At 46.1% G+C, this 72089-nt stretch overlaps 2 protein-coding genes across 3 annotated transcripts in view; both read left to right on the plus strand.

Moving 5' to 3' along the window:
* The first annotated feature begins 14760 nt into the window (after positions 1-14760).
* LOC126545576 (uncharacterized) lies at positions 14761-34509 on the plus strand. Its single transcript, XM_055061878.1, has 2 exons — positions 14761-14943; positions 30200-34509. The coding sequence occupies exon 2, from the start codon at positions 30251-30253 to the stop codon at positions 31466-31468; it is 1218 nt and encodes a 405-aa protein (XP_054917853.1). The 5' UTR covers positions 14761-14943; positions 30200-30250; the 3' UTR covers positions 31469-34509.
* A 37305-nt stretch (positions 34510-71814) lies between these two features.
* Positions 71815-72089, plus strand: part of Hnf4 (Hepatocyte nuclear factor 4) — a 202730-nt gene continuing 202455 nt past the window's right edge. The window contains exon 1 of one of the 2 annotated variants that reach the window (XM_055061879.2): positions 71815-72006. In XM_055061879.2, coding sequence (XP_054917854.1) covers positions 71886-72006 — 121 coding nt within the window. In that variant the 5' untranslated portion in view covers positions 71815-71885. The remainder of the gene's footprint in view (positions 72007-72089) is intronic. The other variant, XM_050193497.3, reaches the window with a different exon arrangement.

Genomic DNA, 72089 nt, shown 5'->3' on the forward strand with positions numbered 1-72089 from the left:
GCGTAAGGCTTTGAAGCATGAAGTTTGGCGTTCACGTATCGCGTTGACCGTCGGTACACTGCTCAGTGAATTAAGGCTTGCTCAGCCCTCACGTATATTCATGAACACTTTAGGTGAGAATTTAATTGCCAGTTTTACTTATGCGGTACTAGCTTAAAGAACACTACAATCTGCCATATATCTACTGTAACACATGCCGACGTCCTTGCAATTTGGCCAAAAGGTTGCCCAAGTGTTTAAAAGACAGAGAAAGAAAGTATATGGGCACGTGCGGTTATGAACAGTGTTTTGGAGGCAGAGAAAGCATGTTTAACTACCGTTGCGCTTGTTAAAAAGAAAAGGAAATCAATGCTAAACGCAGCAAAGTCACAGAAGGAGTAACTCGTAACGCAGTGTTTCGTCTCACCAGTCGAAGATCAATTGTGTCCCAAGCACGGACATGTCTCAACCGCGAAGCACAGTTGCGATACGAGCAGAAAAAGAAATAAATAAATAAAATGCTTGAAGGTGTGCGTGTCTAGGGAGCCAATCGGTGAACATTAGCGGATGTGCTCATCGATTCCAGCTGCACTGCGGAGCATCGATCATTGAAGGCCCGCGTGCGTTTCTCAAAGAAGACTTGCATCGATCAATCATGGCCACGGTGTGGTTGGCAGACAGAGTAGCAATTTCACCAGACGCGCTCGTAATTGCTGGTTCTTGAGCGCAGGGTTGAGGCAAGCCCTTGGTAACTCCACGTAAATGTACATCATCGCTCCAATATTTGCATATTGAAGGTGCGATGTCATTTAACGAAATTTATAAAACAAGGAAACACTAGAAATTACATAGAAGGTGAGTGCAACGCGCTTATGATTATAAAGTTTGCAAGTAAATGCGTTTATTTTGCGCGCAAAGTCACCTAGGAGTCAGCTGGACGCGGCATTTAAGCCATTAGTGCGTCCGGTACCAGCAGCAACCAAAACAAGGGTGTGGCACGCAGGCGCGTTGTTCCGCGCCACAAGCACGTCCAGGCAGGTCAACGTGACTACGGTAGCTCTTTACGTCGCACGTTCTCTATACAGCGCTGAAAACGTTGCCGCGTGGCCGCCCGTCGTAACGGAGGGATGGACGATTCTTTCTGCAGTTCGTGACAGCAAAGTCCGGCGGACAACATGCGAGGCACTTGCGTGGAGCATTTTCAGTGTTGTACATAGCCGCCAGTTGTTTCTTTCTTTGTTGACCCATACTGGTGTACAAAGGCAGCAGTGCTGAAGGAAAGTGGGGAGTGGCCTTCTGGCTTGATGGTTTTATGGGGATGTCGGCTTCAGTCTCTGGTGCCCATGGGCGTGGTTATCACAGCGATAAATTTTGCTGTTTCTATGATTTTTCTATTCGAAGTGTTCTAAGCCTCACAGATAATGCTGCGCGCTTGCACAAGCTCCACTAAGTAGCGGCAACTGACGTTTTTCAAAATATTCGCTTCCGAAACGGAGCCACGCTTCTCCACACTTCTGCAGCAGTTGTAAGGATTTCCACAGAACTGTACCACGCGCTAGCGAATACGGATTATTATTTCTGATATTTCTGCCCTCGTGCACGTTTTCCTTCCCTCGTCGTGCAAAGTCACGTAGCGTTGGCTCACGCAACTGACTCTGCGGGCCTGAGTAACTTTGCACAACGAAGCATTTCCTCTTTCGCACATATTCGCCCTTAAGTCTGGAGTTCTTCGACATTTGTTTGCCCCATTTTCCTAGTTTGTCGTTGTAATTCTGTTCTTTTTTTGACCGATGTTATCACATTTCTACAGTGCAGTGTTTGATAGCCCCTTTTCCCTTCTATGATATAAATACGTTCACTGATCAATAAAATTCAGTAGGTAGTCAGAGCTTATGCTTTTAATTCTTTCCTTTAATCTCATCACTTTTTATTTTCTCACATCGTCGCTTTTCACTGATCTTCACTCAGGAACCTCGACCAACTCTCCCAAATTGCTATGCGCTATAATTGAAATAAAATGTCAGCCGCATATTCTGCTCTCTAATCAGCACTGCCGTCTTCTTGCCTCATAACGCTAGGCCGATCACTTCTGGTTCCATCGCCCCTAGAAAATTGTTACACCACTCCAAATCAGTTTCTTAATGCACCTGATTGTCGGACTGGTAACTTTTGCGCTTCTAGGTAGCTGGGCTTTTTCACTCTTTGCACAGAAGGATGGCTCGTAATTTTCTTAACAGATACGCTGATTCGCTTTCTAGTGTCTCTATGCCTTTTTCAACAGACCAGGAATTCCGACGCGCTTTGTTGCGCACGTATGTTATGCGTTATCGCTTTTCCTCCATAACTTAATCTATTTATATTCTAGTGTGGCAGCCAGCCAAGTTCACTTGTTTCTTTTGACGTTCAGTCTCGTTCACAGCGGTGTAGAGCGCACTAACAACTAGGTTCGGTTACACTGTCGACTACTGGCTGCGGCTAATGATCTCCACATAACCCACGCTCACCCTGCCTCAGCGCACGAGCAGCGACGCTACTATGTAAGACTGCAAATGTTGATCTTTGCGAGCGTCGACGCTTAATCAGCGCCTTCGTTATGCCTGAGTGGGTCGCCCACGTGCTACACAACAGTGAGCGGCACTGTACACTCTTAACCACGGTGTTGAACCGGAAATGCTGAACACTGCCACCAACAACAACGACAGCAACAACGTACTTATTTTTGAGTGAACCTGAACTGTACCTAAACGTCACAATATACATTTTTTTCTTGTTTATTACTGTGAGACAACCCTGTGAAAAAAATTAAGCTCTTCGATTCGATTTGCCTACCTTATCGGAGCTTTTCATCGATGTATTGCCTGCACGTGCCGCTCAACCGTGCTATCCACGTTTGTAAATGCGCACGGGCCTGCTGTCACTGTACAAGCGGTACTTCGTTTGCAATTTTCAATGTAACTAGTCGGGATGGAATCAGGCGTGTCAACATTTAAAGTCTGTCACTGTCCAATGCTTCAACGGCTGGTAGGAGAAGATATTATCGCTGATAGAAGGAATCACTTCCGAGCAAGGTGGTCATATTTCATCGCATTGAGTACGTAAACTGACATTGTTGCGACAGGACGGTAAACTTTGAGTCATGTAAACCGATTCAAGCGACTAGAATAAAACCACGCAATAATTTTTTTTCATTCTTTTTCACTTTAATCTATCATGCAGTAGCGATGATTTGCTAGGACCACAGTATTTACCGCAAATCGCAATATTTCTCTCTCATGCTGGTGAGAGGCAAATATTGCGATCATTTAACGAAAGGATTTGTTGCAGGGCAAATTGGTGCGGTTTACCATGCATCTCTCTTAACGGCACGAGAAACAGGCACTACGTAGAGAATATAACATGCACAAGCGCCATGTGTGTCTCGTTTTCTCTGCTTAATGTGGTAAAAAAAGTATTAACCAAGGGTTGATACACGTGCCTTAAGGCTGCGCGGAGATAATACCGCTGTGAGTCTCAAAGGACCTTCAACAAAAACAACATTGTGTTATCGCTCTTGGGCGGTATAACGTAAAGATATTCCAAACGGTTTCTATTCCATTTCTGCAATCAGCTCTCTACGATTTGTCCAACCTTTTCGGGCTACCCCTGCTTCGCCTGTCTGTCACGCGACATCACGAAAACAGCCAAAACTGCCCATCTGATATGACGTGTTCGAGCTTATTATGCGGGATTAGACCGAACAAAATAAACATAATTATTTCTGGTTCCACACCTTTCTAGCCATTAGCCCTCCGCTATTGGCCAAATGTTGTCGCAGCACGAAGGTCAATTTCCTCGGTGCTGCTGCCGCACTTCCTCACTCCAGCGTTTTCACTGCGAGTTTGCGCGCTCACCGAGTGAGATGTTTTTATGTTTGCTTGAGTGCACGTGACACCATGCTTGTTAGTTTAGTTAGTATTCCTATGTTTAGAAGTTTATAAGGCCGATAAAACTACTATCCTTACTTCGTATAGCTGTCCACTAATTTGCTATCGTAATCGATACTTCTCCTTTCGGGTTAAACTGCAACTTCCGTAACTGACATCTCTGAGAAACTTGAATGTTCGGATGCAATACTGGCCCGTAATATGGTGCGTAACGTTCAGGAAGAGTTCGCCACCACCCCCAATGGACCCGGCGCTTATATAGGTAACTCGAAACTTGAATCTATACCGGACAAAAAATCCGTATTTTCGATCTTGAAAGAACTGTCAAAGGTTCTTATCGTCGAACATTCTGCAATTTCGAAAGCTCCGAAATAAGAATATGTGCCGCTAACTTCAGTGAGTGTTGGGTGTCCCTTTTCTGCATACAAACCAATAGTTAGTGAAAAAAGGCGAAACCCTAAGACCTTGAGATGGTGCTTATTTGCCACTGCTTTCACAGCTTTTCTCTTGGTGTGCAGTCACACTAAATTGCAGATAAACCTTGTAATTTAAACAACTTGCCTCATTCCGTTTTACCGAGAAAATAAGATGGACTTCACAATACAGGAGTTTAGTGGGCTGTGTTCCTTAGAAAAAATAATTTCCCCTCAGGTGCACGGAACGGAATAATAAAACGAAATAATAGTACTTGCGTGTACATTTGAGCGATAAAGAACACAACAGACATTGGGGATGTGACCTGTTCAAACAACAGTGAACTGCACGACAAATGATTATCAGTATCGGCTGAAAAGTGTAGCCAATGCGATTGCCCACCAAATGCGTATATAAATGACTGTACATCAATACATTCAACTGTTTTTGTGGGCAACCAATTCTATTTTGTAACAGTGCGCGGAAAAACGAGTTTTTTAACGCACTCGTTTTACTAGCGTATTCCCTATGTTCCTTTAAATGCCGGGGGTATGTGGGGCGCCGTGTGATTGACTCGATGTATTTGTTCTTTGTCAATGCCTAGCTTTCGCAGTAAACCAAAAACATTCACGTATTTGAGTCTCATTACTCCGTCGTGTCCGTAAAAGTCCATATTTACCTGTTTTAAAAGAATGCTCGGTGAAGTGTGCCAGCTGTACGAATTGTATACGAACCCAATTGCCTTTCTTTGGATGCTTTAGAGTTGAGTTGTCTAATGTTAACTTGACTACGGGGATGTCAAGCCACTGAAAAATATTTTAGGACAAGGTGAATAAATGTTTTGTGTGCAAGTAACGTTATTTCTGGTGTGGGCCTTCTCAGCGACCTCTTTTAAAAAGGCCAACTGCCGTAAGGCTTTCTTTTCTACGTAGGAGATGTGTTCGTTGCATTTGAAATCAGAGCCGAATATGATACCTAAATACTTAAAGGACGTTACAAAAGAGAGTTTATGGTTATCGATAGCATAGGCAGATTGTAGGGGAAGTCGTGTAGGCGTTACAACCATAGCCTCTGTCTTTCTTTAATTTAAGAAGTCCTGGTCACGTTGACTTCGAATTTCATGATATACTGTGCATTCTTATGTTTACTGGAATGTCGTGGAATAAGGCGAAAGAAAAGTGGCCCTAGCATGGAACCCTGCGGGATGCCCGGCTTCACTCACTGTGAATCAGAGCTAGTGCCATCGACGCGCGCACACGCACACACAAACACACACACACACACACACACACACACACACACACACACACACACACACACACACACACACGCACACGCACACGCACACACACACACACACACACACACACACACACACACACACACACGCGCGCACACACACACGCGCGCGGGCGCGCGCACGCACGCACGCACGCACACAAAAGCTCTTACGCTATAATCGTTCGTAAAATAAAATTCCAGCCAATGCTGATGCTGGTCATATCAGCGAATGAAATTGGCCAATGACAAATAGCCCTTAAGAACGAAAAGCTTTGCGAATTCGGCCTCTGTTAATTACGAGCCGTGCAAAACGTGGTGTTTGTCGGTCGGCACCGCGCTGCAGAATGTCCAGGCTCCAGAAAGCCTGCGACGGCACGCATCGGCAAGAAGGAAGCCGCCCCAGCTTTGGAGCAAAATCACACGCCGCCTCTGGCGGCAGAGGGTCCGACTCCCGCGCGATGAGGAGGCGCCGGCTGGGCAGTGCTTGTTTTTGGAGAGCTTAACGTTCGGTCGCAGTTTGGTTCTTTCTGTACTCTCCACTTTTTTTCTTTAACGGCTTATATATATGCCGCTACAAAAAGATCATGTCGATTTGGCCTTATTTGTCAATTACGGCTGCCATGTCATGAGCGGTTTCCAGCAGTGCTTAAATGTAATGTACTCCACAATTTTTGCACATGAACATTCCAATTAAATGGGCTTGTGCGAGAAAATATTAAATGCGCTGCTCATTTTTGGCACTGGAATAATTTTTGCGAACTTCCAGTCACGTCGAAGTTTGCCTAGTGAAAGTGACTTGCCGAAGATAATGCTCAGAAACTTGGAGCACCATTCGGTATATCTGCTGAGAAAAGCGTTTGGTAGGTTGTCAGTGCCTGAAGATTTCTTTGAGTCGAGGTTAAGAAGAACTGAAAAGATGCCTTCTAAGATATCTGGATTTGATCCATGGGCAGAATTTGCTCAAGGGCATTAAAATACGGCGAATTACCGTCAGCATCTGGCGTTAAATCTGGCGTTCCTCAGGTATCCGTACTTGGCCCAATATTATTCTTAATTTACATTAATGACATCAGTAACAACCTGACCTCTACAGTTCGGTTGTTTGCAGATGACTGCGTTTTTTACAGACGGATTATCACCTCTGAAGATACTAATATTTTACAAGCCGACCTAAACAAAATTTCACTTTGGTGCGAGCAATGGCAATTAGAAATTAATGTTGCTAAAACAAAAACAATGACATTTACCAGAGCCAGTAACGTTCACTTAAGTTCATATTTCATGAACAACATATGCATAGAGAATGTGTCTACATTAAAATACTTGGGCGTCCATTTAACTTCAAACCTCACATGGAATGATCAGATTGATGAAATAATTTGGAAAGCAAATAAAACACTTGGATTCATCAGGCGAAATTTGTATTTGGCAAATCAGTCAACTAAATTGTTAGCTTACACTGCTTTAGTTCGCTCAAAGATTGAATACGCTTCTATAATATGGAATCCAAACCCGCCGTGGTTGCTCAGTGGCTATGGTGTTAGGCTGCTGAGCACGAGGTCGCGGGATCGAATCCCGGCCACGGCGGCCGCATTTCGATGGGGGCGAAATGCGAAAACACCCGTGTACTTAGATTTAGGTGCACGTTAATGAACCCCAGGTGGTCGAAATTTCCGGAGTCCTCCACTACGGCGTGCCTCATAATCAGAAAGTGGTTTTGGCACGTAAAACCCCATAATTTAATTTTAATATGGAATCCAAATCAGACTTACCTAATAAACAAGCTTGAATCTTTACAAAATAAAGCAGCACGTTTCATCACTAAAACCTACTCTAGAACATCCAACATCACGGCTATCGAAGAGTCCCCCCAATTACCCTCTCTAGAAACACGACGACTGTTAGCACTGCTTTCCCACTTCCACAGATTGTATCATACCCCGTCATTCTTTACAGCATCCCATACCAAACCCCTACAAAAAAATTTCCCCCGCCTCGACCATCCCTTCAAAGTCCGTCCCATGTTTGCGCTTACGAATCTGCTTCGACAGTCACCGCTCTTTCTTGCTATTTATCACTGGAACAAGCTGCCAAAAGAAATTGCTTCTATACATGATCATTACTCATTTGTAAGTAATTTGAAGCGCAGTTTTACGCATGTTGAGTAAAAACAGAATTTTGTGCCTTTGACACGTTGTAAGTGCATCTACATGCTTTGTACCGAGTTTTTTTTTTATCATGCATGCATTTCTTTCTTTCCTTATTTTTTCTTTTTTATATTTTCTTGTTGTTGTATTCGGTGATCTTTTACCACGGTGTTCTATATTGCCTTTCCCCCCTAATTGTGTTTGAAATATCCTGTTGTTCACCCCCCCCCCCTATGTAATGCCCGTAAGGGCCTTTAGGGTATCTGAATAAAAAAAAAATATCAGTGAACACAAAGCAAAAAATTGCAGACGGTTTGGCTGTGCCAACCACGGAATATCGTGAGAAAGTACATTTTCTTGGACCAAATTAGGGATTGCTAGGACGTTGGTTGACCGTTTTGTGGTTTCACGCCGTAATGGCCAGTGTTGTAGAGCAGCCTGCGTCCTTGCATGAAGGGGAAATCATGTGCTCCGTTATGCAGTTGAGCTGAGTGAGGTGGGCAGGCTTGTGCGGATATTTATACCCAATGCTCACAGATTACAAAGGTACTTGAGCTTGGGCGAGCAAATACTTACACGTTCTACACACCTTAAACATGCCAGGTACCTACTGGTAAAATAGGTACAAGCGTGCTCCCAACCTGGTGCTAGGCAACTACGGGAGTTCCAGACTCTTGGAAGGACACCCACCTGATGGGAAGTTGGTGGCATGGGACCGCCGGACTCCTTTTTGAAGAATCTTAGTGTTTTGTTTGTCTTGCTTCTTGTACAGCAAGCATACTGGTCTGAACGAACCTCTAACGAGCAATATACCACCGGAAAGCCGGGCGCCTGGCCAGGGTTCTGCATGCACACGTCTTATAAACCGGTAGGTGTCTGGCGGCATCGAACCACGCTTCTAGATATCAGCTAGATTTAGAGACACGCAGACAGAAAGTACAAAATGTATTACATGTGAAACAAACTACTCAAAAACAGTTTCGAGATTAGCATGTGGTTTAGTAGAGTAAACGAGGATGAATAAAACAGCCGCAATGCGTTTTTTCTTCTCAACGAAGCCATGTGAGGTTGCACAAAAATTCGTGTACTAGCCATGTCTACCACCGTTGTCAACCTCTTATAGCCTGACATCTTTCACCTGCGGAAAAACATTCAAATTGCAGTTGAAAATATCTGTATGCGAGCTATGAACCTCCAAAATTACCCTCACACCATTTGCTACACTAAACGAGATTTGTAGGCTATATAGTTTAAAGACAGCTGAAACGGCCATCAAGCATAAAAAAGTGTATTTGTATCAGCATGCTTTCCCACTGAACAAACTCAGGCTTGGCAGGTGAACCTTCTCGCATCTTATGACAGTTTGTAAAACAGCAGGTATCGCACAGATGGTGACTTCAATTTATGCACCTGAGTAGGTGCCGCCGAACAAGTTTCTTGGCGTGTTCACCCTCGTTCGAAGCCTCATGCACAAAGCGTTTTTTTTTTTCGAGCGAGACATGGCCACACGCTGACGCGTTTTCTTGCTGGATGCCCATACATAACGTCAAAATCAAGATTTCTCTCGAGCTGAGATTTCGTGTGTCGCGAAATCGCGGCAACAGGTTAGAAGAAGTTAAACGAGTGCAGTTCCAGATTTGTCTCGTCGTAGTGTGAAGCTCTACGGCTGTTGGCGCTGGGTCGTTTGACACAAAGTGCGTATGTTGCTTCTGAGGATGCTCTGTAAATTGAGCATGCAACCGCTACCACTCTGCTACTTGACAGTAGCCGTGCAGCCTTAACGAAGGTGGCCTCTATATCCCGCGTGCCCTAAGGCTCACCGCCGCGGCTCCATCCATTGTCGCACGAGAGGCACGTGTATACTAGTGCTAGTGGCTTTCCCATTTGGCAGCGCATGATTTAAAGAAAACTGTCGCCAATCAGTGTCGCCTCCTGTGGAATATTAATGCGCACACGGGAGAGTTCCGCTCTTGCGCTCTGTATTGACAGGCATAACGAATGTTTGTACACAGTAATCAGCAAGTGAACAAAATCGCACAATAATGTTACATTGGATACCTGGCCACTGCAGTATACCTGGGAATGTTGCAGCAAACAAAGCAGCTGGACAAGCGCATGTTAATAACGCCACATATGGTACGCAAGGCAAATTGCAGCACATACTAAGGCAGATCTCAGCCCGTGGTTGCAAAGCGACATGATTTGATCAGAACTCGAAATCTTCAGATTTATTACACATTGACCCATCGCTACAACTTAAAATCCCATCTATATTACATTCAACCAGAGCCTTTGAAACACTCATTCTACGTTTGCGGCTCGATACCGCGTGTACAAAACGCTTTCTACATAAAATTTCAAGAGATGATAGACCAGAATGCACTTGTGGCCACGCGGATGAAGATGTACAGCCTCCTCTGGTAGAATGTCCGCGACACGACACACACAGGCAACGCTTAGCAGCTGGGTGATTTAGTGGCAGTCGATTGCAGGACCTTACGCCTCAGGAAGATCGTAGGTCCTTGGCCAATATATTCATTGCAAATACGAGCGTTCGTGGCTTTTCAAAGATTTCTAGAAGCGAGCAATATTCTTGGAAACTTTTGAGCAGTCCATGTTTTTTTTTTACCCGACCTTGGCCAATTAAATGCCTGGTTTTGTGTACCTTCATATAAATCTAATTCGTGGGTTCTTATGTGCATTGATATTAGTCTAGTTATGTGACCAGACTTTGTGTTTACTTAAGTGCGCCTATGTGATTGGACTTCGTGTTGTTATGATTTAATTATTTTTTTATTATTTATTCTTTGGTTTTATATCCCCATGTGAGAAGGAGTAGCCGGCGCCAATTAAAGGCGACATCTCCTAAATACCATATAATAAAGAAGTCTGCGAAACATAAAAAAAAGAAAGGTACTAAACCAAGTCACGTATTCACAAAATTTTTGCGTAAGTTCTTGTTGTGATTGGCTGTCGCCGCTGCCGCGGTGGTCGGACCGCTATCGCGCCGATGGCTATAATGAGCGTCTGGTGCCCAAATGCTGGCCGACGAGGAAACGTTCTTACGTAATAAAAGTAGTGTGAAAATTGGCCCAGGGCCCATATTCACAAAACGCTCTCAGGATAGTATTGTTCGCAAAATGTAAATGATGTTGGACATATTATTAGCGAAGGCGGCCGACCAATGGCACATAACATTTACGAACGAAAACCTTCGGGAATTCAGCCCCAGTTCTTAAGTTGGAAAGACATGATCTGAGGCGACATAGGCAGTGAAAGAAAACTGATAATGTGCCTTAACGTCTTCGCCCTTCACCAGGCTTTGTCTTACCCTCCACTTTCCCCCTTACTAAATATAGGCCGGCTCGCGCCATGTTTGTCTCTGCAGAGCTGAAGTACTTCCCTTCACCCCTTGTGCGAAATATAACTTCAGAGAACCACGACGAACTCCTAAGCGGGTTACCATTAAACTTGAACTGCGTAGTGCTTCCTTACCCTGCCAATGATAGTATCCGAGAACTTTGGGCACAGAGTTCCAATAAGTTAGTATTAGGTTATATGACACAGACAGGCAGCGTGCACAATGGCAACCAAAGACATAGAGAAAATTTATGGCAGTAAAAACCACGACGTCATATTGATCAAAATCATTGAACCGGGGCTTCCTTCGCTGGTCACAATATTTATCTACTTGTTTCTTTGTAATCGCAGTTTTGCTATACGAGTACATGAAAAAAAAAAAAAGGAAGGCGTGCTTCATCCTACCCCAGAAAGGGTTCACCTATCTTCGATTTTCAGAACACTTCTACTCTATACTGCTATCATGCTCCTAGTTGGAAGCTACAGTGGATTACGGACATAAATACACAAGGATGCCTCAGAAGCTAAAAAAAATATTCCTTTGTTGCTCTGCAGAATTATGCACAACAAGCTGGGTTCGGAAATTTTTCCTCATACAACCATATTATGATTGCGAACAAAGGTCCACGTAGTCTCCTTGTACAGCTCTACTCGGCGATGCCTCAGTCACTGAAACTTCTGAGGTCTGCATACTGGGCCTTGATATTCATCAGTTTATCACTGCGGCACACTGCCTCCATGAAAATATGCTAACTTTTTCAGGAACATTCAACGTAAGCTTATTTGTCACATAGCATCAAAAGCAGCTGGAGCTTCCTCATACATAGCGCGACAGTTGGTACGTTGTCTTGCGACCACAAATTCTGTGTAAAGAGAAATTTCAATGACTGACCTTGACATAGTGGACTCAGTTGGAGACACTTAATCGTTGTAGCGCCGTGCACACAATCACAGCGCTAGCCTGCAATACTACAATACCAGCTTTACAAGAACATGCCCAGTTGACCACAATAACAGAGCGAATTTCGAATCGCAAAGAAAAGAAAAAAACGAGCTAGCTACAACATTTCACCCCGTCTCAGCTTGCTTCGCTGCAAATGACGTCTTAACGCGTAAGCGTGCGCGGTGGTGTTACGTCAGTGCGCCAATGGCGGTCTCATAGCAATGCCACAATAGCGTAGTTTTCGTTCGCAGACAATTCATGGCGAGTTTATGTTTATGAAAGCATGACTAGAGTTTTAATACAAAATATAAATTCATCTCCTGTGTTTTATATACGTGTTGTAAATGTGTGCACTCTTTTATTTATTTATTTATTTATTTATTTATTTATTTATTTCAGGAGTACTGCCGACCTCTCATTGGGGCCTTAGGCAGGAGTGGGTTATAACACAACATATTTGGAAACAAAGAGAAACAAATCTAGAAACGCAACAGAAAAAGTTGCCAAAGCAAGTCCAATGCAGGTACTAGGGAGAACGTGATGCATGCACAGGTACAAGAAACAAACTATAGAAACTCGAATACTAGAAATTATACAATGCAAGGGCAGAATGACGGCAACAGACATCTCTTGACAAACATCTCTGCAATGAATGAACATACCATAATCAGAGCAAGATAAATTTGTAAACGTTACGCCTTGCGAACACCGAAATATACACATGACGCCAAGCAAATATTTTGAGCACGCTGAAAAAGTACTAGAAAACGTAAATTGAAGCGTAGTGCGCGTGCGTTGAGCGAGGCCAGATAGGGGAAGGGGGGCATGTACGATGAGGTAAATCAAGTGGATTGTTGCCGCAGCTTTGCCATGAACGACTCAACAGTAGTACAATTTACTGTATCAGCAGAGAGAGCATTCTGTTCAGTAACGGTGCGCGGAAAAAAAGAATTTTTAAAAGCTCGTGTCTTGCAAGAATACTCCTTCAGTTTCTTTGGGCGCTCGGATCGCGTGGATCGCCGATTAACGGATTCTATGTACGTGTCCTTGTTTATGCGCAGCTTCTTATGATAAAGTAAAAACATGTATTTCAAACGATCATGTAGTCTTCTTGTCTGTATTGTATTCAGGTTAGCGTTATCTAGAAGTGTGGTGGGGGATGTAAAGGAACTGTAGCGTTTGTAAACAAATCTAATTGCTTTCCTTTGAATCATTTCAAGCTTTTTAGTGTTTTCTTGGCTATGCGGATCCCAAACCACGGAAGAGTACTCGAGGATTGGACGGATGTAAGTTTTGTACGCAATTAGTTTTAATTTTGGGGTGGATTTGCGCAGAGACCTTCTTAAAAATCCCAATTTCTGCATAGCTTTCTTTTCGATGTAGGCAACATGCGCGTTCCACCTAAAATCAGCGCTAAGTATGACGCCCAAGTACTTGTAAGTATCAACGAAAGATAGTTTTTGGCCATTAATAATATAATCGCAGTTTAAGGGAGACCGTTTACGCGTCACGCTCATAGCCACCGTCTTCTTTTCGTTGACCTTCATTTGCCAGACTTCACACCAAGAAGATATTTTGATTAAAGCTGTGTTTAAGAGAGCCTGGTCGGACTGCGTATTTCCTGATAAAGGATGCAGTCGTCTGCAAATAACTTAATAGTGACCGGAATATCAAGGGTGATGTCATCTATGAATATTAAAAAGAACAATGGCCCAAGCACTGAACCTTGAGGGATTCCCGACTTCACCGGTCGTGAATCGGAGCACACGTTGTCGATAGTGACAGTTTCATTTCGATACGAGAGGTAGGCCTCGATCCATGGTACAGATCGATAAACATACCCACAAAAATACAACATCCTCGATTGGGCAGACACTTAGCGTCTGCAGTTGTCTGCTGCCCGTACGATCTAGCTGACATATAAAGCTGTGGTGAACTCAAGAATTTGACGGAAACCCGTCTGGTCGGGAATATATATGACAACAGTTAAAAGCGGACACCAACCACGAAATTTTATAAAAAAGGAAAGACGTTTAGGCTCCCGCACGGTAGCCTTGTTCACTGTGAATTGGAAGGCGGAAATAGTCCGGTTGTGTAGGCTTTAAGATGTGACCTATACAACGTGCGTACACGTGGGGAAAGTTGCCGTGATTGCGATTACGTGTGTGGTCTGGATTGTCAGGGATTCAAGGAAAAGTCGAGAAGTCCAGTTTTTTTGTTTTCCCATGATCTTTACGTTGTCCCAGTCTATTTCATGGCGAGCTGTTTCTGCGTGTTCGGAGAGGGCATTCGAAGATACGCTCTTCTTTTTTACGTCGTACATGTGCTGCTTCAGTATTTGCTGGCAGTTACCTGTCCCGCCGATGTAACTTCGATCGCACTCTACGTATGGGATGCGGTAGATAACGCCTGGAAATTTTCCTTTAGGTAGCGTGTCTTCAATGTTTACTAGGGAGTGTCTTAATTTTTTTGTTGGCACATGCGCTACTTGTACACAGTAGAGGCATAGAACACGCGCCAAGTGCTCGCTGATCCCAGGAACACACGGCACAGGAGCACGACTCTTGGGAGGCGCGCTGCCGGTGCGTGCAGGAAGTGCTAGCAGACGTTCCACGGAACGCGCAAACGAGCCAGAGTGGCCGCTTTCACAGAGATCTCAATGCACGTGCTGTATGTCAGCAGTGACATATTCCGGTTTTTTTTGCAGATCCTGTTCGCGCGGTTCACAAGCGAGGCAACTACAGACTTCTTGTGGGAGGCAGGGTTCACAGAATTGAAATGCAAATAGCGACCTGTGTGGGTACTCTTTCTGTACACGCTGAACGACAAGCTGCTTCCTTCGCGCTTGACGAGGACGTCGAGGAAAGGAAGCTGGCCTTGCTGCTCCTCCCCTACGGTAAACATGATTGCCTCATTCATGACATTCAAGTGTTCTGTGAACACTGTCAGTGCCTCCTTCTTGACTACGCTGAAGCAATCGCCTACGTATCGTAGAAAGCTTTTGGGCGCAGGGCTGAACAAACTAAGTGCGCGTTGTTCTAACCATTCCATCGTAAGGTTTGCTGCCGTAACCTATACGGCAGCCCTCATTGCTGTCCGGTGTGCCTGCCTGTAAAAGGAGCCCTCGAATGTGAAATATGTCGCCGCATGCGTCTCAGCCCTCGAAACGGACGCAAGTTTGCCTGAGCCTACTCCTATTGACGTCCAGGATTTGAGGCGGCTGCTGAGGTTTTGCCTCGAGAACACATATTTGGGTTCTCGAGACAAAACTGGAGCAGGAGCATTGAGTGATGAATACGTCATGGGGCCCACCTTCTTTTCTCTCTTTCTCGCGTTTTTGCCGAGTGGCGTACTTCCGGTGATGGTCTCTCGCGCGAGCTGTTGCGTTTGTCTCGTTGCGCTTGTCTCGTTTCGCGCAGCAGACAATTTTACGCGCTCTGCACGAGATCACCTGATTAGCGGCACAAGTCAGTGCCATAATCACAAGCACTGAAGCAGACGCGGGAGGATGAAAGAGCATGATCGCGGCGCTGGAACACGGCAGAAAAATTTGGAGGACGCTTAAGCTTTGTCTGACTACTTCTCATGCTTCCCGGAAACTGGAGCGCATGTAACCGTAATGTTTACTAGGAAACACTGGCCGCGAACGCAATGCACGAAGGCGGGCTTTGTGGTAGAAACGCGGCCTCTTACGTGGGCCGCGATGCGACGGAGGCGAGCGCCAGCTGGAGGTATTGCAAGGAACCGGGCGCGCCGTTCCGTGGCCCTCAAGACACCCATCGAGCCGGCGCGCGCAAATGGCGGACGCCGCCGCCGGTCTGTGAACGCCGCGGCCGGTCCGTGTGTGTGAAGGAGTTTCTTTGAGTATTCGCGTAACAGAATTATGTTTTCTCGCATAGCCAAATTACAATCCGAGAGCTATCATGTCTGTAGGTTGTGTGTAAATCGTAGTTTACTATTTTTTTCACGTATTTTAGCTTGAGAAATTCAATTAGTGAAGTAAATTTCTTGCGTCACCTGGAGGGCCTGATTATGGGTGGTTCGAAAATAATTTTTTGCCAAAACCACGTTTTCTGCGACATCATCATCATCATCATCATCATCATCATCATCATCAGCCTGGTTACGCCCACTGCAGGGCAAAGGCCTCTCCCATACTTCTCCAACTGCCCCGGTCATGTACTAATTGTGGCCATGTTGACCCTCCAAACTTCCTAATCTCATCTGCCCACCTAACTTTCTGTCGCCCCCTGCTACGCTTCCCTTCCCTCGGAATCCAGTCCGTAACCCTTAATGACCATCGGTTATCTTCCCTCCTCATTACGTGTCCTGCCCATGCCCATTTCTTTTTCTTGATTTCAACTAAGATATCATTAACTCGCGTTTGTTCCCTCACCCTATCTGCTCTTTTCTTATCCCTTAACGTTACACCTATCATTCTTCTTTCCATAGCTCGTTGCGTCGTCCTCAATTTAAGTAGAACTCTTTTCGTGATCCTCCAGGTTTCTGCCCTGTACGTGAGTACTGGTAAGACACAGCTGTTATAAACTTTTCTCTTGAGGGATAATGGCAACCTGCTGTTCATGATCTGAAAATACCTGCCAAACGCACCCCAGCCCATTCTTATTCTTCTGATTATTTCAGTCTCATGATCCGGATCGGCAGTCACTACCTGTCCTAAGTAGATGTATTCCCTTACCACTTCCAGTGCCTCGCTACCTATCGTAAACTGTTGTTCCCTTCCGATACTGTTAAACATTACTTTAGTTTTTTTGCAGATTAATTTTTAGTCCCACCCTTCTGCTTTGCCTCTCCAGGTCAGTGAGCATGCATTGCAGTTGGTCCCCTGAGTTACTAAGCAGGGCAATATCATCAGCGAAGCGCAAGTTACTAAGGTATTCTCCATTTACTCTTATCCCCAATTTTTCCCAATCCAGGTCTTTGAATACCTCCTGTAAACATGCTGTGAATAGCATTGGAGAGATCGTATCTCCCTGCCTGACGCCTTTTTTTATAGGGATTTTGTTGCTTTCTTTATGGAGGACTACAGTGGCTGTGGAGCCGCTATAGATATCTTTCAGTATTTTTACGTACGGCTCGTCTACACCCTGATTCCGCAGTGCCTCCAAGACTGCTGAGGTTTCGACTGAATCAAACGCTTTCTCATAATCAATGAAAGCTATATATAATGGTTGGTTATATTCTGCACATTTCTCTATCACCTGATTGATAGTGTGAATATGATCTATTGTTGAGTAGCCTTTACGGAATCCTGCCTGGTCCTTTGGTTGGCGGAAGTCTAAGGTGTTCCTGATTCTATTTGCAATTACCTTAGTAAATACTTTGTAGGCAACGGACAGTAAGCTGATCGGTCTTTAATTTTTCAAGTCTTTGGCGTCCCCTTTCTTATGGATTAGGATTATGTTAGCGTTCTTCCAAGATTCCGGTACGCTCGATGTCATGAGGCATTGTGTATACAGGGTGGCCAGTTTGTCTAGAACAATCTGCCCACCGTCCTTCAACAAATCTGCTGTTACCTGATCCTCCCCAGCTGCCTTCCCCCTTTGCATAGCTCCCAAGGCTTTCCTTACTTCTTCCGGCGTTACTTGTGGGATTTCGAATTCCTCTAGACTATTCTCTCTTCCATTATCATCGTGGGTTCCACTCGTACTGTATAAATCTCTATAGAAATCCTCAGCCACTTGAACTATCTCATCCATATTAGTAATGATATTGCCGGCTTTGTCTCTTAACGCATACATCTGATTCTTGCCAATTCCTAGTTTCTTCTTCTCTGTTTTTAAGCTTCCTCCGTTCCTGAGAGCTTGTTCAATTCTATCCATATTATACTTCCTTATGTCAGCTGTCTTACGCTTGTTGATTAACTTCGAAAGTTCTGCCAGTTCTATTCTAGCTGTAGGGTTAGAGGCTTTCATACATTGGCGTTTCTTGATCAGATCTTTCGTCTCCTGCGATAGCTTACTGGTATCCTGTCTAACAGAGTTACCGCCGACTTCTATTGCACACTCCTTAATGATGCCCACAAGATTGTCGTTCATTGCTCCAACACTAAGGTCCTCTTCCTGAGTTAAAGCCGAATACCTCTTCTGTAGCTTGATCTGGAATTCCTCTATTTTCCCTCTTACCGCTAACTCATTGATCGGCTTCTTATGTACCAGTTTCTTCCGTTCCCTCCTCAAGTCTAGGCTAGTGCGAGTTCTTACCATCCTGTGGTCACTGCAGCGCACCTTACCGAGCACGTCCACATCTTGTATGATGCCAGGGCTAGCGCAGAGTATGAAGTCTATTTCATTTCTCGTCTCGCCGTTCGGGCTCCTCCACGTCCACTTTCGGCTATCCCGCTTGCGGAAGAAGGTATTCATTATCCGCATATTATTCTGTTCCGCAAACTCTACTAATAACTTTCCCCTGCTATTCCTAGTGCCTATGCCGTATTCCCCCACTGCCTTGTCTCCAGTCTGCTTCTTGCCTACCTTGGCATTGAAATCGCCCATCAGTATAGTGTATTTTGTTTTCACTCTACCCATCGCCGATTCCACGTCTTCATAGAAGCTTTCGACTTCCTGGTCATCATGACTGGATGTAGGAGCGTAGACCTGTACAACCTTCATTTTGTACCTCTTATTAAGTTTCAGAACAAGACATGCCACCCTCTCGTTAATGCTATAGAATTCCTGTATGTTACCAGCTATATTCTTATTAATCAGGAATCCGACTCCTAGTTCTCATCTCTCCGCTAAGCCCCGGTAGCACAGGACGTGCCCACTTCTGAGCACTGTATATGCTTCTTTTGGCCTCCTAACTTCACTGAGCCCTATTATATCCCATTTACTACCCTCTAATTCTTCCAATAGCACTGCTAGACTCGCCTCACTAGATAACGTTCTAGCGTTAAACGTTGCCAGGTTTATATTCCAATGGCGGCCTGTCCGGGCTTCTTAATGCACGGGCTTCTTAATGCTATCGCGTTAAAATGACATAGTTTCGTTCTCTGCGTGCGCGACTGCACGACGTGGGAACAAGCAGACGAAACGAAAATATCTCTCTCTTGTTACGGTGCGAAGTAAAGCAAAAACACGCAGATATTCGGTTTGTATGCTTTATTATTACAGTTATTCGGCTATTGAAACAACAGATTAAACAAGTAACTGACGTTGCCTTGAATAATTATCGAGGTCACGTGTCACCATGACTGACATCACAGCACTACCATGTACGTGGGCGCACTTGCGCGGTGGGCGTCCACTCTCCGGCGGGGAGAGCGGCGCCCGAAAGCAGGAGGGTAAAGGGCGTTTGGTGCGAAATTTAAGCTCTTTCCGTGGCGCGTAGAGTTTCAATACTTCGCAGACACAATGTTTAGCAAGGTGTGAGACCGGACTAGCGGGTATTCATCATCATCATCATCAGCCTGTTTTCTGTCCACTGCAGGACGAAGGCCTCTCCCTGCGATCTCCAATTACCCCTGTCCTGCACCAACCAATTCCAACTAGCGCTCGCGAATTCCCTAACTTTATCGCTCCACCTTGTCTTCTACCGTCCTCAACTGCGTTTCCCTTCTCTTGGTACCCATTCTGTCCCCCTAATGGTCCAGCGGTTATCTAACCGGCGCGTTACATGACCTGCCCAGCTCCATTTTTTTTCTCTTAATGTCAATTAGAATACCGGCTATACCCGTTTGCTCTCTGATCCAAACCGCTCTATTTTTGTCTCTTAACGTTATGCCTAGCAATTTTTGTTCCATCGCTCTTTGCGCGGTCCTTAAATTGTTCTCAAGCTTCTTTGTCAGTCTCCAAGTCTCTGCCCCATATGTGAGCACCGGTAAAATGCACTGATTGTGCACCTTCTTTTTAAATCATAATGGTAAGCTTCCAGTCAGGAGCTGACAATGTATGCCGTATGGGATCCAACCCATTTTTATTCTTCTATGAATTTCCTTCTCGTGATCAGGGTTTCCTGTGATTAATTGACCTAGTTAAACGTACTCCTTCACGGACTCTAGAGGCTGACTGGCGATCTTGAACTCTTGTTCCCGTGCCCGGCTATTGATCATTATCTTTGTCTTCTGCATATTAATCTTCAACCCCACTTTCACACTCTCTCTGTTAAGGTCCTCAATCATTAGTTGTAATTCGTCTGCATTGTTGCTGAATAGAACAATGTCATCGCCAAACCGAAGGTTGCTGAGATATTCGCCGTCGATCCAAGCTTAATAAGCCTTCCCAGTTTAATAGCTTGAATACTTCTTCCAAGCACGCAGTGAATAGCATTGGAGAGATTGTGTCTCCCTGTCTGACCCCTTTCTTTATACGTATCTTCCTGCTTTTCTTGTGTAGAATTAAGGTAGCTGTGGAACATCTGTAGATATTTTCCTAGGTATTTACGTAAGCGCTCTGTACTCGTTGATTACGTAATGCCTCTATGACTGCTGGTATCTCTACTGAATGAAATGCCTCTTCGTAATCTATGAAAGCCATATAGCGAGAGTGATTGCACTATGCAGATTTCTCGATTACCTGATTGGTGACATTTATGTGATCCATTGTAGAGTACCCCTTCCTGAAACCAGCCTGTTCCCTTGGTTGACTGAAGTTGCGTGTTGCCCTTATTTTATTGGAGATTATCTTGGCAAATATTTTATATAATACTGGGAGTAAGCTGCTGGGCCCATAATCTTTCAATTATTTAACGTCTCCCTTTTTGTGGATTAGTATAATGTTTGCATTCTTCCAGTTTTCTGGGACCCTTGCAGTCGATAGACACTTCTTATAATGAGCCGCCAGTTTTCCAAGCATTATGTCTCCTCCGTCTTTGATTAAATCGACTGTTATTCCATCTTCTCCTGCCGCTCTTCCTCGTTTAATGTCTTGCAAGGCCCTTGTGACTTCATCGCTAGATATAGGAGGAGTTCCTGTACCCTGTTCATTACTGTTTCTAATTGAGGTATCCTGACTTCTTTTGGTATTAGACGATGATATAACCAGCGCGAGAGTTGACACGGACTACAAAAAGGAGCGACAAGTGCTTGTCCTTGTCGTTTCTTTTGGTGCTCCGTGTCAACTCTAGGGCCGGTTATATAATTACAATCTTTAGCGCGCATTGTATGCTCTACGCTTGTCAGCTCAAAATGATCACACCTGGTGGGGGGTCCTTTAAGACAATAGTGCGCGCTCTTCGAATCAGCGAGCGGTACCTGCGCGCCCCGGCAGCAGGCCTCATGCGTTGCCGCACGCTTTGCAGCCGCGATGCACAATAAATGGAAAGGCGGAGGTGGCCTCACCGTTTGCATGCCATTGCATGCCAATGCGGTGACCTAGCCGCAGCAGGATCATTTATTCGGTTGAAGCCTCGTGGCTGGGAGCGCTTCGAAAAGGGAGAGAGTGGAAAACATATTTTGCGCAAAATTCGATTCAACGCTTGCATATGATCATCAAGGCTTCGAGAGCGTGGAAACACGCGCAGTGGTGCACCACCTTGCAATGCAACGTTCTTGAAGGCGCTGTCCGTGCCGTGTGTTTGCTTAGGCCATGGCGCTTGTCCGCGGCGATCATCCTCGCATGTGGCCCGTGGACGGCGCCGGATCGATGCGACAGCAGCACCAGTTGTGAAAATAGACGAAGAGCGCGCGTAGCAGTTGGACAGCGGCGTTTTTATTGGCTTATGGATTTTTCTGTCGTCCTTTCCTCGTCTTATTTTAGGAACTGAGCAGGCGTACGCCCCGTCACTTGTTCAACCCTCTGGCTAACTGGAAGCTTTTAACGGATCGCTGTGGCTCTTTCTGAAAGCGAGTCAAAATGGAGCCGTCGCCTTAAGTTTTCAGTTGCAGAGAATGGCGCAGCCGAATGGCTTTCCAACATTTTTTGCCGGGGTTGCGGAATAGGCCGCGCAACACTCTTGTTCGCTTGTCTCATGCTGGCAGGAAATATTGCTTTTATTTCTTTCCAGTGCGATGTTTGTCCTTTTTATTTTTAATTGCCGACAAATTTACCACAATGTATGGTACAATCAGGGCAACAAACCTTGTAGGTGCTGTAATATATTGTTTGCTGTTGGAGAAGTTCGCTATGGTAAAAAGGAGATGTTGCGGAAGAGAAGTGGGGGGGGGGGGGGGGTGAGTGAAAATGCCATACCGCTACTGTTACCGTTTGGCCACCTGCCGTCTTAGATCGTGTTAGTTAATCTATGACAATTACATGTGCTGCGCGGATTAGCTACTGGGCAACATCAAGGGTAACGGTAAGCGCTATATTTATTGTTAATGAGCTCAAATTGCCCCTTGTTCGTGAATAGAATAACAGGCTAAACTTTGAACAGAAACTCTTGGTTCACACGAAAAGCGGTAACAAACGGCGAGACATTGCCTTTGCGAGGTCTGGCAATTGTCCATGTAGCACGTTGGGTGCATATACCTATATTCGAGCTTGTACGTGTTGCTTCATTTGTAATCCTCGACATATGCTGCACAGCATAGCAGATACACAGCTACCCACCAAAGAGAGTTCGTCACTATTGCGAAAGTCAATATATCGCGAAACTAAGCGTACAGCAAATTCAGAAGGGTGTAGGATTGGGCTTTTTAGTAAAACGTGACTTATATACGGTTTTGATAGAGAGTGCAACAAAAACAGAAAGGACAGAAGTCCCCTCTGCTTTTGTTGCACTGTCTATCAATACGGTAAGCGGTACTAGATAACCGTTATAAATTCCTGTCGAAAGGCCCAATACAGGCGCATGCTTTACGGTTCGTTTCTAGGTGACATTGATGATTAATACTGACGTTGTCTTCAGTGATAGATTACACTTCTGTAATAGCCAGAATGGACATCTTGTGTTATGAGCGCACGCTTCGTGTGCTTCAAGAACGCGAATATGCGAAACGAGAGGCGACGCCGCCTGCAAATTCCCGAACCTGGTCCCTGCGATGGCGTGTATTTTGATAACGCCTAATCTAGGCTATAGTTAATTCGATATTAATGAAAGAGGTATACATTGTACTTACGAATGTGAACAATTATGGAACCTTCATCTTTTGCGTTCTTCTTCCGCGAAAAAAGAACCATAGGCAATTGACATTGATTGGTCCGCAGTTCTGGCACCAAATTCAAGAAGTTGGACTTTCATTTTCTTTGTCACTGGGTCATCTTTCTCGGCTTAAGAAATGCAGAGAGTTTTGATAGAACATTCTGCTTTAGCGCCCCTAAAAGAAATCTCTGTTTTGCCTTTGTGTGAGGCTTAAGGCCGTCAAAAGTGCTTCCATTGACTAGACTTAACGACATTGCTGTAGGCGCTGCGTTGAGCCTGTAGGCGTATGATTTAGCCTTTAAAAGGGTTGTGAAACAACGGCGCCACTCGATGTATACGCTTTTCACGTAGCTCGAGTATACGTACCATTTAGCCCCGCTACTTTGCGCATTGCACGGCCAACTGCCGCGCATGCGACTGAGCGTAATTGCCCCGCTTATCGCTAAATGGCGGTGAGCCCTTGGCCGGTACGTGTGCGGCTGCGATCAAAGGGACCACGGAAGGAAGGGTCTCACTCACCGCTCGCTCGATACCGTCTCCCCTGCCTCATGCCTGTCTGCGCCGCACGGTGGCCTTGCGTTTCTGGTTTCTGGTGTTCCAATCGGAAGTGCGTGGCCTTCTCTTGGCGGCCCCGTGCTTATAATAACAGATTATCATTGGCTGCGACAAACATTCGTAAATAATGCAGCCACGACTTCGTTCAGTGTTGGCTGAAAGCTAGCCGGCCCGGGACGTTTGCAACGAGGAAGTGTTATTGCTTTCATATTTATGCACAGATGTCGTTCACTTATCACCGAGTGGTTAGCGGGACGTCTGTTGTGATGATAGCCACAGAGGCCGCACTGACCGAATTGGCTATTACGAAATGTCGATTATAATGTCGATATAAATATTGCGGAGGTTTACCTACCTCAATCTGTTCTTGCGCTGAGAAATTCTTGGTTTTTCTCCTGTATTAGTCGACAGTATGCTCTGGCTGTTTGACAGAAAGTAAAGAATTACTATAGGAACGTAACGATTGTAAGGTAAACATTGCGACACTTAGCCTGCGGAACACTTTCAGCCATGAGGAAGAGGCAATGTTCGAGACTCATACATCGCTCACGTACCTACATAGTATGCAGCATATGTTTCATATATCCTGCTTTATGAGTGTCGCGACATTATTTAGATTTCCAGGCGGCCACACGAGAAGGCCATGGGCGAAAGTGCTCATGCATTGCAATTTAGGTGGCCTCGAAGAAACCGAAGTAGTCAGACTAAATCGGGAGTCAACTACGATGTCCCTTAACAGTTACTTCTGGTCGTTTAGGTCGATCGATCGATCAGCAATTCATTCAATCTTCTGATCATCGACATCAACGGCGCCTATAGCGTCACGCTATTTCATTCTTATTTTAGTCCAACCTCTTTGCGGCAAACTTACGTAACCGCCGACGAAAGCGTGGGCGAGGCCCCGCAACGTGTTTTGAGCAGTGCGATCAAACGTTCTCCTCGTTTACAGGAGGTCCATTTTGTTTAGTTTTAAAGCGAATAGCATTGCCTATCGTGGCAGGTTCTCTTTATCTGACCGGATAACGAGCAAGGAGCATGAAGAGGTTAAGATGGCCTCGGTGGGGCCGAGCCGGCGAAGCGAAAGTAGGTCACCAGGAGAGGAGGGTTGCGGTGGCGTCTCCGAGTGGTCCGAGTGGCGCTGACGTCAAATCTGCGTCACACAGAAGATGCATGTGCGAGGAGAGTGGTGCCGGGCTCTCCTATTGGTAATCTGGCTCCAATGTGTTTGATACACTTAAGTACTTCTAATACGCTTAAAAGAGAAGAATCAGAATGTCATCAATTAACGTTCATCGAGGAGTGATTCAAAGACGCGAACTGCTTTCTGTCTCCTTTGTAATTGTGTTATTGCTCGTTTTAGTTTCATTTGTTGCGTAGATAGACTGCAGAGGCGTAAACATCGCCTTGTGTGTACAAAAGGAGCTCCAGAAGCGAAAACGAGAAACAACACTATACTTAGGGTATAGGTAGGGTAATATTAATCACGGCGCGAAACGCGTCATTTTGAGCTTCCCGCGCAATATCTTCAATCTGGAAAATTTCAGTGGTTTGTTATTTTGATGAAAGATGTCGCCACCCGTCCACCTTGATTGGTTCGAAAACTGCTGCAATAGTTGAAAGGACGCCAGAGAAGAGAATGCGAAGTGAGTGCCTGTGAGTTAACAGCCGCTTGAATTGAAGAAACGAAAATCCGCTTAGTCGTTTTTCGGAGTGTGCATATCGCAGTCTTGGTACACTGAAGCGGCATCGCAAATATTTGTTTTATTTCTGCGTTTTACTAACTAGTCTTAGGCAGAATATAAGCACGGTGCGTTTAAATTTAAGAGTAATAAAGTTATCTGAGTAGGATTCTCAGAGAGGGGTAAAACGCACGAAGTACCCCAAGAGGCCTAAAATTAATTTTACGGAGCTCATTCTAACTTGCATAAATGTATTATCCTCTTGCTTAGTATGGTCCGCACGTACAAGCGGAATACATCCAGGGCTTCGTGGGTCGAAAATTACATGAAAAAGAAAAGCACTTGAAGTCGTTTGAGAGCGAACCCACTACATTCGTGCGACGGCGAAAGCTTTTGATGTAGCGAAAGATGCTCTGCTAATGAGCGCAGGTTCCAAATGCTTTATAAAAAAACGCTCGCATGTAAACGACGCGTGCTTCCAGACACACAAGAGGGAGTGCTCGTCGACCATATTTTGAGCATGGAGAGTTCCTTGTTTGGCCTGACTTCAAGGCCAGCTGGGGGTGATGGTCAAAAACCTTATGATGCCTAACCAGCCTGGCTGTTCTGCCCAGAAACTCCAGAGTATTGCACACCCCCATTCCGCCTTAAGAAAGCAGAAATTGAGAAGGAAAGCTCAAGAAAGGGAATGAGAAAGCGTACACTCAGTGCCTGAATTCATGCCAAACAATCTTCTACTAGGGACGACGCTCGAGTCAATGGATACTGGCGATGCTTAGTTTGCAAGAAGTTATGGAGCAAGACAGTAGGGAGCTCTTAGTGGATTCAATGCCCCAATCCTGCGTGGGCGTCCACGGAGTTCACTACAAGTATGTGGCTAGCAGGTAGAGGCGTTTTCTATCTTCCAGGAGGTTGACTCATTTTGCCCCTGTGATTGGGGCAAAACGAGTCATTTTTTTTCCTTTTACAAAATAATTATTGTTTAATAGTTCTGCTAACTTGAATATCTTACTTTTTTTCTGGCCAACAAGGAGCGGGCCCAAAGAATGTTCTTATTGACTTTTTTCACCTTTTCGATAAAACCAAGAAATCAGCACCAACCTGATTTTTTTACGCAATTTTTACACTAACACACAAAATTGGGTGAGAGGTGTTCCGCATTCATCCTCGAAAGAATCATCGCGTTGCAAGGCTGAGGATAAAGAAACGAAGCAACGGGACAAATGCACAATTCACATAAAAATATTGCGCTGCATACGACGGCATTTATGTGCTTGAGGACCGACTATATGAGCTCAACTGTATACAAAAAATAAAATACTAAAACTAGCTGTGACTGTGCATTAAAGTGCACAGCGATAATTAAAGTCAAAACGCTGTGCAAAAAAAAACATTACTATAAGTGAACGCTGTGCTTGCAATATAGCCTGTTTGGACGAGCGTGTTTCTTCAAGGAATGGCCATCTTTTTTTTTTTTTAATGAAGAGGGGGGGGGACCTTATGATGGCTTATGTATGCCCGCGTGTTTTTCTACATGTGACAGGCCTCGCTACCTCATTTGTTAATACAGCTAAAAGGCAACAGACACTGTCGCCAACAGTTTGCTCAGAAGGAGAGGGGTGGGCTGAGGGTACGACAATATCGAGAAAAAAGAAACGCAGGAAGTACGGAAAAAGCGTGCACTAAGGTGGCGCGGATCACAATCAACGATCATTGCATAAGTGTCCTAGGGAAGAACTGAGCAAATAGCGCGTTCGCAGCCTTCACAGCAGACGTCCGTTGGGACTATCGCGTTGGAACCGTTGCTCAGATAACAGGCTATTGCTTGGTCCATCAATTATTGCACAAAAGGGTATACCCTCTTTGCACAATAACGCACAGACACAAAGAAAGCGCGCAACGGTATCGTTGGCTTTCGCAGGTAGGGCAGTTGGCCACCACAATCAGGTATGAATTCTGAATTTGTAAACGTGATGCCTAACCAGACAGATCGACGTCGTGCTTCGCTCACATTGTAATAGCTGACGATTGACCGGAAGGTCAGGTGCCAGGAAAGTTGTAAGCCATGCGATTTGACCACGACAGTGGCCATACACAGTACATAGGTTCCGTTTAGGAGAATGGACACGGCACCGAGGCTTTTTTCATGACACGTTAACATACAATGGCCTTAAGAATAGGAATATACATTATTTTTAAGCAGGATAACTGTTTTGATCACAGAATGCTTAGCTGTAGCAGCCGTCGGCTACCTCTTTCTGTTTGAACTTGTTTTTCTTACCTGCGTAACTAGCAGTGCTGCTCGTGTTCTTGGTGAGATACAGGGCGTCAGATATAATTAGTGCGTTATGCTTTCGATCATATGAAGATGTGCCTAATTTCTGTGGAATATCTGTGGCGAGTAACACCCACGCTGTGTTTAAGGATTTATCTGCCCTCAGCTCATTTTTAATGGTTGTGGAAGTGAAGGTATTCATCATTCAGTTCTAAGCATTGGTTCATAGAACGTAATTTCGTAATTTTAATTCACATGACATACCTTGAAGTTGCTTATTCAATGTGCTATTGTTAAGGATTTATCTGCCTTCAGCTCATCTTTAATGGTTGTGGAAGTGAAGGTATTCGTCATTCAGTTCTAAGAATTGGTACATGGAACGTAATTTCGTAATTTTAATTCACATGACATACCTTGAAGTTGCGTATTCAATGTGCTATTGTTAAGGATTTATCTGCCCTCAGCTCATTTTTAATGATTGTGGAAGTGAAGGTATTCATCATTCAGTTCTAAGCAGTGGTTCATGGAACGTAATTTCATCATTTTAATTCACATGACATACCTTGAAGTTGCATATTCAATGTGCTATTGTTAAGGATTTATCTGCCCTCAGCTCATTTTTAATGGTTGTGGAAGTGAAGGTATTCATCATTCAGTTCTAAGCATTGGTTCATGGAACGTAATTTCGTAATTTTAATTCACATGACATACCTTGAAGTTGCATATTCAATGTGCTATATTTAAGGATTTATCTGCCCTCAGCTCATTTTTAATCGTTGTGGAAGTGAAGGTATTCATCATTCAGTTCTAAGCATTGGTTCATGGAACGTAATTTCATAATTTTAATTCACATGACATACCTTGAAGTTGCATATTCAATGTGCTATTGTTAAGGATTTATCTGCCCTCAGCTCATTTTTAATGGTTGTGGAAGTGAAGGTATTCATCATTCAGTTCTAAGCATTGGTTCATGGAACGTAATTTCGTAATTTTAATTCACATGACATACCTTGAAGTTGCATATTCAATGTGCTATATTTAAGGATTTATCTGCCCTCAGCTCATTTTTAATCGTTGTGGAAGTGAAGGTATTCATCATTCAGTTCTAAGCATTGGTTCATAGAACGTAATTTCATCATTTTAATTCACATGACATACCTTGAAGTTGCATATTCAATGTGCTATTGTTAAGGATTTATCTGCCCTCAGCTCATTTTTAATCGTTGTGGAAGTGAAGGTATTCATCATTCAGTTCTAAGCATTGGTTCATGGAACGTAATTTCATAATTTTAATTCACATGACATACCTTGAAGTTGCATATTCAATGTGCTATATTTAAGGATTTATCTGCCCTCAGCTCATTTTTAATCGTTGTGGAAGTGAAGGTATTCATCATTCAGTTCTAAGCATTGGTTCATGGAACGTAATTTCATCATTTTAATTCACATGACATACCTTGAAGTTGCATATTCAATGTGCTATTGTTAAGGATTTATCTGCCCTCAGCTCATTTTTAATGGTTGTGGAAGTGAAGGTATTCATCATTCAGTTCTAAGCATTGGTTCATGGAACGTAATTTCGTAATTTTAATTCACATGACATACCTTGAAGTTGCATATTCAATGTGCTATATTTAAGGATTTATCTGCCCTCAGCTCATTTTTAATCGTTGTGGAAGTGAAGGTATTCATCATTCAGTTCTAAGCATTGGTTCATAGAACGTAATTTCATCATTTTAATTCACATGACATACCTTGAAGTTGCATATTCAATGTGCTATTGTTAAGGATTTATCTGCCCTCAGCTCATTTTTAATGGTTGTGGAAGTGAAGGTATTCATCATTCAGTTCTAAGCATTGGTTCATAGAACGTAATTTCGTAATTTTAATTCACATGACATACCTTGAAGTTGCGTATTCAATGTGCTATTGTTAAGGATTTATCTGCCCTCAGCTCATTTTTAATGATTGTGGAAGTGAAGGTATTCATCATTCAGTTCTAAGCAGTGGTTCATGGAACGTAATTTCATCATTTTAATTCACATGACATACCTTGAAGTTGCGTATTCAATGTGCTATTGTTAAGGATTTATCTGCCCTCAGCTCATTTTTAATGATTGTGGAAGTGAAGGTATTCATCATTCAGTTCTAAGGAGTGGTTCATGGAACGTAATTTCATCATTTTAATTCACATGACATACCTTGAAGTTGCATATTCAATGTGCTATTGTTAAGGATTTATCTGCCCTCAGCTCATTTTTAATGGTTGTGGAAGTGAAGGTATTCATCATTCAGTTCTAAGCATTGGTTCATGGAACGTAATTTCGTAATTTTAATTCACATGACATACCTTGAAGTTGCATATTCAATGTGCTATATTTAAGGATTTATCTGCCCTCAGCTCATTTTTAATCGTTGTGGAAGTGAAGGTATTCATCATTCAGTTCTAAGCATTGGTTCATGGAACGTAATTTCATAATTTTAATTCACATGACATACCCTGAAGCTACATATTCAATGTGAATGAGAGAAATAGACGTAATTTTTGCATATTTCCTGTGAAACGGAGTATGAGTGCTTTTTATTTTGCCTCGCTCTCGCAGTTCCCAGCTACGCCAACCACTTGGCGACGTTCCTGTGCGGACGTGGGTTTGATGGGCGCATCTTCTGCCTCACTGTTCCTGGAGCTGCTGAAACGGGTTCCACAGCAGCCATCGCATCAGCAGCAGAACAGCCTTCCGTCGGTCACGTACACGGCACCAGTCTTCCCGAATCCGGCCGCAGAGAATTTCAGTTCACGAGCCGGCGAAGAACCTGTGTTGGTATGGATGCCATACCAGCACAACGCCCTGACGAGCCTCGTCCTCTACGGTGTTCTGGCTGTTCTCGGCACCACGCTCAACATATTCCAGATTTCATCGCTCTTCATCCAGGAGAACTTGAGGCGAAAGGGCAATGTGCTGCTCGCGAATCTTGCCCTCGCCAACCTGCTCGTGTCATCTGTCGGCTTCCCGGTGACCATCGTGGCCATTCTGGCCGGCAGCCAGGGCAGCTTAATCACCTGTCGCTGGCAGTGGTACCCCGCGCTGTTGGGCTTCTACACCACTGTGTTCACTTTCCTGTTCATCGCGGCCGAAAACTACGTGCGCAGTTGTCGCCAGGACCGGGACGTCTACTCGTCCGTGTGTGGCGCAAAGCTGGTTGTCTTCCTGATGATGGCAGCCTGGACGATCGCAATCTCGCTGGTTCTCGTCGTCACCTTGGTCACAGGTGGCCTAGATGTCTGCGAACGAGACATGCGCGAAAGTAAAATGTTCGTGGCGCTGTGCGTGCCTTTCGCGCTCACCGCCGCGGTGTTCGCCAAGGCTATGCATGAGCAACGGGACTATACGTACAATCTGGAGCTGCGAAACTGCCTGGCCACTCGCGAGGAGATACTTCAGCGAACCCTTCTGCGTACCAATGCAATTGCGTACGCCCTGTTCCTTCTTTTGTGGCTTCCTTTCCTGCTGACGGTCATCATCAGCCCGTCTATGCGGAGCTCCAGTCCAGGCACCTCTGCTGTCGAGACGCTTTTCTTCACCGCCCAATGCTTTAGCTGTATTTGCGGCTGCGTGTACGCATTCACGCATGACGCATTCCGCCAGGGCTTTCTCTATTTGGTCCACTACTTCTGCTGCAAGAGCCACCCCGAGTTCAGCAAACCACCAATCGGTGACGACAAGGCAACCAGCTCGATCAGGGTGCACGTGGGCATGGATTCTCGCGTAGGAGAGCGCAGGCATCGCTACGGCAAGGCTGCAACCATGGGCCTACTCAGTTTTGCTGGAGCAGACACCTGCAGGACTCGCGTAGAGGAGGACTTTCTCTGACGCGCACGTCCGCTGCTGCCCGACGACGCGCATTAGGGTGGCATTTCCTGGCTCAAACAGCGGCTCGTGGCGTGTCACTTGGGTGCTCGGTGTGTCGCTCCGTTTCAGGGAGCGCTCCGTTTCAGACTTCCGGTCTGGTGCAGGTTCGTGCTTTTCTCCTACGGACCACACCGACACCAACCCTCGTCTGCGGACCCAGTCGTCTCACGTGCCCATTAAATCCCGGAACATTCCATCGATGGGCCGCACGACTGGGCCATTCGGCACGAGGTATAGGGGTTGCATGGCACACCAGTAGGCTCATACATGCAAGAGCACTGCTCGTCCATTGATTCCCGGGCCGTCACTATACGCTGCGACGGGGGCAACCGACTCGTGAGTCGGGCCGAGGTTCAGTCGACGCTCGCTGCTAGCGCCGGCGTGAGGAGGCTGGCTGCAGACTGGAAGACAGAAAGCGAGCGATTTTTGAAGAAGGATCGACTCGGAACACGAGGCTCGCCTTCTGGCGCCACACGCCTGTTGATAGAGGCTGAATTAGTGCGTCAAACTACGGTGCGCCTTCGCGATGTGCCGCGAGAAATGCACAACATTCTAGCTATAGAGGGAGCAATTTACGCTTGCAATAGTAAGAGTTGTTGAGAGGCAGCGAGCCAAATAAAAAGCCGTACTCAGGTATCGAGTGTACAGTTCACATTTTTTTTGTCAGTGGTACAAGTCAACAACCATACTTCCATAACACTTTAATAACTGGTAATTTATGCTCCTTACAGGCAGCATTAGCAATATTGCACACTCGAAGTATACACGTGATTTGTCACAGATAAATATTTATGTGGAAGGGCTAATAGATCGCAAAAAAAAATAAACTAAACGAATCTTTTAAATTCTTAAGGAGCTGTAGGCGTAATGGAGTCCAGATGGTCAAGTACTGTTTATTCTAACATAATCCGTTTTGCGGAATTGATTGCTCTTCTATCAATAAAACAACAAGAAAATGCTAGGCCAATGCAATGGCAACGTAGGACGGGCGATAGCTTCTGACGCAGTTAGGCAGTGTAATTTTTTTCTGTGGCTCATGTTTCACCACCACTTTGTTAAATTCACGTGTTAAACAGGGCCTTACAGAGCATGTCGCATGCCAGAGGGCATGATAGCCTGCGAAGAAGCAAAAGCTGAACTGGAGGTGTGGACTAGGCGTTGAGGAAAGCTAGTTTGTGTTGTGCCAGCAAGACCGAGAGAGGGAAAGAGTAACACGCTGTGAGTTACACGCTTGCCACTGTGATTGAAAATATGTAGGGTAAAATTCGTTACTACCAAATGAGAATATTACTTACAGCCTTTCTTGAAATAGTCTGTCGTTGGGACGTCACGGGCAAACACTGTGACGCCGGATCCTCACAGAGCTCTATAACGACCAGAAAAGGATGGCAGCTGTTAATCGTCTAATGCGCTGAATGAAATTGAGTATGGCTACTAACGCAGGACAACACACCAGACAGCACAACAACACGGTGTCCTCCCGCGTTAGTAGCCGTACTCATCTTCACTCAGCGCATTAACACAAACTAGCCCAAATTCCTCGCTTTGCTCGATGGTAAATGACAGTCCGCAGGCCTGACTAGGCGAGAGATGACTGCAATGCCATCATTTTGCCTGGAAAAGGAGATAAAGCTGTGTTCTTACGTGGTTAATCACTTTCTATATTCTAACAAGTTCTCCAGGATGTCTTAACAATGGGATTTCACGTCCAAAGTGAGAAATTTGCCGTTGATGTTGTGTGAGCAACAGATCCCCTTACTCACTGCAGAATATGTAGACACCAGCTTTGACGCACTCTTTGCCATCGAACTGCTTTCCAGTTGGAGGTTCAAGAAGTTCCTGAAAACTTGTACATAGGTTCTTCAGGAAGGCACTATATGTAAATAAATTACGCTGTTTCTTTTTCTTTTCCGACTATGATGACCACAGCGTAGAATTCACGTCTAGTTATCCTGCCGCGAAGACTATGGCCAAATTCTCCATCACATCGCTATGTAGATAGTGCAGCTTCAATGCGATACTACTCTTCAAATCTTCCCGTCGTTTATACAACGATCATGTAAGCTCTCTCTCTCTGTCTTTCTCTCTCTCTTTTTTTGACGCTGTTGATTGACCGGTCACTATGCACAAAAGTAGGAAGCGAGCATTTTACTAACGTGCGCTGTACAGCTTGGAAGAGTGTCGACACGCTGTCTCTTTTTTACAAACGGTGGATAACTTAAACATGTTTAAATGTTTTTTTCTGTTCTTTATTTTTTAGTTTTATCATACAGCACTATTCCTTCTAGGTGCCATCATGAGAGTTACCAGATCAACAAGAAGGTTTGTTCATTGGCATTGCCTTTTTCAAATTTGTTTCTGAAACTCCACCAAGCATTCTGTATGACTTGGGCGCTTTTTATCTCTCGGCTATTCATGTTTGAGAGGAAAAAGACGAGAAAATGGCGATTTGGTCCGGGTACAACAGTTGGAAAATAAAAGTTTTTCTGCTTAAATTGTTACGGGTGCAGGGAAGTGTTGTTATTACGAAAATGAAAAGTTGGGACGTTTTTTCACCATACAGTTATATATGGACACACGTTTACAGCTTCGCCATTTTCAAGGCATAATAACGCCTCCCTCAAATACAAGCCTTGAACGCTGCATGGGGATTTGGAAAGCTGTTTAGTGGGGTTCTTTTGCATGTGCTTAGTGCTTTTGTGTTTATTGAATGTGTTCATTGTGCTTGAAAATGTGTTTATTGAAAAAAAAGGACTCCCAGCGTACAACGCATATGACACCTTCCCCATAACTATTTGCCACGGGACGGTAGCCAACCATTTCTGGTATTCGAAGAGTATCGAACCATCCCACTTCGGGCTTTGCACTCTCCCTCTACATACGGCAGGAAATCAACCGTGATTAGATGACTGCTAAACGCGACAGCCAATATGGCTTGGAAACAGAGCATATTGTTTGTGAATATCATAAACTATAGCAATAAATTGTTTTTGCTATTGAAACTCCTTGTTTGTTTTATCTCCTGAATATGGGGCACCCGAATACGAATTCTGTTCTTACATTACGGGAAGAGCTCAACCTTAACAATGAATGGGACACAATGAAAAAGGTATGTATGTATGTATGTATGTATGTATGTATGTATGTATGTATGTATGTATGTATGTATGTATGTATGTATGTATGTATGTATGTATGTATGTATGTATGTATCAAAATGGCGAACTGGGCGAGTTGGCGTGCATTCATTGTGGTTTTCACACAGACTGGAGATGATTGCAAGCAAGATTGTGTTGACGTCGTGTTTAGGGTACGTAAAAAGTTTGGAAAAGTATGCAACTGTGCCACGAAAAGTGTATAAAAACGGCACACGTGGTTCGTGAACAGTTAACCACGTCACATGGTTTAAGACCTGCCAGAAAGCTTTTGTGTACGACATTCTTATGAAATGTGGGGCAAGATATATAGAACAGGAAGGTCAATGCGTCAGTGAGCGCTTATGGCAACACATGATTTTTTTTTTTCAAACTAACACCGACTTCGAATTTGTCCCTGCATTTCCGAGATTGTGGCTGCTCTCCAACCTTGGAAGAAACCGAGATTCTCTGCCAACACGCCGATCAACCTACTCGTGAAATCGTCAAAACGCTATTTATGGAGGACAACAAGAAATGTCACTGTTTCGCCCTACGATTGCGATAGCGAATTATTAGACAGCTATATCAAGTAAGGATAGTTTTGTCCGCTGCATAAACTTGTAAAAACGTTCCTTGCTGAGTATACTGTATTAACAAACATGGGGCCAGGCGCATAGGCAGTACGAGGTCGCGAGATCGAATCTCGGCTGCGGCGGCCGTATTTCGATGGTGGCGAAATGCAAAAACACCCGTTTCCTGTGCACAGGGGCACGTGGTGGTCAAAAGTAATCCGAGTCCCTCACTATGGCGTGCCTCATAATGAAATCGTGGTTTTGGCATGTAAAACCACAGAATTCAATTCAACGTGCACAGGCAAACTGAACACATCTCACTCGATGACCGCGGACACTCGCTGTCAAAACGCTGGCGCGGGAAGAACAGCAGCAGCAGCGACCAAATTGCCCTTCGTGCTGCTTGTCGCTTCAACGCGAATTGAGCAGCGAGAACACAGCGCACACGAAGCTTACAACCCTCGGTGTAGTACCTAGAATCTGTAGCTGTCGCAGATTGCTTTCAAGATAGGGCCTGCGCGGCCGCGCTCAGCCGCGCCATACGCAGCCGCCGGAGTAGAACGGCCCCCGGGTTCCTTGCTCGCGATGGAAGATGGAGCGCTCCCCCCCGCCCTCCAACCTTGCGGGCACGAAGTCGAGCCACTATCCTCGGCTCACCCTCGCACCCACAGCATACGGCGCGCGGCTACGATGTTATTGCACTTTAACTTTATACGGAACATTACGGCGACACCGACGTCGTTGGGAGAAATGTGCCTGAAGTGTCAGTATATTTGCTACAGCACTAAAAATATCTGTGGGAGCCAAGCTTCCGTGAACTTGCACCATGAGAGATGTCCTGAGGCCTGCTCTGTGAAGTGGCAAATGATTTGGGCTTGTAATGTTACTTTCGTCCGGCGTGGAGGAAGGTAACACGTTAGTCATTTGGCATGCGCACGCATTACGCTTCACACACACATTATATATATATATATATATATATATAGGATCCGCTAAAGTTTATGCTGTGGGACAGCCGAAACCTTATCAAGTAAATAGGGGTATTTACATGAATGCGACAAATGGTGTGTTGCATCGCATCTCTAGCGTATCGCATCCATGTATATGGCGGTTATGCGCTAGGGAGGCGAATAGCATTATTGCGGCAGGAAAGGGTAGTTCAAAACGGAGAAGACTCACGCGATGCTTGTAAACTCTGGCGTATCGCATTGAGGGAGGGAAGAAAAGTGAGATGGCTACCGCAGCGTGCTATCCTGCATTCACCTGTGGAACGCAAATCGCTGAACATAGGTTGTAGCTTGTTTCGGACGAATGGAGATGCGCTACATGTAAACGAGGCTAAAAGGATTTTCATCAATTATATGGACACTTCAGTCGCATTTCCGCCGTCTTCGTGACGTTCCTATAAAGTCCAATTGCAATAACATCGTGGCAGCGTGCGGTATGCTGTGGGTGCGGGGGTGAGCCGAGGGTGGTGGTTCGGTCTTGCGCGCGCCATGGTGGAAGGCGGGTAAGAAGCGCGCCATCCTCCATCGCGCGCAGGGCACCGGGGGTGGGGGGCGTTGGGGGGGGGGGGGCTGCGGGTTCTACTCCGGCGACAGCTGCGCATGGCACGGCTGACTTCGGCCGCGCAGGTCCTATCTTGAAATTGATTTCCGATGGGTAGATGGTCTAGGAGTGCCGAGGGCTGATAGGTTTGTGTACGCTGTGTTCTTGCCGCTTAGGATTCAAGTTGAAGCGAGAGGCAGCACGAAGGTAAATTCGCTCGCCGCTGCAGCCGCTCTTCCTCGCGCCATAATTTTGACAGCGAGTTCCCGCGCTGATCGAGTGAGATATGTTTATGTATGTCCGTACGTGCTTGACACCATGCTTGATAATTTAACTAGTAAGCGAATGTTTACAAGATTATAAAGCCGATAAAACTACTATCCTTACTTCGTATGGTTTTATAATGTGTTTTCGCAGTCAATGCTTCGCCTTTCTGGCGAAAATGCAACTTTTTATGTAGATATTGCCTTTTCTACTTGATAACATCGTCACGGGACTACTCGGGCAAGAAATGTAAATTTGGCTTTCTTAGTGGATCGACAGGATGCATATAGGCTCACTGAAGGGGCAGCCACCAATAAAGAGGTGAGTGAGGGAAGAAGCGTCTCAAAACAAATAAAAAACGAGAAAATAAATTTGCACATGGGCTCAGAGCCTAGGCGATAAATCAATTCATAAAGCTCGTTGCACCTTATAAAACCAAGAGGCACGTCTTGACAAGTTTGCTGTTCGATGTGCACTAATTTTTATAGACCTCGTCGTCTGTGCCACAGAGAGACAGCCCCTGGAGGGCCTGTTGCCTCTTAGCGGCCAACGTTCGGCATTTTCACAAAATGTTCAGTAAATGTGGTGCGATTTGAGGGTCACATATGCACTTCGGTCTTTCTCTTGCTGTTGGGGATCAGCAGCAGCGCGCTATGTACTTGACTCCGTCGATGAGTCACCGCGTGGTTTAGGGCTGTTCCAATTTGTACTAGCTCTTGTGGGATAGAGTCTCGTCGTGTGAACAGTAAAGGTAGCTTGGCTTGACAGGATGGAATACGCCATTTATTTGTCTTCCTCTGCTTTTCTTTCTCTTTATTTCTAGCTGGTAGTTCCGTCTCGTGGGACATTGGTAGCACGGCTTTTTCGTTTCTTATTCTGCGATTTGTAGCGTTGTTGTCAGGGTGTGTGCTTTTTAATTCCCTGGAATAGCACTGTGTGCCGGAATCCAGAAGATATGGATATCTATGCCTCAATCTTTAACCAACTTAGCTGGTCGATGCATTTTTTGTGTGAGGTGTGTTATCTCAGAAACTTACCACTGCAGCTTTTTTAGAATTGCAGCAGAATCGGTGAATACGTGAGTGGCTAGATATTAGCTTACTGCAAATAAATCATTTCCCGTTGTACAGCAAATAAGTCAGTAATTTCAGAACAAGTGGATCCTTGTGGCCTAACCATTTACTGGAGACCTTGGAACTCTTGTGCACGCCAAGAGTGTCTGAGTACGCAGCTACGCCGCTGTTCGTCATACCCTGATGCATAAGTGCACACGTGATGCGTGCCCTGTTTACAAGCGCTCACATTTTGCATGTGAGTTGCTGCCAGTTGCTGTGGCTTAGCAGGATTGCTATGTACCCTGCTTTCGGCATCGCCTTTCCATACACGAGATTTTATATCCTCTATGGCGGAAGGGATGGATCATCATCATCATGCTCTAGACTTTTCGTGTATGATGCTGGAACATAAACTATGGGACTCCTCTGCTTCAGTAAGGTAGTGATAGTGTTCACTTGGGCATACCGAATCAACAGATTGGCTGGCGCCATTTTCGAGAGACCAGTAGTTGCCCTAGCTCAATGCTTCCCTGTTTCCGACTTCTAGTTTTCGAGTTGTGTTTTGGTGAGCCGATAATGGGCAGCACAGTAAAGTAAGCGGGGTTGTAACACTGCTGTCACGAGTCTGCGTGCTGCGCTCTCGCCTGATCCTTCTTCCTTCTGTGCTATTCTCCTGATGTGTACGGTTTGCTTTGCTCTTGACCGCCACCGCTGTAGGCATTTTTATGCTAAGGTGTTCGGTGTCAAATGAATCTTAGTCTTAAGCTCTTGGGTGTGATGACTTGCGTGTGCTCCTGGGCGAAGTTCAAGAGGGCGCCGGCCTTGCACATTCCTTCCGTGTTTGTTAGTGACGACGGTATTGCGGGTTTTCTCGAGGGATTAGTCAAGTCTATACTTGTAAAACATACCTATGCGATGCCTAGATCATTTTAAAGCATTTTTAGTTGTTTCGTGCGAGTGCTATCGATGGTCGAGAGTGACACGTCATCTAAATATTTGGTAAAACGGAGCCCTAAACCTTTGCAAGACGTCATGCTCGTTTTTATGAGTGCCGAGTTGGACAAGGTCGGCGCTATAACTGACCATGGTGGAGCTCCTCGGGTGCTGCTGTTTGGTTAAAAAAGAAGTTTTCCAGTCTTTCTTCCGCACTGAAAGAAAATAACTGTTCGAGAAAAAATAAAAGAGGCAATAAAGTTACCAAATAATTCGTTTAAAAGTCCACGTTGCTTGCACAATTATCTTTGGACACGCAGCTCCTAACTTAACCACACCCACTTTGCTGTGATAAGCAAATTATGCGCTCATAAAGGCACTTAAGCCCATGTGCCTAACTCAGAATAACATCTAGGGAGTAGCATATGCGAACAATCTTATTCAGTGTACTTTTGAACAGCAAGTGGTGGCTCTCATTACAACAGGTGGTTTTTACCATGACCTATATTGCCGCTCAGGAAAGCACCGTGGTGGTGATGATGTTGCAGCAGGTGGAGTTAGCCTGGCATACATAGCCGGCAATTATTCCGCCTGAGCCTCCTATGAGTTGAGATCGGGGGTACGTCACCAGGTGTCGATGAGCCCGGTGTCTCGTAGGAAGGCAATCAACAGTCGTTGCACTCACTTCCTGATTGCCACGGGCACTCCGGAGGAAACGACGTCTTCAAAGGTCCTGTGCGTAAGACCATTCTTCTGCAGTCTGCCGACAATGGCTTTTCTTACTGTGTCGAACTGCGGACACAGCCAAGTGAAATGTTCAATGTCACCGATGTTCCCACTGAAGGCACAGAGAGCGAAAGCGCAACGTCCAGTTTTTAATAACCAAGCCGTGGTGTGCACGGAGTCGATTATGATGCCGTACAACAGCGTCGCTTCCACGCGAGTAAGTCCATGGATCACACAGGCTTGATGTGAAGTCTTGTAGATCGCCCTGAAGTGATCGCGGATTTCATCCTTAGAGTTCGGAAAAATGCATGGCGCTCTCCCTTTTGAGACACATGTCAGCGTTAGGCGTGCAAGAGTGTCAGCTTATTCGTGTCCTTCAATTCCTAGGGGGATGAGATCTATTAGAATTTTGCATTAAATCCTTTGCTTATTAAATCTTTAATCAGCGCCAGAGATTACCTTGTAAACTTCTCTCGAGGTAGGCCACGATGTAATCGTTGTAACGCTGACTTTGAGTCCGTCAGCACCACTACATCTCGTGCAGAAAAGACCCGTAGTTTTCGCCAAGCCGCGGTAATTGCAGCACTTTCTACTGGTGTACATGAAACCTCGCAATCCAGGCGGCCAGACCATGTCACATCAAGGGAGGGTATGCACCGTTTCATATTGTAAATCTGTCAGGTAAAGCAGAGCAGGTGGAAGGATTGCGGTATTGCAGTATGGTAGGCACAGAAACGCTGCAGAGCTGAAACTCTCGAATATTGGTTTATCGTACCTTTCCTACAGTGAACAGCGATCGACGTTCTGTGCTTTATGCGTCTTGGGGCTGAACAGCGCCAAATGTATGACAGTGACAGCCCGATAAACTCAATTTCTATATTGTACAATGAGAAATGGAGAAAGAGAGACAAGGAAAATATGGGGAGGGGGGGTTTGATAGACCTTCCAGTTGAGTACCCAACAAACACACTCATCCGCAGAACATACGCACCCCCTACCTAGAGAGCAGGGGCGATTCCTCCAAGCTCTACAAGTTAATACATTCCCCAACCCAAATAGATATCACCCCACAGCCCCTACACAATTCTTTCCGCAATGCGATTCTTTCGCAAAGAAGAAGACGAAATGATTCTTGTGTAGAACGCTGGTTTTCAGCCTCTAATTTTTCAAGTTTTTCTTTGGTGTTTGCGGAAGAAGCTGTCCTTGTGACTGCGGAATTGGACGTGGCATCCCCGGGGCCTCCGCCCATACCTTCTACGCTGACTGCAGCCGCTCTGAGAAAGCGCTCCGGCCACCCGAGCGGCGTCGACAACGAGGACACGCTGATATACTCTACGGCAAGTGACGAAAACTCGGATGAAAGTGACTTCGTGCCCATGATAAGGCGTAAAGCAAAGAGAAGACTACTTATGTCCTCTCCTTCAGCAAGTAGGGATACCATAATTACGCGAGAGCCACCGGTTCACACTATCTTACTTGTACCGGTGAATGCTGCTGATAGCCTCAACTGGCTTAATCGTCAAGCCACGTCTATGTCTCTTGAGGTCCTCGCTACGGGACAAATGTGAGGATCCATGGTCGCACGAACGTTCTCGTCATAGACGTTACTCAACCTAATGCGCTGGATGTACTGAATAAAGTCAATGTGTTGGGGGACATCAATGTACGTTCTTATATACCAGATGGCAAGGACTCTACGGCTGACGTTATTTACGATTTTGACATTTCCGTTAGCGAAAATGACCTTCCGATTCTCATTAAGCCGGTGACGAAAGGTCTCGTATTGCAAGCCCGTGGTCTTGGCAATCCCCAAAGATCCCCTTTAGTACTTTAGTATGCTCCTCAGGGAAACCAGACACGTAACAAGAGGGCACAAGATTGTAGTAATGGTCAATTTTAATGCACCACATGTGTGGCTTGGGGATACCGTCAATTCACTAAGAAAGGAGCGAATGTGCACGACACAGCACAGCAACATCACCTGACATTGTGGAATGATCCGCACACGGCCACGAGAACGGGCAATAGTGTCTCTCGCGAGACCAACCCAGATCTGACATTTACCGAGGGCGGAGTGGACCAGACTCGAGGAGGACCTGGGTAGCGATCATCATATCATACAATTTGAAGTACTGCACCGTAAGGTACATATTCAAACCAAGAAAGCAAACATCACAGAGTGGGCCGGTTTCAGGAAAAGTGACGAAACCGGTAAAATTTGAAGACATTGAAGCTTGGCTCTGTACCGTCGTCAAGGAAGCCGCAAAGCACAAGGAAATTCAATTGACAACGGACACACTAGCAGTTTACCCACACCTCCTCCACCTATGGTAAGCCCGAAGAGGGCTTCTCAAAAGGTGGAAGATGAAACAAAACCGGAAATTAAAGCAACGCATCGCCGATATTACTCAAGTGGCAGAAGAGTACGCTGAGAAGCTTAGCAGACAAAATTAGAACCAAACGTATAACCTACTTCAAGGTACGCTGAGTATAAGAAACACGTCGCACATTTTCAAGTCGGTTCTACCAACAACGCAAAACAACACAGCAGAGACATAACGTTGCATAGTAGCTGCACTATTACCAAGATATAGAGTAGCAAGTACTAGAAGAAATCAAAGATAAGCTCACGGGAGGAAAAACTTCAAGCAAGAGTAATCCAAAGCCATTCAAAGGCACACCCCCTCAAGAATTGGACAGACCCTTTTCCCATGCAGCGATCGGGGCGGCAGTGGCTAAGCTAACTCGAAAGACCTCGCCGGGAATGGGCAAGGCCACTAACAAAATCCTCCGAAATCTCAAAAAGGAATTAGTAAACAATCTACTAAATTATATGAACAAGTGCTGGGAGAGGTACGAGATACCAGCAGCATAGAAGCATGCCGAAATCACCATGATCCCAAAGCCCAATAAATCGCCGCGAGTACGCAATCTCCGAGGGTGGCAATATGGGCTTTCTGGTTGGTCATCATTAGAAAGTATCATTATAGCGCCCAATTTCCCTGACATCGTGTACAGGAAAGCTGATGGAACACACGGTACACGAACGTCATACTCATCACGTCGAAGACAATGGCCTGATACCCAAAATGTGGGTCTGGCGGCAGCATCGCAAACATGCGCTACAAATTTACCTACTTCTTCTTATAGATTGCTGCAAGTACCTCTTTCCACTATCTTCAATGCTGTGCTCCTTCGGATCGCCAGCTGGTCGGTCTGCCCTACTGGAAGGTCGACGCTTGCTCAGGAAGCTGCACGTGTCCATTGCCAACGAAGCAAGTAAACGCGAACATGTCGGCCTGCGTGGACTGCTTCCTTCCTTGTTGGCCAGCGCTAACCTGGCGGTACTGCGCATGTTCCGGCACCTCTGCGACATCAACGTGCTCGCAACAGGATAAAGGGCGGACGACTCTGGGGTTACACTTCAGTGGGTCTGGAGGCAGCATCGCAAACATGCGCTACAAATTTGCCTACTTGTTACAGATTGCTGCAAGTACCTCTTTCCGCTATCTTCAATGCTGTAGTCCTTCGGATCGCCAGCTGGTCGGTCTGCCCTACTGGACGGTCGACGCTTGCTCAGGAAGCTGCACGTGTCCATTGCCAACGAAGCAAGTAAACGCGAACATGTTGGCGTGCGTGGACTGCTTCCTTCCTTGTTGGCCAGCGCTAACCTGGCGGTACTGTGCATGTTCCGACACCTCTGCAGCATCAACGTGCTCGCAACAGGACAAAGGACGGACGCCTCTGGGGTTCCACTTCAGTGGACAGCATAGCAAACATGCGCTACAAATTTGCCTACTTCTTCTTAGAGGTATGCAATTGGTATGGTTGTAAATGCTAAAGAAATGATGATCGTTTCTTGTTGCTGCTACCGGACCCTCCCACGTTTATTTGTTCCCGAAAAGAGCTGCCTCTCTTGTGCACATCTTTAAAAGCCTGTTGATTCTTTCAGGCCACATAGAAACCAATACGGGTCCCACTACCGAGAAAATGCTGGTCGAATTTCTATATGGACAAGCTCGTATAAGCAACGAAATATCAGGACTAACCTCTAAAGTTGCCTCTTTCGATGATCGTCTATCTAAACTAGAGTCACTTGTCGCCAACACTACGTATGTCGTTGAGCGCGTGCAGGAAATAGAAAATACTGTTTCTGGTCTCTCAGATTGGATTGGATGGGAAAAACTTTAATAAATGTCCTGCAGGACGCACGTCAGCGCGTAGTGGACGCAGGGACCGACAGGGAGTACCTGGCGGCCGCTGCGCGAGCCTGCTGGACGGCCCAGCAGGCTCGCGGATTGCTGGTCTTGTAGGAGCGGGCTTCGTATGGTCTTCTCCCACTAGTCGGAGGTAGAGTCTGGCGGAGCGTTTCTGCACTCCCAGAGCACGTGTGCGAGTGTCGCCGTGACCCCGCACGAGGGGCACGCATCGTCGGGGTAGACGTCCGGGTAGATGATGTGTAAGGTGGCGGGGTTTGGATAGGTATCTGTCTGTAATAAGCGTAGCGTTAGTGCCTGCGGCCTGTTTAGTTTGGGGTACGGGGGCGGAAAGAGACGTTGTCCCAAGTAAAAGTGTTTGGTGTTGTCATTGTACGTTCCTGGGGCGTCCTTGTTCGCCTCCAACTGATCGAGACGTGGTTGCCCGGGGGTGACGGCGCGGTCGGTAAGCGCGCGCGCAGCGTCATGGGCTGTCTCGTTGAGGTTGGGCGGGGCGCCCGGGATCCGACCCAGGTGGGCGGGAAACCAGATGACGGTGGGGTATTTGAGGGTGGTCGGATCAGCGCCGTGGAGAACGCGAAACGCCTGGTCGGAGACGACTCCTCTCTCGAAGGTTTGGTGACCGGTCTCGAGTCGCTGAATATTGTCGTTCGCTTATCGTCGACCATTGCCAGGGCTATGGCCATTTGCTCCGCCACCTCGGGGTCACGTGTGCGTACCGTGGCGGCGTTTAATGTACGTTGCGAGGACGAGACCGCTACCGCGACGAAGGCTCGGTTGCATCGGTAGGCGGCGGCGTCCACGAAAGCGACGTGGTCCGCTTTCTTGTTTATACGTTTGAGGAATGCGGTGGCCCGGGCTAGGCGCCTGCCTCGATTGTGTTCCGGGTGTACGTTTCGCGGAATGGGTGCGATCGTGATCAGGTCGCGGAGCTCTAGGAGAACCGGTGTAAACTCCGGTGGATCCTGGGTGTTCGGTGGGAAGTAGCAGAGCTCGCGCAAGATGTGACGGCCGGTCTTGGTCATCGTCAGTCGTATCATCTGCGCTCTCTCCTGAGCCTCAGCGATCCCATCGAGGGTATTGTGCACCCCGAGCTCGAGGAGTCGATACGTCGGCGTGGTGATCGGGAGCCCAAGGGCCCACTTCACTACCTTTCGGATGAGGGCATTGAGCTTGTCACGCTACGATTGTTTCCACTTGTGCATTGCTGCGACGTAGGTAAAGTGACATAGGACGAACGCGTGTACGAGATGCAGCAGATTGTCTTTTTTGAGGCCGTGGTGACGGTGGGCCACCCTGCGTACGAGTCGTATTGCGTTGACCGTCTTTGTCGTCAAATTGTGGACCGTTTGGATGTTTGATCCGCCCGCTTCGATAATCATTCCCAGTACTCGGATGGAGTCGACCCTGGGGATTGGGCGACCGTCTTTGGTGCGGACGGTGATGTTGCGCTCGGTCGGTGGTTTCCATCCCTTAGGCCTTTTGCCTTGTCGTTTTGGGCAGTACAACAACAGCTCCGATTTGGCGGAGGAGCACTTGAGGCCCGTGTGGTCGAGGTAGGACTCAGCGGTTTCGACTGCCTCCTGCAGAGCGGATTCGATAAAGCCGTCCGACCCCGCGGAGCACCAGATGGTGATGTTGTCCGCGTATACCGTATGGTTGAGGCCTTGTATCTTCGAGAGGCGTTCGGAGAGCCCAATCATTACCAGGTAGAACAGCGTCGGCGAGAGGATGGAGCCCTGGGGGGTGCCACGCTGTCCGAGCTCGACTTCTTCCGACGTGAGGTCTCCGGCACGGAGCACGTCCTTGCGATGGGTTAGGAAGGAGCGGACGAACTCGTAGAACTGGCGTCCGAGCCCTAGGTCCACGATCGCCTTAAGTATTGCCGAGTGCTGGATGTTATCGAACGCCTTCTCCTAGTCAAGGCCGAGTATGGCGCGGGTGCCCCAAGTAGCCCCGGCGTCTATGATCTGGTGTTTCAGGAGAAGCATCGTATCCTGCGTCGATAGCCCGGGTCGGAAGCCGATCATGTGGTGTGTGAAACAGTCCTGGTCTTCGAGATACCGGGCAACTCTGTTGAGTACGACATGCTCGGCCACGTTACCCACGCACGACGTGAGCGAGATGGGGCGAAGGTCATCGACGCCAGGCGCCTTGCCCGGTTTTGGAATGAGGATCGTCTCGTTGAGTTTCCAGGTATCAGGTAACTCGCCCCGCCCCCACACGTCATTGATGGCGCCCGTGAGGTACAGGACCGAAGGGTCGTCTAAGTTTCGCAGGAGCTTGTTGGTTATGCCATCGGGACCCGGGGCGGAACAGCCGTTTAGTTCGTGGAGAGCCCGGCGTACCTCTTCGACGGAAAGTTCGGCGTCGAGGAGGGTGTTGTCGGTACCTGTGTAATGGGGATGTAGGGTCGGCGGGCCTGTGGGTATCGGCAGGTACTTATGCACAGGGGTCTTGACGATGTCATCCGGCGAAGTGGTGCCTTTGGCCTAGTGAAGGACTTTGGTGAGCAAGTGGCGCTGGTTCGTGGGAGTGTTGGTGTCGTCGAGCGGGTGTTTGAGGAGGTTCCACGTCTTCCCGTTGCGGACCTGTCCGTCGACCGAGTTACACACCTCGTCCCATTGCTGTTTGGATAGGGTGCTGTAGTGTTCCATTATGGTTTGGTTCAGTTCTGCAATGCGTTTGCGGAGCCTGCGGTTGAGACGCTGGCTCTTCCATCGTGTCAATAGAGACTGTTTGGCTTCGAGCAAGTGGGCAAGACGACTGTCCATCTTCTCAGTTGGCATATCCGTGTTGAATATTTTCGTGGCCTTACCGACGTCGGCCTTGAGCTGAGCCGTCCACGTCTCGAGGTTCGGGGCAGTGTCGTCGTTCTTACGCTCCAAAAGCTGGAGCGTAAAAACGACGACCTTGAAAATCGGTCGCGACTGAGTAACTTGGTTATTCACTGGTTATCTGAAACACTGAACGAGACACGTGAGGCATTTCTTACTTCAGTACTACACATGTTGATATCAAAGCTTGACGTCACGTGGGATAACATCGAGCGTTGTCACAGACTTGGGCTAAAAAGGATCGGTAAAGATAGACCGGTCATCATCAAATTGTTGGATTTTCGAACTAAATTAGATATCTTAAATAACGCACGCAAACTGAAAGGTTCAAAAGTTTACATCAGTGAAGACTTTTCTGCACGCGTGCGGCAGGTGCGCAGATCCCTATGGCAGAATTCAGTAGAACTCAGAAAAGTCGCAAAGAAATGCGGTTGCAACAAGAGCACCTGATTATCGACAGTGTTTGGTACGTGTGGAGCGACGTCAGAAAGTGCGTTGTTAAGGAATCTGATAAATTCGCTCCCAGGAATTCCATCTGATTTCAACATAAAAGGAAACTGACACTTCTGAACTTTAATGCACGCAGCTTGGTTAATACATGTGTTTGTTTCAATTGGCTTGTAGAATGTCACAAACCATCAATAATATGTGTTACTGAGACTTGGTTAAATGACTCCATTTCTCAGAGTGTATTTTTGCCTCCTGGTTACTCAGTATTGAGAAATGACAGGCGTAGCGACATTTTATTTCTAAAGATATTAGATACGTCTTACTATCGGAGCTTCTTCATATTGAATCGGTTTGGTTCAAGATTGACTTTGGTGGCTTTACTATTGTTATTGGCGCTGTATACCGACCTCCAAATGATGCCAATTCAATCCACTCTGTTACGGATTATATTGCAGTGAACATGCTGCAAAAACGCCAATTAATAATATGTGGCGATTTTAATGCCCCTTACACTGACTGGCGTTCTCTTTCTTCTACTGGACGTGATCGAGCCATCTGCGACGCTCTAATCAATCTTGCTGTATCATATGATTTAACACAGTTCGTTAGCTCGTGCACCTGAGAATCTGCTATTTAGGACTTGGTATTCCTGAGTGATGGGCTCCTGCATAGCGAATGCGACGTTGTTGAGGGCATCTCCGATCAGAAGACGGTAATTGTCCATCTAGATGTTGCTCTAGAGCCCAATAAACCAACATATAGTACTGTCCATGTCTTTTCCCGAGCTGACGACAATTCTATCGTCGCTCGCTTGCATCACACTTTGATGAGTTTATGTTTTCGAGTTATGCCTTAGGTTTTGACTTGTTAGTTGAAGTTTCACAACATTGTCAAAGAGTGCGTAGCTAATTTCATACCAAAAAGTGTGTAAAGCGAAACCCGAAGCACCCATGGTATACTAGAGAGATTATACAGTTGATTCGCCGGATAAAGCGCTTTTGCCGTGGCTCTCGCAGTAAGAATATCCGAGAAAACTCACTGCCAACACCACTTAGAAAAATTCTTAAGACTAAAATGCAGCATGCTAGAGACTACTAATATAACAACGCTCTGACGACATTCCTAAAAGATAACCTATCCAAATTCTGGAAAACAGTTGTTCATCCGGTGTCCAACTCAACTTCTATTAGTAAAGGCAAGGCGCAGAAGACCAGGACTCAAGAAGAACACAAACGACAGGACCGGCGCCTCCTGTCGTTTGTGTTCTTGAGTCCTCGTCTTCTGCGCCTTGCCTTTACTAAATCAAGCATGAACCAACTAGCCCAAGCAAGAGTTTTACTTCAACTTCTATGGTCATTAATGGACAGTCGTGTTCTAATGCTGCCATGATCTCTAAAGTGTTTAATACATATTTTAAATCTGTTTTTGTTGAAGATAACGGCAGTATATCTACTTTTTACTGTGGTAGTGCTTCAGCATGTTTTCCAAAACTTCAGATAATGTTCAGCGGAGTTCACAGCTTCTAGTTAAATATTGATACTAGTAAAAGTGCAGGACCAGATAACATTCCAAACATGTTTTTAAAGAGATACTCGGAATACTGTGCGCGGTATGTGACTATCACCTTTCAAAAATCTGTCGAATCACAAGCTGTTCCCAGCGTCTGGAAGGTTGCTCAAGTTGTACCAATACACAAATCTGGCAAGAGGCAATCAATTTCCAATTATAGACCAATCTCGTTATTATCTACTTGTTGTAAACTACTAGAACACATAATCGATAAGAATATTATAGGGTACCTCAACGATAACAACATTCTTTCACATCATCAGCATGGTTTTAGATCGTGTTACTCCACGGTTACGCAACTAATTGAATTCACTCACGACGTTGCCACTACACTTAATAATCGTGGCCAGATTGACGCCATTTTTGTTGACTACTCCAACGCGTTTGATAAGGATGTCATGCTAAGTTACTTATGACACTTGACACTATTTTCAGAGGTATACACGGCAATCACTTGCTTGGCTGGATAAGAGACTACTTGCATCTGCGGCCCCAGTGTGTCTCATTTAATCAGGAGCACTCATCTTCAGTCGGTATTTCCTCCGGCGTCCCACAGGGCTCCGTATTAGGACCCCTTTTATTCATTATTTACATTAATGATGTCGATGTTACCCACTTCTGTTAAGCTCCGTTTGTATGCAGACGACTATGTTTTGTACTTTAACATCACCAGTGTCAATGCCCAGGAGATGCTGAATAACACGTTCAATGCCTTCTGCAACTGTAGCAAGACCTGGCAAATTGAAATTAACTTCGATAAAGCGGTATCTATGACCTTTTCGAATAAAAAGGAACCCCCGAAATTCGCCTACAGTAATGATGAGAAGATTTTGGCTTACGTCACTGAGTTCAAATATCTTGGTGTAACTTTTTCTTCCAACTTAAAATGGCACAAACACGTCGACTTCATTTGTTCCAAGGCACTAAAGCAATTTGGATATTTAAAAAGAACACTAAAACAGCAACCAAGGAATGCAACCTAGCAGCTTACAAATCCCTCGTGAGGCCCACTCTAGAATATGCATCTTGTCTGGTCACCTCACTGCGTATCTCATGTATCAAAGCTTGAGGCTTCGCAAAAGAAAGCTGCTAGATTTATTTGTAATCGACACGATCTCAATTTCTCCCCTCCTCTGCATGCTGGCCTGCTATCGCTTGAGCCGTTGGCGCATAGGCGCAGGTGTGAAAGGATTATAAGAAATTGAATTATGGGGTTTTACATGGCAGAACCACTTTCTGATTATGAGGCACGCCGTAGCAGAGGACTCCCGAAATTTCGACCACCCAGGGTTCTTTAACCTGCACGTAAATCTAAGTACACGGCTGTTTTCGTATTTCGCCCCCATCGAAATGCGGCCACCGTGGCCGGGATTCGGTCCCGCGACCTCGTGCTCAGCAGTCCAACACCATAGCCACAAGGACTATAATGTTGCACAAAATTGTACATGCTTCTGTCATTGTCGACGTACCTGTGACATTTGCTAGCTCCTCGGCATGTGTAACACGAAGAGCCAATCCTTTGAATATTGTTCCCTTTCCAGCTCACTTAGATAGCTTCGAATTTTTTTTCTGGCCATTTGCCATTGAATTGTGGAATAACCTACATGCTCATCTTCGAGAATTGCCACATGAGCGTTTTGTTGACGAAGTTCGTTTACATGTGACATGTTGATTGTATGCTGCTATGTCTCAAATCTGAGACAGCAGTATTTGTAAATAAATAAATAAATAATATTCAGATTCAGGCAACATCTTTCCATGCAAGATGTGCTATTACAACTCAAAGAAGACCTGGGAAAACAGCACACGTACTTCGTTCTAACACTCAACGTCAGGAGTGCCTTTGACAATGTGGCGCACGAGGCGGTACTCCGCAACATCCAGGCGACCGGCTGCGGTGAGCGATTGTTCGATACGTACAAAACTTCTTGTCAGAAAGAACGGCCACCATTGCGGTTGGCAACCTAAGAACCGAAAACGCTGAGATGCCGAACAAGGGAATGCCTCAAGGGTTGGTAATCTCGCCTTTGCTCTTCAACGTCACAATCGTGCAATTGCCTAAAGAACTAAACAAAATAGAAGGGCTCAGTCACGCCTTTTATGGAGACGATATAACAATATGGACCAAAGCACTATCTACGGGACAACAACAGAACGCACTACAGGAGGCAGTAAATCGCATCGAACTTTACTTAAACAATGCGGATTACAATGTGCACCCGAAAAATCAGAACTACTGGTGCTCAAAACAAGAAATCGAGGCAGACCACCAGCCTATAAGCAACCCGACCCGAGCATAACACTTAACGGAATTCAAATACCACGCGTGGAGTCGTTGCGGATACTTGGCCTTGTCATACATAAAGACGGGTAGGGAGCCGCGACCTTCCCCAAACTTCAAATATCGCTCACCCAAGTGTCGCACCTCATTCAGAGAGTTGCAAACCAAAGACACGGCCTCAAAGAACAAGACACGCTGCGTATTGCACAGGCGCTCATCACCAGCCGGGTCGCGTATGGCACACCCTATCTGGCCCTTAAGAATGCAGAAATGGAAAAACTAAATTCCTTGATTAGAAAACCTACCAAGGCTGCATTGGGAATTCCCGAAAAATCTTCAATGGCACGATTACTCAAACTCGATCTGCACAATGCGTGGGAGGAAGTCGCAGAAGCGCACAAAACAAGCCAGATTGAAAGACTCAAATTAACTCCCACCAGGAGAAGCGTGCTCCTTCGGCTGGGTTACGATGTGGAGGCAACTGGGAAATCGGAAGAAAAATCAAGACTCCGAACACATATACGAGACTCGATCTTAGTGGCACCTGTACCCTGCAATATTCATCCAAACGTTCATGAGGAACGAAGACGGGCAAGGGCAAGAGCTCTCCACAAGAAATTATCTGCAGACCCTAACACAAGATTCACGGATGCTACTAAGTATCCAAGGATACCTACTTTCTCAGTAACCGTAATTAATACCAAAGGCGAATAAAAGGCCGCTGAAACGATAATCGCAAGTGATTCGGAAATGGTCGAAGAGGTGTCAATAGCACTGGCCATCTCCACATGCACTGAAAATGCCGTAATACTGTGCGACTCGCAACCCGCGTGTCGCAATTTCCGAAAAGGCATAATATCTACCAAAGCTCTGAAAATCCTGCAAGAAATATTGAAACGCACGCAAGTTCCCGAGACCTACTTCGTCTGGACCCCTGGCCACAGTCACTGGCAGGAAACGAAGAGGCACACACGGCAGTCCGAGATCGTAAAAGCCGGGCTTTCCTGCCACAGGGGTTCCGAAAGGCGACAAGGTCCGAGGATATTCTAAAAAATATTCAGATATCCTGCAGCATTACAAATTTGAAACAAGGGTATACCTTTTACCGCACCCCAGTCTAACCAGAGAAGAGACAGTTGCTATGCGGCGTCTGCAAACGATCTGCTATGTACACGGCATTATAATGCACAGAATGCATCCGACCCAATTCTCAGACCTTTGCCCATCCGGCGGGGCGCCGGACACCCTTTGTCACATGGTGATTGGGTGTCCTAATCTTGCTGAACCCAACAAGCAAGAAGCTCAATCAAGAACCGAAAACAAAAGCACAGAAGAAGACGGACAAGGACCGTGGGAAGCCATGCTCGCGGCCTCGGACTTGGAGGGCCAGTGATAGCTGGCGAACCAGGCCAGGGAAGCAGCAAGGGCCAATGGCTACCTGGACGGAGGAGGCCACCCCCTTGGGTGAAGAAATACCCCTTTCTCACTGATTCGCATTATTAAATATTTGTTTTTTCTCTCTCTTCTTGAAATGCTTGAGACGAATGAATAACCTGTGCATGTAATTCGAGCGAGGGATTTAATCATTTTTATGAAGAAGCGTAGCATGACTGACTTTACAATATTCAAATATTTAGTTACTCTGTAATTATGATGACTCATAGAATGCTCAAAGAGTCATTCTACCACCATGATTTGCTTTAAATGGAGTCTCAAGCACTGTCTATGTTCCACGCATGTATTTACAGTCGATGGTAATTCGTGACTGAAAGGGATATTCGAAAATATTTGCTTGTGTATGCATCTCCTTTTTATTCGTATTTGAGAATGTTAGGCTCGATTTGCAGAGTTTTACCATATTTTTCAAATTCCTTTTAATTTTTTTAATATAAAATAAACGCTACTCCTTACTTTCAAACTGGATTAATTCGTTTTTTTAACATGTTAACTGCAGAGTGACAACATCGGGCGACATGGTGTCTACCTGTCTAGATATAAAACAAAGTTCTGTGTCACTCAGGGAATTTGGCAAGGCACTCGAGAAAAACCTGGAAAACTCAGGGAACTTAAAAATGACAATTTGGTAGGTACGCTGAGGTGTTTATATACCACCTTCAAGTCGTTTTGACATTGCGAGGTTGAACACTCTAACGTCAGTGACACCTGGGCCGTGGATTATTACCGACGATTTCAACGCTCATCACCCACTATGGGGAAGCCAGAAGATGGATCTTCGGTGAAGACGAGTTTCCTCCTTTGCGTCAGACCATGAACTGAAAGGCGCAGCGGTGGCGTAGAGGTAGAACACCCGCCTCGCGTGCAAGAGGTCCGTGGTTCGAATCCCGGTGCCGGCAATTTTCCACCGGATTAAAAAAAAATCCGCGTGTTGATAAAATTGCACAAGCAGGCCTGGAGTGTGGCCTGATCCCGGTGACCAGAACCGGTAACGCACTCCCTCACCAGAGCAGGATTGGCCACCCCGGTGCAGTACTTGGCCACAACCTCCTATATGAACTCAACAATCAAACCCCGGCCCTCAGTCCCCAGCAGCTGCGAAGCAACTGACCACGGCGGCGGTCAGACCTGCGACGCTGCAGAGGGTGCTAAGAATCACTGGCTCCGGACAGGCCGCCATTGGAATATGAACCTGGCAACGTTTAACGCTAGAACGTTATCTAGTGAGGCAAGTCTAGCAGTGCTATTGGAGGACTTAGAGGGCAGTAAATGGGATATAATAGGGCTCAGTGAAGTTAGGAGGCCAAAAGAAGCATATACAGTGCTAAAAAGCGGGCACGTCCTGTGCTACCGGGGCTTAGCGGAAAGAAGAGAACTAGGAGTCGGATTCCTGATTAATAAGAATATAGCTGGTAACATACAGGAACTCTATAGCATTAACGAGAGGGTGGCAGGTCTTGTTGTTAAACTTAATAAGAGGTACAAAATGAAGATAGTACAGGTCTACGCCCCTACATCCAGTCATGATGACCAGGAAGTCGAAAGCTTCTATGAAGACGTGGAATCGGCGATGGGTAGAGTGAAAACTAAATACACCATACTAATGGGCGACTTTAATGCCAAAGTAGGCAAGAAGCAGGCTGGAGACAAGGCAGTGGGGGAATATGGCATAGGCACTAGGAATAGCAGGGGGGAATTATTAGTAGAGCTTGCGGAACAGAATAATATGAGGATAATGAATACTTTCTTCCGCACGCGGGATAGCCGAAAGTGGACGTGGAGGAGCCCGAACGGCGAGACTAGAAATGAAATAGACCTCATACTCTGCGCTAACCCTGGTATCATACAAGATGTGGACGTGCTCGGCAAGGTGCGCTGCAGTGACGGAATCTGCAGTGCCGGAATCTTGGAAGAACGCTAACATAATCCTAATCCATAAGAAAGGGGATGCCAAAGACTTGAAAAATTATAGACCGATCAGCTTACTGTCCGTTGCCTACAAAATATTTACTAAGGTAATCGCAAATAGAATCAGGAACACCTTAGACTTCTCTCAAGCAAAGGACCAGGCAGGATTCCGTAAAGGCTACTCAACAATACATCATATTCACACTATCAATCAGGTGATAGAGAAATGTGCGGAATATAACCAACCTTTATATATAGCTTTCATTGATTACGAGAAAGCGTTTGATTCAGTCGAAACCTCAGCAGTCATGGAGGCATTACGGAATCAGGGTGTAGACGAGCCGTATGTAAAAATACTGAAAGATATCTATAGCGGCTCCACAGCCACCGTAGTCCTCCATAAAGAAAGCAATAAAATCCCAATAAAGGCGTCAGGCAGGGAGATACGATCTCTCCAATGCTATTCACAGCGTGTTTGCAGGAGGTATTCAGAGACCTGGATTGGGAAGAATTGGGGATAAGAATTAATGGATAATACCTTAGTAACTTGCGATTCGCTGATGATATTGCCTTGCTTAGTAACTCAGGGGACCAATTGCAATGCATGCTCACTGACATGGAGAGGCAAAGCCGAAGAGTGGGTCTAAAAATTAATCTGCAGAAAACTAAAGTAATGTTTAACAGTCTCGGAAGAGAACAGCAATTTACAATAGGCAGCGAGGCACTGGAAGTCGTAAGGGAATACATCTACTTAGGGCAGGTAGTGACGGCGGATCCGGATCATGAGGCGGAAATAATCAGAAGAATAAGAATGGGCTGGGGTGCGTTTGGCAGGCATTCTCAGATCATGAACAGCAGGTTGCCATTATCCCTCAAGAGAAAAGTGTATAATAGCTGTGCCTTACCAGTACTCACCTACGGGGCAGAAACCTGGAGGCTTACGAAAAGGGTTCTACTCAAATTGAGGACGACGCAACGAACTATGGAAAGAAGAATGATAGGTGTAACGTTAAGGGATAAGAAAAGAGCAGATTGGGTGAGGGAACAAACGCGAGTTAATGACATCTTGGTTGAAATCAAGAAAAAGAAATGGGCATGGGCAGGACATGTAATGAGGAGGGAAGATAACCGATGGTCATTAAGGGTTACGGACTGGATCCCAAGGGAAGGGAAGCGTAGCAGGGGGCGGCAAAACGTTAGGTGGGCGGATGAGATTAAGAAGTTTGCAGGGACGGCATGGCCGCAATTAGTACATGACCGGGGTTGTTGGAGAAGTATGGGAGAGGCCTTTGCCCTGCAGTGGGCGTAACCAGGCTGATGATGATGATGATGATGATGAACTGTGAACAGTGTAACAGATGTGAACAGATCATGAACAGTGTAAGCGACGGCAGTCCTAAGCTCTTACAGGGACTGACATACAGCAACTGCCTCGACATAACGTTTGTGTCACGCAGCCTAAGTAAGAAGGATGGAAGTGACCATATTCCCATGTATACAAAAATCGAGGGCCTAGGCAAGTCCCGCATCACTGTTTCTTCACGCATCGACTAGTCAAAGTACGGGTAACTCACAAAGAAGCGGTGTCAAGAAAAAGAAGAAGGTTCTCTTGAAAACATAGAAGGCATAATCAAAGCTGTTACTCAAAACGCTGCCTGTAATTTTACACCTTCATCACAGTTTCGCGAATATGAAGCGGACGTGGTGCGGCTCCAAGCAATATGTCGTCATGCTGAACGACGGTATAGGCGCACAAAATCCATCTACGACACGCCTAGCTGTTGACCGAGGTTACACAGGGCCATGTAAGTGACACCATCAGGTCCAGGTGTTGAGGAAAGCTTGCATGCTGCGAAACCTGCTTGAAGCTCCTCTAGAGAGAACAGATTGTCAATTCGGAAATCTCTCGACATCGGTGTGTTTCGTAGATTACTCGCGGTGAACACAGACCCCTTACCGGCAACCCTCGCACAGAGGTTTTCTGCTACTTCAATTTTACGACGATTTTGGTAGTGAGTGAGGCATTTGAAGGGGCGATGCTTCTGTGGCAAAGGGAGGCGAGACGTCTGCAGAAGAAGATTCTGCGTCGAATCAATGCATTTCAGTCTTTAAGATGGAAATCTTTATGCGAGTCGCTTGATCCACAGAATCCTCTATTTCAAATATGGAGAATTTTCCGCGGCCTCCGAAAATTGCCACGGAAGCATCGCCCCTTCAAGTGCCTCGCTCACCACCAAAGTCGTCGCGAAATTGAAGTAGCAGAAGACTTCTGCGCAAGGGTTGCCAATAAGGGGTCTGCGATCACCGTGAGTATTCTAGGAAACACGCCGATGTCGAGAGATTTCCGAATTGCCAATCTGTTCTCTCTAGAGGAGCTTCAAGCAGGTTTGGCAGCATGCAAGCGTTCCTCAACACTTGGACCTGATGGTGTCACTTACATGGCCCTGTGTAACCTCAGTGAACAGCTAGGTGTGTTGTTCTAACCATATACAACGACTCATGGTGCGACGAATTGGTTCCTCCCTCGTGGAAGTCCAGCCGCTTGGTTCTGTTCAAATCAGGTAAATATCCCTTGGACCTGGCTTCCAATCGGCCCATCGCACTTACCACCTGTTTTGGAAAGGTGATGGAGAGGATGGTACTGACTCGCCTGGAGCGGTACCTAGAGTATAAGAAGATATAACCTGATGCTATGACCGGCTTTCGGCGTGGATGCTCCTCGATAGATTATCGATAGATTATCAGCGGCGATGTTCATGGACGGGAAAGCCGCATACGACACTGTATCGCATGAAACTATCCTGGATGCCTTGTGGAACATTGGATTGGGGGGCCGTGTCTACCAATGGATTTACAGTTATTTGACGGACAGAACCCTTCTTTGTACAAACAGAAGATGGTACAACAACGCGTCATTGTACTTATCGCGGTGTGTCTCAAGGTGGAGTCCTGAGCCCCGCTCTCTTTATCCTTGCCCTCATCGACCTTGTTGATGTACTTCTGCGGTCCGTGCATCTGTCAATATACGCAGACGACATCTGCATCTGGGCATCAGGGGTGACGCGTCTACACGTACTTGCCAGACTTCGGAGAGCGGCTACACTGCCCTCAAACTAGCTTCAAGGACGTGGATTAGAGCTGTCTTCACATGAGAAGTGCTTGCTGGTTGCCTTCACGCCCAAGGGCATGGGCCCACATTTCATTAAAATCAATGGACAGGCTATTAGTTATGAGGAGACCCACCGCTTTCTGTGAGAAATAATAGATCACGACCTCTCCTGGAGCCCTCATATTCCCTGCATGAAAAAGAAACTCGCCATGATCACCCACATGCTAAGATTTCTTGCCGTCGTGGGGTGCATCTGTACGAGTGATGCTTCAACTTTATGCTGTACTTTTCCTCGGGTTCATGCACTTCAGCTTACCTGTGCTGTGCAGGAACCGAAAAACAAACGTACACGTCTTCCGATCGATTCAAGCACAAGCACTGAGAATATACCTTGGCCTTCTAAGACGTGCATATTCAGCAGTGACTGTCGTCATCGCGCGTGATCACCTAATCACAACATATCTTCGTGTCGATGCCTTAAGAATGCACATCAAGCATTTCGCCCGGATTCCATCACACCACCTCGCCTCACTTCCTGTTTCTAGGCCACACTCTGCGTTGAGCGATATCGCTTCGCATAGTTCAGTGATCCTCTCGAACTTCACGCCTGCAGCTAGACCATGTTACGTGTCCACACCACCAAGGGTGTTAATTGAACGTTTTCCACGTGTCAAACCACCGCACATCCTATCCAGACGTCAACGCGGCGTGGACAACGGCTAAAAGCGCTCACCCTCTCATTACCTGGAAACCTCAGAAAAGGAAGAACGGGAGGGAACCACGACAACGAATTGATAGGCGCAGTTGATTAGACGAGTGAAATCACCACCCATCCCTCGGCACTTATCCAGCCGTCAAGACAGTTTGTTAACCGGCTGTTGCATGGTTCCATGAAAGGCGCTCAGCCGCCCTTCATCTGGCAGACTAAGCGACGAAGAAAGGGGGGGGGGGCAACGACGAACGAACTAGGTGTCGCCGGATGATTTCTTTCCACGGATTCCAAACCAGTTTCTTCGAGGCGGAGTTACTTGGCGTTCTGGTGAGCATGGGCGTGGTATTCCAACGGAGTCGACGATAGTGATTTGCTGCTGGACAGTCTTCAGATTCCCTAGTCCCTAGTCGACTCGCCTAGGGAAGACAACGGTATTAAAGGCAGAGACTTTCCGAGAATGTGAATGGAGGGTCCTGATGTGCACTGAGACATTTAACTTCCTCCCGCATGGAGAGGGCTTCCGTGCTGGAGCCGTGTAACTAAGCTTAATAAACCCTTTTTCCTTCATTTTCTACAACTTGACGTCGTAGTCGATGGGCTTGGTGAATTCCACCAAGCCCTGAACGCCACCCTAGCCGCAAAAACTACCATTACTGTTCTGGTGCCTACATACCCTCGAAGCCCTCCTAACCATTCCTGGAATCCAAAAGAAAACACAATCGTCATTTTTGGTCCTACAACAAGCCACACTACTGCTCCTGCATGAGAAGCACAGTGGACGTCTTCACATTTACACGGATGGTTCGGTTTTGTTCTGCAAGCTCAGCCAGAGCAGTGGTTGTTCCCGCGAAGTCTGTCACCATAAAATTCAAGACATCGCATTTTACATCATTGACGGCTGCAGAACACGCCGCCCTCAGTGCTGCTCTAGAATTCGGAACTGAAGAACCGTCGCAGACATGGTCAATCTTCTCAGACTCCAAGGCCGCTCTCCAGTGCATTATGTCGTCATTTCGTCATTGACCGAATGAACAGTTAGTCGCTGACATAAGACTTCTTCATCGCCACGCAATAGAGAAAAAGACAACAAAGTCTATCAGTGGATACCGAGCCATTGCGGTATCTACGGAAACGACCGTGCAGATGAGGCCGCCCGATCTGATCATGATGGCCTCCACTGTGTAGCTGTACCGTTATCAAGAACAGACGCAGCTACAGGGTTTCGTTCGCTCACACGTGAACTTACACTTTCACAGTGAAACTCGACGGAATTTACCAACGCTCGTCTCCACAACTTGCATCAAAATCTACGGCTGCGTCTTCCGTCAAGGCTATCTAGAGCTGAGGAGACGCTTCTGTTCCGCTTGTGTTTTGGCGTGGCCTTCACGAATGCTTATTCGTTTGTTTCGGATCGTAATGACCAACAGCCCTGCGTACCATATCTGTGGGTGCGAGGAAACAGTCACCCCCCTTCTCCGTTAATGTGCCCGTTTCAGTGTGCCCAGGAAAGAACCTTCAAGAATGTTAAATAGTCTTGACAAACGCCCTTTGTCGAAGGAAAGGGTCTTGGGACACTCGCCGAGACCGCCCTCAGCACAGAAGGCTCTGAAAATGTTGTGCTTCTTGCCGAGAACTGGTCTTAGAGACAGACTTTAAGCAGAGCCGTATGCTCCTTTCCTTTTACCCCTTTCTTTTTTTCTCTTTCCGTTTTTTTTTTTTGTGACACCTTTTTTTCTGATACCTTTTATTCCCCTTACCGCCTTTCTTTAGCACAGGGTAGCCAGCCAGTCAGAGAACTGGCTGACCTCCCTGTCTTTCCGTGTATTCCCGCTTCCTTCCTCCTCCGCAATACCACTTTTGCGCAGAACCCGGGTCGTTCAGGCACATAGTAGGGGGTTGCAGACAGGCACCATTACATCCTCCGAATCTATATCAAACCAACGAGCTTTGGGAGAGAACCGTGGCCAGCTTCGACCTCGAAGGGAAGCAACGGCTGATTGCGATGGCCCGAGCTCAAGGCATATTGGAATGGGGACACCTCTCCAAAGCTTGATTTATGTAATAAACATGTTTATTCTTTCTCTCATCCAAATAATTACTTCAGGGAAAGTGAAACCAGCTTTTATGACTACCCCTTGTGTAAACTTTGCTTCGGAAGCGTTTTGAGAAATTGGGATACATTGTTGAACTTTATTCAGGCTCTTCCACAAAACACTGCTTCAATTCATACACAACACAGGCCTCACAGCACACATATAATACACATATACGCACCAAGAATTATGCCTTAAGGGCAAGTCTTTATCGCAATAAGAAAAAGCTATTTAGCACACCAATATTAAGGGTGACGTTCTGTTCTACATTTTGTGGGGTTCCCACCCGTGCTCTTGGACAAAGGAACGACAACACGGAAGTGCAAACAATCACAAGGGCATTTATTGCACCTTTCATAGACCAATGCCTGCTAGCCGATTGCTACCCACAAAATATGCCGATGGGCGCGCGACAAATCGCGGAAGTCCGACTCACCGCGACCGGGATAGCGAGCGAATATGTTCGCCCTATGTTGGACACCAACGCCTGCGTTCGCACGTACGGTCATGCGAACGGTGACGCGTTCGAACGATCGTGTTCGTCCATGGGTAGGCTTCGCGAGACGGTCTCGCAGAAGCATGGTTCGGCGCACGCGCAGAACGTCCGCGCCGCTTGCCGATTCCGAGCCAAAGAGGAAGAGCCTTCTCCTTTTTGCGCCCAAGTAACCCCGCTGTTAGGTGGCATTAGCAGAGCCACACTCGCGCCATCTCTCGCAATGCGTTTCAGCCACACCGACTGCCGCGGGCACCAAGCCAGGCGGCGAAGCCGGATTACAGGAGACGGGAGCTATGCGGGAAAACAACATATCAGGGGACGCGTGAGAGTCGCGCATCCCCACAACTTCCACATGCGAGGAATCGGAACCTTCGTAACCACCTTAGTTGCGTGGGAAATCATCTGCATAAGTTAATGCAACTCACGAACCTAGGGTTAAGGCTTGTTTGTTTAGAATCGCATTTGCCATCATTCCACTGCCAATCTGAATAATTCGAAACAGTTTAGAAATTACACGAAAATATCCGAACAGGAAGAGAGGAGAGGCAGGAAGGTTAATCAGATGCAAGTTTCCGGTTTTCTACCCTACATGTCAGTGGGTAAAAGGCGAATAGTAAAGAGGCAGGAGTAGAATGAAAGCACTAAAACTAAACTAAAGATCAGGAAGTAGTATAGGCGCCAGCAGAGTCCGGTCGATCGCAAAAAGCACAGTAATAGTTTCATGGTCTTCTCATGAAACGATCTGTGATGTCTATGCTAAAGGATTATCTCCTTGCTTGATTATCGGGCCTGATTGAGCCAAATACCACACCGAATAGAAGAAATGCATGTGTTCTTTGTTAGTGTTAAATTTCGAGTATTTGCGCACCAGTGCTGTAGGCTACAACTCAATGGCAAACTGTTATTTGAAACAACGAGCTTTGTGAAGTCAGTTTCCGTAACGCGGACTTGCGAGTTATCTGGCAAAAAGTCATCAACAAACTTTAGCGCTAAACGAATGCTAAAAGAGATGACAGCGGCAGCATGCTGATGTTTCAGACACTGCGGCATACAACGGGGCAGGCAATCTCGAAGACTCAGCGCGGAGTTGCTCGTAGTGGTGCCTCGCGAGTACGGTGGACATAATTTCTGCCAACATAGATGGGACGTCAGCATTGGGATAAGAAGGGCACAGAGAAGAAGAAAACAAAGAATTACATCTTTTCATCGGCTTCTACTGTCCTTTTTGCTACAGTATACCTTCCTTAACACCTTTTTGCTGAATCCAGACGACGATTCATTGTGACCACGATATGATCTCTCCACCACCTAATGTTAGCAATTACGGAAGCCTTAAGAATCACGTAGGCTCTTGCCATAGACTATCATAAATATTTTCCATATAAGTCTGAGAGAGAGAGAGAGAAACGAAAACAAAGAGAAAAGGCAGGGTTGTTAACTAGAAAAGTACCTGGTTGGCTGCGCTATGCTAGGGGAAGAGAAACGGGTATAGCAAGAAGAGATAAAGAGAAAAGCGGCGAATGTGTGCACATGCAAGTCCGAAGGCCATAAAAATTCTGAAGCTTCATCTTACGCTACCCTAATGCGTCACAAGAGGGTTGGACCGCTAGTCGCGCGTTTTCGCGTGCGCAATGAGTAAACGAATACTTCACGGCGCTATTTCGATATATATGGCCGTTTTAACGTCTAGAAAAATGAAACTAAGCTTTTATGACGATTTTCTTCAACTTTCCTAATTTGCGCCTTAAATTTTGTAGTAAAATTAGTAATTAATGTAATTGGTTCATATAAGTGAATGGATTGCTTTGGACCTTCTCCCTAGTGATGCCAGCCTTGAAAGAGTATTCATCTGCAGTGGCGTAATTCGAGTAAATTTCGCAGGCTTGAAAAAACAGTGTTCGAATTAAAAAAAAAAGAGAAAGAAAACGTTTTATGAAGGGGATATCACCCTGTAAAATTAGTTGGGGTGTGGGAATATTCGAAACTTTAGAATAAAGAATCGAACAATGTCCTATTCGATTCGGTCTTCCAATTAAATAGTCACTGTGTGTAAATTGGAATATTTTTCGAATACTTTTTGAATATTTCAAAGCGTCAACTGTGCCCAAATAAACATAATATTGCAGCGACATTACGGCAATTTTTCGCCATCGTGGGCATAGTATAGACATAAAAGAAGTTGCCTAGCGGAGCAGGCTATACGTCACTTAGGTAGCCATAGTCTACGGGCTGTACAGCGATCATTCGCGCTCTCTGAAGAGCCCTGTGCATGCGAAGGATCTACTTGTTTTCTTATAACGCTACAGTTGTGCTTCCAATAAACAACGCTTCATAACGTGCTATGTAATGACAGAAACTTGCTAACTTCAAGAATACTGCGATGTGAACCCCGTATTATATGAATTGTGATAACGGCTGCTCATTATTCGAAAACTATTCTATAGGTATACAATATTCGATTCGATTCGCTTCTGACACTATTCGATTCGTATTTCATGTCATTAATTGTACTGCCTTAAAGGTCCGACGGCATTCGATTCGGACTGTTCGCACACCTCTAAAAATTGCGTCTCCTAATAACAATGTATAGAATTCTTCCGCTTACTTCAGTTTTTAAAAGAGACGGGCTTGGACAAGCGGCTGTGACAGTGATGTCACCTACCACGCAAGAGTGACTGACTGTAACTGACGATGTGTGTGCTGTGCTATGTGCTCTCTCTCTCCTCCCCATCTTTCATCCCCCCCTCCCGATCCCATGAGTTTGGGTAGCAAACCGGTTGAGGTAAACTGGTTAATCTCCCTGCCTTTCCTTCTCCACTTTTTCCTTCCTTCCTTCCTTCCTTCCTTCCTTCCTTCCTTCCTTCCTTCCTTCCTTCTTTCCTTCCTCTTCTTTTACTACATCTTCGAGATTGCTGATGATATTACCCTGCTTATCTTTCAGTGCATACATCTTGATTTGTCCTATGCCAAGTTTCTCACTGATTTCATGCTGCGTCCATTTTTTACGACTTCTTCAGTCTTTCTCACGTTATAGTTTCGAATATCACAAATTTTCGTCTTGTTGATCAGTTTTGAAAGCTCCTTGCAATACTGACCTGTACAATACCCAGAGGAGCCAGGATATCTCCATTAGAAACAGTAAGAAGCAGGATACAGAAACTCCTCCTATAACTAGCGATGAGCTTAGAAGGGCCTTGCAAGACATGAAACGAGGAAGAGCGGCTGGCGAAGATGGGATAACAGTCTATTTAATCATAGATGGAGGAGACATAATGCTTGGAAAACTGGCGGCTCTTTATACGAATTGTCTATCGACTGCAAGGGTCCAAGGAAACTGGAAGAATGCAAACATTATACTAATCCACAAAAAGGGAGACGTTAAAGAATGGAAAAATTATAGGCCCATTAGCTTACTCCCAGTATTATATAAAATATTTACCAAGATAATCTCCAATAAAATAATGGCAACACTGAACTTCAGTAAACCAAGGGAACAGGCTGGTTTCAGGAAGGGCTACTCTACAATGGATCACATCCATGTCATCAATCAGGTAATCGAGAAATCCGCAGAGTACAATCACTCTCGCTATATGGCTTTCATAGATTACGAAGAGGCATTTCATTCAGTAGAGATACCAGCAATCATAGATGCATTACGTAATCAAGGAGTACAGAACGCTTACGTAAATATCTTGGAAAGAATCTACAGAGATTCCACACCTACCTAAATTCTCTACAAGAACAGTAGGAAGATACCTATAAAGAAAGGGGTCAGACAAGGAGACAAAATCTCTCCAATCCTATTCACTGCGTGCTTGGAAGAAGTATTCAAGCTATTAGACTGGGAATGCTTAGGAGTAAGGATCAACGGCAAATATCTCAGTAACCTTCGATTTGCAGATTAAATTGTCCTGTTCAGCAACACTGGGGACGAGTTACAACAAATGATTGAGGACCTTAACATAGAGAGTATAAGAGTGTGGTCGAAGATTCATATGCAGAAGACAAATATAATGATAAATAGTCGGGCAAAGAAACAAGAGTTCAGGATCGCCAGTCAGCCTCTAGAGTCTGTGAAGGAGTACGTTTACCTAGGTCAATTAATCATAGGGAACCCTGATCATGAGAAGGAAATTCATAGAAGAATAAAAATAGGTTGGATCGCATACGGCAGACATTGTCAGCTCCTGACTGGAAGCTTACCATAATCATTGAAAAGGAAGGTGTAGAATCAGTGCATTTTACCAGTGCTGACATATGGGGCAGAGATTTGGAGACTCACAAAGAAACTTGAGAACAAATTAAGGACCGCTCAAAGAGCGATGGAACGAAGATTTCTAGGCATAACGTTAACAGACAGAAAGAGAGTGGCTTGTATCAGAGAGCAAGCGGGTATAGACGATATTCTAATTGAGATCAAGAGAAAAAAAAAATGGAGCTGGGCAAGTCATGTAATGCGCCGGTTTGATAACCGTTGGACCATTAGTGTTACAGAATGGGTGCCAAGAGAGGGTAAACGCGGTCGAGGACGGCAGAAGACTACGCGGAGCGATGAAATTAAAAAAATTGGAGGGCGCTAGTTGGAATCGGTTGGCGCAGGACAGGGGTAATTGGAGATAGCAGGGAGATGCCTTCGTCCTGCAGTGAACATATAACAGTCTGATGATGATGATGACGATGACGATGATGATGAATAACAATGTTTGGTGACAGGCATGGTTGGTGATCCATAAAGTCTGCAGCGCAAGAGCAGGTGACCGAGAAAAGAAAGGATGAGTGCAATCGCTTACTTATGACGGACGTTTTTACTGTTTTGTAATTTTTATATTAGTTTTCAAAATGCTGCAGGTCATAGTGTCAGTTCGCGGGCCCGCGAAAGAGTGGCAGCACATGGATGTTTCGTCCTGTATGCAAAACAGGCGGCCGTCTAGAGCGGCGCTTCAGTGAACGCCGCCAGCGTGCCTCAGCAGGCCATTTCACCAGCGGGCAGCAGGTAATGTTTACACTCCCTTTTCAATGCGAAGCATAATTGGGATCGATCTTATGGTTTAGTGTTACGTTTGATGGTTCCTTCATGAACTTGACAAGCCCTCACAAGGGTGCTAATAAGAGCTCTGAGGCTTTGCCTTGGCTTGCCAAAGAACACGGGAACTGCCGTTACTCTGACGATGAACGTACGCATCTTTCTTCGGGCACTCATTGGCGCTTGGCTTCGGTTTGTCGTCGGAGAAGCTGACAATTCGCTTGCTTAGAACTGTGGCACGGAGCTGCATATTGTTCCTCCTTCAGAATATTGTAACCTTTCTCTATCATCACAACGATAGTGGTATTTTTCTTCCGGGTTGCTTATCCCCCCAGCACCCACAATTAGAGCAAAAGAAGCCCTTCTGGGCAGGATTTGACATAAACTGCTGTTGAATACATCGCCACTAGAACTCCCAGTCACGTTTTGACTAATGACTCCATCACATCAATCACAACTGCTATGGCAGTGTGAATACCGTCCATGTCTCGATCTGAAGAATTCCCGGACACCGAACTTCTATTCTCACCACAGAACTAGCTTTGCAGGGCACAGTCCGTGCTATTGTTGTTGAACAGACAGCAAGGGCCCAGCTAACTTCTACCCAATACACAGAGAAGCAGTTTTTCTCGGGCGTCAAGGTTTTATGCATGAGAATATGTGGGCTGCAACATAGCGCTGTGTATCATCTGGCTGTCCGGCCAAAGCAGCACAGTGCACAACGCTCAAGCCGACCGCACTGCCAGGGCAGGGCTTTACATCTCGCCTCCACCCCGATCCTCAATAGCAGTCTCTGAAAATACACAAATACACTGCAACTATTGGAGCATGTAGCTACGAAATCGTCAGTATCCCTTCAGAAGCTGGCCTTATTTCCGACTTCATTTGCCTCTTGGCCTCTGAAGAGGGACCAAACTTGTGGATATTGCTTCACAGCAATATCCACAAGTTTCACAGAATTCCTACTTCACAGAATTCAGCAGATGGATTCGCCTATGTGCCGCGAATCATGTGTTGCCGATTATACAAATCGCGGTATTTGTGCCTTGCACCAGAGTCCCTCTCCGGCTGTCATTAAAGCTTTCCCCTCTGTGTTTTGATGACTACGTATACTCTCGCGTCCAAGAAAAACATTCTCTGACATATTCTCCAACCGTACAAAGCAAAGCAACGGCTCATTGTTAATAGAGAAATTTGCCACAGAGGACGCCTCGAAAGCTTTGCGAAAATTCGCGAATCACCCATCGATTTGCCCAGTCATATCAGCATCATACAAGAACTTATGCATATTTGGCGTCAGCTCCGCATTGGGAGATACTTCCACATATATAATCGGTTAGCTGTCGTACACGCGAGTATTTTCTCCTTCACTCATCATGTCAAAAGCCCCTAGCCAGTGACGATAAAGACAAACCTGTCAAAATTCCTGGCACGCAATCCGTATGGCGAAGCAAGAAAGTGTTTGGTGCACCACCAGGTACGGGATACTTTTGATCCGAAAGCATCAAATGGCCGATTGAACGAAAAGGCCGGGGTCTGTAGCTGCGAAACGGCACCTAACTTCTCTTTGGCTGCGAAGCCACGTCACGTGCGTGCCTCAACGGAGAAGAGTGGGTGAATCGAAGCACCTGCTGCTTCGCTAGCGCGTCAGGTGTTGCGTGAGGGGAGAGAGCATCGCCGCGACGCCACGTCACCAGCGCGCCCCGACGGAGCAGATATGGCGACGCGGCGACGCGGGGCGAGACGGGTTGTCGTCGGCGGGGCAGTCGCATGACGATCGTGTGCGGGTGCCGCCGTCTCGCTCTCTGAACCTGGCGCGCGGTCCGTATCTCTATCTCTCTCTCTCTCATCCCCACTGAGCTAAGTTGCTGCCCGCGCCTGCCGACCTTGGTGGCCGCTGCTGCTTCCTCGGTCTCTCGTCGCCCAGGACGTCGGTGGCATGTGGCGTCCTTGATTTCTCAGCAATATCGTCCAAATGATTCTGGCCTACAGCAAACATGCTAACGTAGACACTAAAAAAAATTACCAGCATCAATTTAGTCACGAAACCCGATAACATACCCCGCAGCAAAACTCGAAAACATTGCTTTCAGCGCAAAACTCGAAGGACCACTCAGCGACGTTCAATCGGACATTAATGCTTTCGCATTCACAACTCGTAAGAAGTGCTTAGGTGCCCTCGGATTTTTAATCATCAAATCTAAGTAAGATGGACGTAATATTATTGCCGAGTTAACAACAGTGCAAAGCAGGGAAACAGTATTCATTATGTTATGTCGTTTTGTACATTTATTTAATTATTATTCAGTGGACTTGCGCAATGCATATGTAGAAAAAGAAGTTTGCAATAGGCGTCAAATAAATGCATGCAGCTCTTTTTGATGTAGCCAGTGCCGCAGTGCTCTCGCGCACTTTTTTTTCTTGTGGCAAGATTGCGGTCTGAGTAATCTGGGTTTTCTTGACCACACGAAGCCTTACTTTATGGAACTTAACATACTCCCCCTTGAACAAGTATTTAAACATAAGCTTGACCTTGAGGATTCCCTGCAACGATTCTTGAATTGTGAATGGTTCGAACTTAGTTACAGCATAAAATACAGCGGTTATAACTTGATGAAACGAATATTGTGACTTCGCGAGCTCACACCGGCTTTGAAACACAAACTTTGCTCAATAATATTGGCGCTTTATTGAGCCGAAATTCCTTGCAACTGAAAGCGTTAAATTCATACTCGTCACATTTTGCCTTCAAGTGGGCAGTAATGTCAATCTTGCATGCAGCCTTTGACATGAGCTAGAGAAGCATGAAAATACGGGGATGTATTCTACTCTTTTTTTGTCTGTGAGTAATGTGGCAAGAGAGCAGTAGCAGCACCCAGATGTCATGGTCGGCAAAGTCAGGCAGGGTTCACAAAAAAAAAAAAACTTTTTAAAACGAATATATTTCGTAGGCATTTTCAGCCTTGCGATTGCCTGCCGCATTGTGTACAGTGTGAAATGTGTGTGGGTGATGCGTCCGAGTTTAGCGAATTATTGACTTTTGCGGCACCCCCCGACAGACAGACAGGTACGCACACGCGCGTTAAAACCATATCTATCGTTTTGGGCTGTCAGAATTCGCACCTCTGTCAGGCCCTATTGCATAAAACAACGAACAATCTTGTAAACAAGCGGATCTGAGTTCTTGCGCTCGTTACTGGGGGGAGCGTTTAAGTAGATGAAAGCCTTCATTGCCAAGTGCACTTAAATAAGATGTTGCTAAAAATTGGAGGCACACAAGCAAAATGATCAGTAGTCTCTACTTCAAGTGTATCTCACAGAGAAAGAGCAGGGCGATCAGTGGAATGTTGAGACGCGACATACGAGCAATTGTACGTGTGTAGCCGCCCGTATCAGAAAAACTGACTCCCGAGGAGGAAGAGCCGGCGGTATGCGCTCAAACCCTGCAAACCTCCCCGCTGCTTTCTCGTCTTCCACTACTGAAACACGACAATGGCAAGATCCCAGAAGCCAATCCAGAAACTAGGACTGCAACAGTGCGCTGCAATTTTTGCGCTCTTTGAGTCAAGTAAGCGCAACTGGCAGAGCATTTTAAGAAACATTTGGGCACTTCATATGGCCAACTTGGCAGTGCCGCCTTCATTTTTTCAAATGCGCTCTTAGGGAAGTAAGAAAGCCGAAGCAGTTAATAACATAATGTTGGCGGCTCACTGTTAGGTATGCTGCTACGTTCGGAGGAACGCGCAGCTACTAACGGTAAAATTAGTTGTAAAAGTCCACGAAAGCAGTTCGCCTTCGGTAGTTTATTAAGGCTTTATATGGTTGTCATTGCTTCTCTCACGCGAATCTCTTCTTCGTGATATTTTCTCGTCCTGCCTCCTGCCCAGATGGAGGCAAAAGGCCCTCCCGGAGTTGTCTCCATGTGTACCTCGCCTCCGCCGGTTTCCATGGTGGACGCGCGATCGTTACTGCGGGTTACTACATCCTCCTTGTCTTCGGCCTTCATCCCTTAAATGATGTTAAGGAATAACTTTTCTCACTGAAGCATCTTTTATGTCGCCTTTCGCATTATGTCGTATCCTGGATCCTCGGCTAGGTGGCCGATGTTGAGGAATAAATAAACACCGGAGAAAGCAGCCTTCGGATAGAGGCTCTTTTGACTTGAACCCTGTTTCAGGACTCGATATATGGGATCTTTCACTGTTATCATACGTCACTATTTTCATCGTGTTGCGGTAGCGCCCATGTTGTGCAGACAAAGTAGTTTCTTCACTAAAAATATATCAGTATTACAGACTTAATTGTTTGCCTCAAGGCATGAAGTGTCTCAAAAAGCAACGAAGTGTGATGGGCATAGAATGTTTCTCTAGCAATACTTAAGCGAACACATAAGTTTTGTTTGGCGAAAATTGCGAAGCGCTAAAGGCAGCTGCCGAACTCGACACCAAGAGCTTCTACGACGTCCATCCTGTCGCCGTTGCTGACGGGCATGCTTTCATTCATACTGGCACTTCTCAGAGTAACACCATTATATGTAAATATGAGTAGATTAGTGTGTTCTGCTGCATTTTCGCACTCTGCTGTGTCAGTGTGGTGTGGTTTACACCATACGTCAAGCGAACGACGCTTGGTGACTGTATGTGGGGATGTGAATTTGTGACCAAGCAAGTTACTGTCGCGAGCATGACACATGCTTTTTTGGCTAATAATACAACCAATAAAACCGTGAATAGCGCATGGCGAAATCGATAGCAACGTCTCTGACGAGACGACGACCGAGGGGCGTCCTTTAGTGCACTGTTCACGACCTTTGGACGTAAATAATGGTTTTTGCCAGGCAGGCTCAGCAGGCAGAGTGAATAGTCAGGCTTTCTGTACACGAGTACGTTAAGTACCAGTCCTTCGTGACGTCTTTACACCGCCGTGCATCACCTGCTCGAATCAAAAGAGACTAGCTTCGAACTTCTGCAAACGCGTCACACACATCGTGGCCATGATTTAAACCCACTAGGCTACGTGTAGTGTTGTCCGTTTAAATCCTTTGAGCTAGGCAAAGCTGTCTGGAGCGTCATCGAGATGGAGACTAACAAGCACACGCAATACGAAAAACTTGCTTTAGTATTGCGTGTATTAGGCTGCTTTAGCTGAAATAATAGTCAACATAACAAGCTTCACCCGATCGGACCATGCACTCGTTTTCGAAGGCGCATTCAGTAAATTATTTAGCCTGAAGGGCGTTTTACTGAGCAGTTCGCGAAAACAACATTGAAGCAAATTGTGTAGATAATATGGTGCAAATGTACTTTGTATCATACAATAATGCATTAGATAATGAGACGAGGGAAGAAAATTCATTCGTGCTTCGTGTACACGACTGTCTTCACCGAGATTTTGTTGAAAGCGTCGCTTAAATGAACCAAAGGAATGCCTAGATAGAGCTTAGACGTTTATGTTGTCTCACTCTTGCCTGCTCATTGCATTTTCACCATGCGAAGCCTGCTTTGCATGCAACAACGGGCTGTATCGCTTTACGACAAACGCTCGCCGCGGAAGGGGCCGCAAACAAGGAAAGAGTGCGGCAACGTTAAGGTAGACGGTTGCCAATAGTGATCTTATGAGACATACGTAACGTAAGGTCGCTTTGATGTCGAGGTTGAAGCGCACTTTCGCTGCTTGGTTGCCGGAGCGTGCGTGTGTTTCGCCAAAAGAGCCAGTAAACGGCGGCACAGCGCGTTGTGGAGACGACGCCCTTGCGCTTCGCTTGTCGCAGCGCGCCATCTTGTGTAAACAACAGCCTGCGCGCAGATTAACGGCGTCAAAGATAGCCGCGGTCGCGAGATAAGCGTGCACGGCAGTGCTGGGTCACGTGTCCGCGTCGAAGTCGGCAAGGTGACGGGCAATCGCCTTTGTTGCCTGCGAGCAGCGGCGGCTCCATGTGAAGTTTGACCCCCGAGTATCTCCACTTCCCATTAGTGCGCCAAGGGGCCCCCGCTATGAACGCGGAGCCGAGTGGAGCGTCGGCCGGCCTGCTGGGCTGCACCCCGGCTGCACCGCTGGGCAGCGTCATCGTCCAGGGAGGCCCGTCCACACTAGCCATCGACGCCTCCGCGCAAGGTGAGGCACGTTAGGCCTACAGGGCGACAGCGCGTTTGCACCGTCACAAGAAAGCATATGGCCGAGAAAGAGCCGCTACTGCG

The sequence above is a fragment of the Dermacentor andersoni genome, chromosome 1 (genome assembly GCF_023375885.2).
Source record: "Dermacentor andersoni chromosome 1, qqDerAnde1_hic_scaffold, whole genome shotgun sequence".
NCBI lineage: Eukaryota > Metazoa > Arthropoda > Arachnida > Ixodida > Ixodidae > Dermacentor > Dermacentor andersoni.

Bases quoted from the DNA above. Each gene is read 5' to 3' on its own strand.
- LOC126545576 (XM_055061878.1), top strand. From the start codon at position 30,251: ATGGGCGCATCTTCTGCCTCACTGTTCCTGGAGCTGCTGAAACGGGTT.